The sequence below is a fragment of the Scomber scombrus genome, chromosome 12, assembly GCF_963691925.1.
Source record: "Scomber scombrus chromosome 12, fScoSco1.1, whole genome shotgun sequence".
Taxonomy (NCBI): Eukaryota; Metazoa; Chordata; class Actinopteri; order Scombriformes; family Scombridae; genus Scomber; species Scomber scombrus.
Genome location: NC_084981.1, coordinates 805,729 through 877,817, shown reverse-complemented (window position 1 = coordinate 877,817; position 72,089 = coordinate 805,729). Strand labels below are relative to the sequence as shown.

General features: G+C 39.5%; 4 protein-coding genes and 1 long non-coding RNA gene across 5 annotated transcripts; 2 read left to right on the top strand and 3 right to left on the bottom strand.

The window, feature by feature from the left end:
* Positions 1 to 1,575: 1,575 nt before the first annotated feature.
* On the bottom strand, positions 1,576 to 9,963 carry LOC133991854 (steroid 17-alpha-hydroxylase/17,20 lyase). The gene is made up of 8 exons (XM_062430439.1): positions 9,649 to 9,963; positions 9,388 to 9,526; positions 6,267 to 6,502; positions 5,625 to 5,711; positions 4,129 to 4,347; positions 3,097 to 3,266; positions 2,835 to 2,938; positions 1,576 to 1,856 (listed from the first exon to the last, which is right to left on the bottom strand). The coding sequence occupies exons 1-8, from the start codon at positions 9,961 to 9,963 to the stop codon at positions 1,576 to 1,578; spliced, it is 1,551 nt and encodes a 516-aa protein (XP_062286423.1).
* A 1,012-nt stretch (positions 9,964 to 10,975) lies between these two features.
* borcs7 (BLOC-1 related complex subunit 7) lies at positions 10,976 to 14,147 on the top strand. The gene is made up of 5 exons (XM_062430551.1): positions 10,976 to 11,129; positions 12,437 to 12,499; positions 12,978 to 13,021; positions 13,110 to 13,130; positions 13,259 to 14,147. Exons 1-5 carry the CDS (start codon positions 10,983 to 10,985, stop codon positions 13,308 to 13,310), a joined length of 327 nt encoding a protein of 108 aa, XP_062286535.1. The 5' UTR covers positions 10,976 to 10,982; the 3' UTR covers positions 13,311 to 14,147.
* A 10,261-nt stretch (positions 14,148 to 24,408) lies between these two features.
* Positions 24,409 to 26,223, top strand: LOC133991765 (uncharacterized). The gene is made up of 2 exons (XR_009927018.1): positions 24,409 to 25,833; positions 25,968 to 26,223. It is a non-coding gene; the product is annotated as an uncharacterized LOC133991765 (long non-coding RNA).
* Positions 26,224 to 26,369: 146 nt separating this feature from the next.
* On the bottom strand, positions 26,370 to 48,396 carry nt5c2a (5'-nucleotidase, cytosolic IIa). Its single transcript, XM_062430306.1, has 17 exons — positions 48,273 to 48,396; positions 40,067 to 40,140; positions 38,938 to 39,055; positions 38,552 to 38,647; positions 37,993 to 38,084; positions 35,846 to 35,903; positions 35,521 to 35,614; positions 35,382 to 35,435; positions 34,350 to 34,433; positions 34,212 to 34,253; positions 34,021 to 34,128; positions 33,833 to 33,899; positions 32,366 to 32,536; positions 31,714 to 31,765; positions 29,295 to 29,355; positions 27,865 to 28,041; positions 26,370 to 27,782 (listed from the first exon to the last, which is right to left on the bottom strand). Exons 1-17 carry the CDS (start codon positions 48,371 to 48,373, stop codon positions 27,540 to 27,542), a joined length of 1,692 nt encoding a protein of 563 aa, XP_062286290.1. The 5' UTR covers positions 48,374 to 48,396; the 3' UTR covers positions 26,370 to 27,539.
* Positions 48,397 to 53,641: 5,245 nt separating this feature from the next.
* wbp1la (WW domain binding protein 1-like a) lies at positions 53,642 to 63,709 on the bottom strand. Its single transcript, XM_062430945.1, has 4 exons — positions 63,566 to 63,709; positions 61,255 to 61,357; positions 59,033 to 59,194; positions 53,642 to 56,633 (listed from the first exon to the last, which is right to left on the bottom strand). The coding sequence occupies exons 1-4, from the start codon at positions 63,626 to 63,628 to the stop codon at positions 56,146 to 56,148; spliced, it is 816 nt and encodes a 271-aa protein (XP_062286929.1). The 5' UTR covers positions 63,629 to 63,709; the 3' UTR covers positions 53,642 to 56,145.
* Between the last annotated feature and the right edge of the window lie 8,380 nt (positions 63,710 to 72,089).

Genomic DNA, 72,089 nt, shown 5'->3' with positions numbered 1-72,089 from the left:
GATACACATCTTCATTTTGTTACAGTGAACCATACATTATCAAATTGTCTGATGACACCATCATTTTAAGCTTGCTGAAAGCCAGTGATTGCATCTCTGTGTATCTCAAGGAAATCACTGCCTTCAGAGAATGGTGCGACAGCCACTATATTTTGCTTAATACCAAAAAGACAAAAGAAATGATCCTTGACCCCAGGGAAGTCACAGACCATGACCCAGTGTTCGTGAATGATAATGTAATTGTGCAAGTGTCTTCCTTCAAATCTTTGGGTATTATGATGATAGATAATAAGCTTAACTGGAATGTTCATGTGGAGTATCTATGCTCCAGACTAGCCCAAAGACTCCACTTCCTTCGAAGACTCTGATTGTTCGGTGTCCGAAAATAAATAATACTAACTTTCTATCAGGCGGTGCTAGAAAGCATCATCAGATATGGTATGTCTGTCTGGTTTGGATCTCTTACTGTTCAGAATAGGACCAGACTACTGAACATAACAAAAACCGCCTTCAAAGTGATGGGGACAAACCAAATTGGGCCTCTGCAGTCCCTGTATGAAAACAGTGTTGTCAAACAGGCAGATTCATGGATGACCCCTCTCACATTCTATTTTCAGAATATGAGTTGTTGCCTTCTGGAAAGTGTATCAGATGTAAAGGCAAATGCTTCAAAGTCGCTTTGTGGTCCTTGTTTGTTTATATACATATGTATGTATGTTTAATGTATCATTTAAGTGTGCACTGATGCACTTTATGCCCAAGACAAATTTAAGTATATCTTATCTTATCTTATTCACTGAACACATTCTGAATGCATAGGTCAACCGTATAACATGGATCCATTCATTAGTTAGGGATGAACTAACATGGTTTGGTTCCACATGAGCACAAATGTAAATAAAAAAAGAAAATAACTGTAGACTGAAGGTTTGTTGAGATCTTGAGTCTCAAATCTAAGAATATACTGTTTCTTGGGAAGAAGAGATTCTTTCATTAACATGTTTCTTAAAAAGAGTTGCATTCATAAGCTCCCTTGCGTCCCTTCATTTACTGTAGTGATGGATTCTTCACTGAGACTATGTAGTGAAACAATATTGTTCTCCAAATCCATCGTGTAGGCCTTCCATAGTGCAGGCGCTTTTATCAAACCACCTTACAGTGATCATAAAGCAAAGGTATTAAATACATCTTAAAATTAGGTACAAATACGATATCTTTCTGCAGCTGTGGAGTTTTGGATTTTGCTTTTTTGTGCAGGACCTAATGGCTGCTTGGAATATCTGCCTCCCACTGCTGCTCAAATGATGTTATTAACACAACATCATTTTACTCTAAGGATTCTGGCAGCTACAATTCTGTGAATGGAGATATCCAGTCCCTGAGTACTTAGACAACAGACAGGACTTATTCAAAAATAAATCACCAGTCGTAAAATGAATGAATGAATAATGGTCAGAACCTTCACATGATAAGAATACATCTGCATACAGAGAGTCCAGTTGTGTCCACTTCACTCCTGCATGTCTGCCTAAAGTTGTATGTTTGGCTGAAAAAAGCCACACAGACTCTGTTATGTTAACATGCTTGGCACTTGTTTCTTTCCCAGCCTGGTCTAGGCGTGGCATTCACCTTGTACTTGACTGGCTGGAAGACCACACCAAACTTGCCCTCCAGACTAGGCAGAGAGTTGCCTGGTGGGATGGAGAGGGTGAAGCGCTGCAGGATCCAGGACAAGAAGAGGAAGAGCTCCATCTTGGCTAACGCCTCGCCCAAACAAACCCTGATCCCAGCACCAAAGGGCAGGTAGCTGGGCGAAGGGATGACCAGACCTGTGCCTTCAATGTTCAAGAAGCGACCTGCAAAGGAGGGACAAACATGGGGATCATAACTAAACGAGATAAAATGACAAGTGTAGTTCTTGGAACAAAATGAAAAGCTGTTATCTTAAAGGGCAGTTCATCTTAGTTACAAAAAGATATTTTACAATCATGTACAAATACTCATGTATAAGTCCTGCATTTAAAATTCTACCTAAGCAAAAGTACAAAAGTATTATCAGCAAAATGGAATTAAAGTATTACAACTACAAATACGAGTGTGTAGTAGTTTACTAGGGAGAGGCCAAAAAGTCTGCTTATTGAATAATTTGAATTGTGTGGGTATCTCTTTGATGCACATCTGAAATGTGACAAGCAGCCATAACAAGACACTGCTGTTGTGTAACAGGACACATGCCAAAAAAAAGGGAACCACTAGTTTAATCTTTAACAGTGTATTTTAAATGCTTATAATATATGTTATGTAAAATCTTTATCTGAAAAGTAACTAGTAACTATAGCATAACATAAATCTGGTGGAGTAGGAAGTACAATATTTCAATATTTACAATAAGTAAAGATATAAAGTAACAGAAAATGTAAATACAAAAGTAAAATAAAATGTGCATGCTTTTAAATATTTTGGGTACACCTGTCCTGTAGATGAAACTACAATGTGAAACAATATTACAAAATGTTACAACACTTTTCATTTCCTTCAAATGAACATGTAATACTTTTAATACTTTTTTACTAAGTCCATGTTTAGTTGTAATCTTCTCGAGACTGAATGTTGTTTGGTAAATGTTTTACCTGCATTAGACCATGGTTACACCCATTATAATGAAACTGGCTCAATAAACACTCCATGTTATGTCCATAATAACAATGGATATGTCAGTGATATGTCAGACATGGGTTGTTCCTCAATATCATTAATCATGTACTTTATTGAGCCCAACAGTAAGACTTTTTCCACAATAAAACGTGATACATGAAACAGAAGTTGATTCTCACCAGGGTCAAAGAGCTCAGGGTTTTTCCATTCTTTCTCATCATGATGCAGAGACCACAGGTTGATTATGACACGGGTTCCTTTTCTCACTGTGAAATCCCCAATGCTGCAAAGAGGCACACAGACAGAGCGGTGAGTCTATAGGAACAGTGTTCTCTGAGCTCTCACATCGGCAGGTTACAGTTACAATCAGCTGGTGTTCTGATCTGTTACTGGTCAGTTGCTTCAGTCCTGTCAGAGGTGAATGTCCCTGAATGAGTGTACCTGGTGTCACTGAGGGCCACATGAGGAATGAGCAGAGGGGCCACAGGGCGGATCCGTAACACCTCCCTGATGGTGGCCTCCAAGTAGGGCAGACTGCCTCTGTCACTCAGCTGGGGTGACCGGTCCCTCCCCACTTTACTGTCCAGCTCCTCCTGGATATTTCTCTGCACCTGAACATGAACCATGTATGAATTTCAGACTTTTTAATATTATTTTTGTTATTTCTTTCTTTATGGGACAGTAGACAGTGTAGATGCAGACAAGAAACAAGGGAAGGGGGAGGCATGACATGCAAAAAAGGTCCCTGATTGAACTGAAGCGTATTCATTTCTCACTTGATATACACTACAGTGAGTGCTCCCTGCAGCTCACACTTATAGCAGTTGTGATTGTGAGACTGTGTCTAATAATAGCAGTTAATCAATAGTAGGCACTACATTATTTCTGCTTTTTGCAGACTTTCTGTAGCAACAGTGTAGAAAAGCAAGGATGCAGCATCTGTGACATCCTGGACAGGTTTCTGAAGAGACGTTTTCAAGTCTGGATTACTGGGTCAGAAGGGAAGGCAGCTGCCACTATGACTGTCAAGCTGACATGATTGAAAACAAACTTCTCTTTAAGTCTTACTAGCTCTGAAATGGAAACAAATACTGTTAAAACTGCAACCGGTGCTGACATAAGACTAACATGTAACTTGTGGAGAGGCGGGGTAAATGTTAATACAGTCAGAGTTTCCTTAGAGTAGCATCTAGTGGACATTAAAGAAACTGTAACTTGTGGCATTTTGCACTGACTTTTCCAATTGATCAAGCTTGTAAAGTCAAACAAGTTCCAACTTTAAAATTACCAAAAAAGTGTTAACAGACACTTAAAGGGACAGGGTGACTGAAGAGAACCCAGACATAGAGTAAGCATGTAGAAGAGCAGATACTGTAGAATGAGGACAGAAACTTGTCACAAGTTTACTCTGCCACAGGTAGAGTGTCTGTATGGTTAAATGAGAGCAGACACCTCTGCTGCTCTAGACCTAACCTGTGGGTGATGGATGAGGTAGGTGACGGCCCATTTGAGCACAGTGGTGGTGGTTTCCACGCCAGCTCCGAAGATATCTCCCACAGTCATGAGGAGGTGGTCGTCACTGAGGCCCACAGACTCTGCACTGATCTCTGCTGTGTTGTTGTTCTCAGCACTGCGCTTGGCTCTCAGCAGGGCGTCCATCAGGTCTCTCTGCACATGGTCACTGTAGTCTTCCTGGGAGGGGCACCACATTCATTTACAGTACACAAACAAGAACGTAGTGAATTTCACAGGATTTGCATTTAGTAGATAGAGCTACTTGTAGTAAAATATTTTTGCATGTTCAGCTGACCTGCTGTACTGACTAAAACTTTGCATATATTCTGGTCTAACTTTGGTAAAAAATCAGTCAAGTAATGACTTGGAAGCATACTAACGACATCCAGAAACCTTCAGATCCTTTCTAGGAAATTATCTGAAAATAGTTTTGTGTGCAATATACAGTACTGTGCAAAAGTGGTCCCACTAAATACTTGCCACTTTAGCCTATAGAAGCTGTTACACACTGTACTGCATAAACATGTCCTTTACTTTCTGGTTGTATTCTATTAAAGAGACAGAGAAATAATGATATATGATCATTATAGCATTGCTAAAACAACTCATCTAATGGTGGCCTCAGACTTTTGCACAGTACTGTAGATCTGCGGACTATAAGCAAAGTGATGAGGGACTTTGAGGTGCGTCAGCTGAAAAATATGATGAGGAAATGTCAGATTTTGAACAGAATTTGACAGATTTTCCTGCTATTAACAGATAATGGAGCCTGAAGACACACAGTCCTCTCTGACAAGTGTTAGGCAACCATTAGATTAGTTGTTTTAGCAATGCTATAATGATCATATATCATTATTTCTCTGTCTCTTTATAAAAATACAACCAGGAAATACAGGAAATGTGTATACAGTATTAAAAAACAGAAGGCTAAAGTGTGTAAGTATTCAGACCTCCTTACACTTGTGTAATAGCAGGAACCTGGCTCTCTTAAACCTAAATGGAATGGAACCTTAATTAATAATAATATTTAATAATTAATGTTACTTTTTTTTGGTACATAGTTCCTGTATTTTCTGTTTGTATGATGGTGGTGGCCTAACATTTTTGCACAGTACTGTATTTTATCTACAACAGCTCAGGTTTACATTATACTATCAAACTCTGTGTACCTTTCAGGGGACCAAAGAACAGACAAACCCTGTGTTGTTGATCAAATCAAGTACTAGGAGATCTACACTAGCAGACATAAAGCACTGTTTACGCATGGTGCTGCTGAAATAGTTGAATATGGTTTCAAAAGTCCCAGGTCACATTTCAGCTACAACCATGAAAATAAATGTATTTGTTGATGTGAAAGAGATCATGAGCACAGGTTTGCATTAGAGTTTCTAAAATGACTGTTGACCTCAATAGTGACAGCACAGTGTACATAATTGGTGAGAAGCCCACTGTACCTTGTGTTCATCATATTTCTTCTGTAGAAGACTGTCTCTGATTGAAACACACTGCTTTAAAAGACGCAGGTCTGCATTGGGAAAAATCTGTGACAAAGAGAGGGGTTAATCAGATCATTAATTTGTTTAATACCTATGACGTAATGAGCGTGCATGTGTTAATTACACATTGCAATGTGAATATGACTCACAGAATCATTATATACAGTATGTTATTATTCTCAGTCTTATCCTTGTTTGATTCTGAGGCTGAGATGGAAGGTTGTATTAGCTTAAAAATATCTCTATTTGCAAGACTCGTAAACTGTTTAAATGTCAAAAATCCAAATTAATATGAAGTCATTAGTATAACTACTGCAAAGAAATAGGACAGTCAATTTTACATGTCATGTCCACTGTGGTCCACACTTTAGGGCACAGCGTGGTTCTTGAAGCACAAAAGAATCATGACAAAATACAAGAGTTTTCTGTGATTTATGGGAAATATGGTCTTATACCACTGAAACAGACATTAATAGTAATTAAGTGTTAATTACGCTGGCCATATTGATGTTAAAAAATATTCAAGATGCATCTGTTATTATATGTTCCTAATCCTTCCTGCTTATTGCCTCACTCTGCTTAATGCTTGTGTTTGTTTACCTGTAACCAGGGGAAGATGTCCACCAGGCTGTCTTTGGCCACAGTGTCCACAATGCCCTGGCTGTAGCGCAGCGTGGCCTCAAACTCAGGGTCACCTCTGCGGTACGATGAGTTAAAGCAGAGACAACAGATGACATTTGTGACAGTCCGGGTGAGCTCAGGAGACAGATCCAGGGCCAGTCCAACAGCTGCTGCCTCAAAGAGGATGGAACACAGAGACTGGGCCTCTGAACAGACTGAGGAGAACACAGGGGACAAACAATCTTCAGTTACTCATGTGTTAAATATCTGCTCTCTAAAAATATTATTGAAATATTCACTATTACTGCACACTGTGTGTGTATCAAAGCAAGATATATGTTATTCCTCTGTGCCATAGAGCTCCTTTGTTGCCTACAAACCATTAAAACAATGAGCCATGTTCCATTATTACCATGAACCCACACACTGTAATTTAGTTGGACTTAATCCCACATACACTGCACTATTTATGTATTAATCTGCTGCTGAAAATAGCCCTCAGCAAATGTCTTATTTCCTCTTGTTTCAGTAATGTTGATTAAAAACTGCAAGCTGTGGAGTGCCCTGGTGGTCGAGTGGTTAGAGCGCATGCCACATAATAGCAGTGTCCCTGGTCCGAATCCGGCCAGGGACCTATGCTGCAGGTCATTCCCCTCTCTCTGTCCCTGTTTCCTGTCAGCCTATCTGCCAGCTAATGACTGAATAAAGCCCAAAATAAATCTTTAAAAAAACAAACAAGCTTTTTGCAAGTTTGTTTTTTTGTTTTTTTTTTACAACTTTTTCAGAAGGAAGCAACAGGCTTGGAGGGGAATGTCAGAGAGTAGTAAGAGTAAGCAAGTAAGTAGGGGAGACTGGGGTAAGTTGAGCCAAAGTGTAAGTTCAGCCACCCCTTGTTGCAAGGAAACGGTAAAAAACATTGATCATGTGACCAAATATTTAGGAGGAAGGCATCATTTCATGGAGTCTGTGAAGGTAAGAACCACATGGGTAAAGTGGTTAGATCTTTATTTAAAAAAAAACATTAGTGAATTTAGACTATCATAAGTTTCATGAGAATTGTGTTTAGACCAAAATAGATCATTTTAAATGTGTTTTATAAATCAATTGTGGTATCTATGAGCTACAACATGAGGTCATAAACCTAGCATAAAAGTGCAACATTTTAGCTGTGGGGACTAATAAAGTCAAAATGCTAGCTCTGGGGTAAGTTGAGCCATTTGGCCAGGGGTAAGTTGAGCTGGTGTGTTGGGGATAGATGGAAGAAAGGAAGATGGGGGGAGGAGTTTAACGAAGATGGATGGAAGAGAGGATAGATAGACGAAGAAAGGAAGGATGATGAGAGGATGAGAGTTTCAGTTCAGATTGTTCAAATATTTTACTAGTCCATAACTGACCACAGCTGTTAATGTTCTCTTCCCAGGCGGGGAGTTCCGGTCCTCTGCAATGAGGCCAACACGGAAGTAACTTAAAACTGCATTCTATCAAAAGGCCACCTGGGGGCGACCGTTTTGTGTTCAAAAGGACTTCCGTCTCTATACAAGTCAATGGAGAATTCACCAACTTCTCACTTGATTACTAACCTCAGTAAACGTTTTCAGAATGTGTTTATCGATTGAATCACAGGTTCAGGAGCGCGGACAGATAGACTGCAGGAAATAGCCGTGAACTTGTTTCACACCGACAGTTTTCTCCAGAGTTTTGTGGTTATAGTTAGTTGTAACAGCTAACTTGGTTAGCATCAACAGGTTGCCGGTGTAGACTGTGGTAGATCCAGCCCTCGCAACCTCCCCCGCTCCGTCCTCTTGCTCCTCCTGATGCCCATATAAGTAAAATCCGTGTTTTTATTTTTCCCAGCATGCACCTGAAATTTTCAAGATGGCGCTGCTCAGATCCGACACTATTGGATTCCGAACAGCAGTCCACAAACCAATGGGTGACGTCACGGATGTTACGTCCATTTCTTATATACAGTCTATGTCTCTTCCGAAGCGCACTTTAAGGCATTCTCATGTTAAAATGTTTTTTTACAAAACAGCTGTTAAGCAGTAATATGCAATAATAATTTTTAAAAAGGGTATTGTACCTGTTGAATTTTGTATAATAAATAAAAATACACATGAATGCAAAGAAGTGACTGTTATTTAGGGAGGGAGAAGGTGGGGAGGAGTAGGGATACAGCTCAACTTACCCCGCTCCTAGGCTCAACTTACCCCATACACGGGGTAAGTTGTGCCACGAGACCTTTTTTTGGACATGCTACTGTATATTATCGAAACAGTTATGTTTACACTCATTCTGTTTGTTTGAAGGGATGCACAACATCCTGAAATATATGCAGATATATTAGTTGAAACTAAGATTGCCTTGATGTAGTGATCCTAAATATGAAAAATGGCTCATCTTACCCCAGTCTACCCTACTGAGAGACAGAATAACACATTGTTGGTTTGGGTTTTTTCATGGAATTAGTTGAGGAGAGGAAAAATATAGTGTAGACAGCTGGATTTCTTTAGATGTAAAATGTTCATGTTAATTAGATGATATCATTTAAGGGGTCCTACAGTAAATGGCCCCTGTGTGCACAGAGTAAATGCACAGGGAGCAACACAAAAAATGAATCTACATTTTAAATGCATTTTTTGTGCCTGATATCAAATTTTGAAGGGTAAGTTCACCCAAATTACAACAGACTTTCTCTTTGGTAGAAAGTAATTCTTTAAAAACTCCTCACAGTAAACTCTGTGGAGTACTCACAGTCATTTGGAAAATGTTTCTGGAAAAACACATAGCTGCTGAGTTTTTCTGATGTATAATTTCGTGCTTTAAGCTCCACAAAAGATAGAGGCAGAAATCTATGAGACAGATCTCCTGGACAAATAAAACTAAAGCTATCTGTATGAGAGGAAGGAGAAAAAATATAAATCCTAAATGATTTGTAGCTTAGGTGAATCAATCTGCATTAAACAGAACCTCCAATATTCAGTCTCAGAAATGACAGAGCTGTAACCTTAAAGGGTTATATGTACGGGTACACTTTAAAACCCAAACATCAATTGAGAAGAGTAGTGATGTTAGGAGTCCAGAATGAACTGATACTCACTGATCTTCTCGATGGAGGCAGAACCTTCTCCAAACATGCATAGAGCTCCATGGACTATTTTCCTGTGGAACCTCCAGGTAGGACTGTAGTCTCCAAAGGCGATGTCTTTCCCGTCTCTGGTCAAAACATCTGTGGTTACCTCCATCACATACAGGACAGGATGGAAAACCAGAAAACATAAATGTCTACAAAGAAGGTAGTGCACATACTTTAACTGCTTTTGCTAAAATGATAAAGACAAGGAAGAAGAGGTGTACCCACAGTTCTAGGTCTCCCTGCAAATGTCTTTCCCTTCTTCAGCAGGACTTCTTTGGCGTGTGCATGCTGGTTGATGATGATAACACTGTGGGAGCCCATCATCAGAGAGTAAGTCTGTCCATATTTCTCCTGCAGCTCCTTGAAAAGCACATGAGGTGGGTGGGAGCTTCGCAGACTTAGCAGACTGCCAATGATGGGGAGTGATGGGAGGCAGGGAGGCGCTTGTGGGCCATGTGAGGACATCCTGAGCTTCAGCTGCAACAGTAACAAAGCCAGGCCCACAGCCAAAAACACACACACACACAGAAACCAAGCCATATCTGCAGCAGAGGACCCTGATGGGTCTGGCTCAGCGGAGACCAAGCATCACTGAGAGGAGCTCTGCAGGAAGGCCCTGAGCTGAAGCAGGGCCACCGTTTTATGCTGTCCCTTCAATGCCACATCCTTGACTCTGAATGTTTTAAGCCATGACAATTTAAACAAGATAAGACGAATCCAATCACGAAACATCCCAATATACCGTACATGAACACTGTTAAAGTGTAGTCAGCAGTGGGGTAAAGTCCTATGCAACATTACTGCCCACTACAGTTTTGTGGTACTTTCATTTTTCTTTACATTTAGACTCCATTTATATTCGTCTGACAGCTATGGTTAATTGTTACATTGCATTTTACATAAAAAAACAAAACAAATCATATGATCAGTTGATGAAGTATGATACACGGGTATAGTCTATATTACACCACCCAACCATAGATAAAAGAGTTTAAACAAGTCCCAAGTCAAACAGCTGTTTAAATACAAGGGACAATTAACCTACACTGGTATTGTTAGTTAAGATATCATTTAAGTTGAATTCAGGACTTTTACTTGTAGTGGAGTTTTTTTTAGTTTTTTTTTTTACAGTGGTATATTCTACTTTTACTCAGCTAGGGTCTTGCATACTTCTTTCACTGTTGTCATAGTCTACTGTACCCTTTTAGTTGTTGTTCTTTTATTCTCAATTATAGTAACTCAAAATATTATTCAGAAATGTTGTGCATTGTTTACATATGTCTGATTAGTAATTAAAATGTCATATATTACATTCAAACATACATTATGAGACTCCACAGTTTAAGCAATCGGTGTATTTATAAATCTATGTGTATGTGTTTATGGACTAGGCTATATGTTGTCTTAAACCACATTTGACAGTATAATATAACATTGTGAACCGTGATATAACGATAAAGGCTATCCGTTTACTTTGGCTAAATGAACAGGCTACATCTGACGTGAAAGAAAACTGCGGACGCGGTGCTGTGTATATTGTCCCTGTCCGCGCACCATAGATGGCCAAACAGAAAATGGCTTCAGCGGAGTCCCAGCCGCGGTTTGGGCAGTCTGTTAAAGGCTTATTATCCGATAAAGTGGGCTCTTGTAGCGGGGATGTGATCGCACTGACCCGCCAGGTGTTGAAGGGATCCCGCAGCCAAGAGGTAAAAATGGCGTGACGTGTTTTTACCCCGAAAGTAATACCTGAAACCAACAGCTGCTTCAGAAGAGCTAACAGAAACAACATGAGATCTCTCCTACATCATCCACACAGCTTTAGCTCTTCTGATGGTTAGCATGATACTGCTAATGCTGTATAAACTGATTTTTAATGTATCTCGCTCAGTTATGTTGACATAATATTTCAAAGCTGTCTATCGCTCAGCTGTCTATCGCTCAGCTGTCTATCACTCAGCTGTCTATCACTCAGCTGTCCACAGAAACTGTTGGTTGTCGCTGACGTTATCAAAGCTAAAACGAATTGGACAGAAAATGGATTGATTGGCAACTATTTTAAATATCTGACTATAAATCTACGGAGTCACATTTAAGCTCAGTCGCAGGGCTGGTCGATACGGGCACAATCAAATATCACAATGTTTTTGAACAAATACCTTCATATCGATATTTTGACAATATTGTAGAGATGACTATTGGTGCTTTCACTAAATATTAACACAATGAGATTTTTTAATAAATAATCTTCAGTAATGTGGATAAAGGCAGATACTAGAACAGTCTGTTAAGTTCAGAAAATGACATCAATTTACCTTTTGCTTTTAAAAGCAGGAAAAAACAGCACTTATTTCATACCACCGTATTATGATATCCAAAATCTAAGTATCTACAAAATATCACGATATTGATATATCAATTTATTGCCCAGCCCTACTCTGTTTGTTCATTCAGGTGAATATCTTTAATGACATCAGCTTGGTTAGGAAACTGTGATATGTGCTTTTCCCCAACGTTTTGTGACATTTTACAGATCAAATGATACATTTATTAACCGAGAAAATGATCCTATTATTTTATAATACAATGAAGTTATATGATTGAATATGTGAACAGGGGCGCCATAAGGGGGTGAAAAGTTAGGACGATTCTAAGCACCCGTGACTGACAGGGACCCTAAAAATATTCTAACATTAGTTATTTTTTTATTAACATATCATCATTAATAGACATTAATGGAATATTTAATTTACAATAAACTAATGCAGTGTCGGTAAATATTGTAAAGTTAGTATATTGAACTATAAGAGAGTTGCAAGCCTTCACAGGTAGAGGTGTGGTTACAGAAATTGCGCATGGTTGGTGTGACCTGTGTGTGTGGTGGTGGTGGGGCCCAATGTGATATCTTGTCATGGGGCCAAAAATCCCTGGCGGCGCCCCTGTATGTGAATGCTATAAAAAAAATAATTGTAAGCTGCAGTCATGAACACCATGTTGTTGCTTATGTCTCTTCCAGCTTCTTGGGCAAGCAGCCAGAAACATGGTCATTCAGGAGGATGCCATCCTGCACTCAGAGGATGTAAGTATCCTCCCCTGCTTAGCATGGCACAGGCGGACAAAATATCTGAAACACTAGAAAGGAAGACAAAAGCACAACAATCTGAAGTCTCAAAAACGAAGGAGTTGCAAATATATATTCAATATTGCAAGTGCCTTGTTGCCCCCTTCAGTTAGAACTTGAAGCTTTACAGCTGTTTTTTAAAATGTGTTTTAATTTTTGGTTGCACTGTTTTTGTTGATGTTTTTATTGTTGTCTACCTCATAGTGAGTCTGAGAGAAACATTTGAATCCTCTGCATGTCCTGTACATGTAGCAGGATTGACAATAAAGTTGACTTTGAACTAAGAAAGTCTCAATTACATTACAATCAAAAGAGCTCACTGAGTGTTTGTGACACTTACATGATGTAGTAAGAAGTAAAAGTTATGTGCTGTCATTTGTGTGATCCACAAGATGGCACAAGTCAACATGATTATGATTAAATGATTATCTTCCAGAGTCTGAGAAAAATGTCCATCATCACCACACATTTACAGTATCAGTGAGTATTGACTACTATTAGCTATTTATGTGTAAAATTATGTAAAGCTGTGGAAGTGAGATACTGAAACTATCTATCTGTCACTCAGGCAGGAGGCCATCCAGAAGAAGTAAGTCTAAACATTACATTGTGTTCTTAAGTAGAAACAGCTTTACATCATTGTCTCAGCAGTAAGCCATAACACAAGCTGATGACGCTGCACTGACTCTCATGTGTTGACTTGTTTCCATTCTGCAGTGTGGAGCACTCTAAAAACCTGCAGGACCAGCTGAGACACCTGCTGAAGTGACAGAGCAGCAGAAGATGCTGAGCCTTCATCAGACGACGACAGCGTGTTAATGAACACTGTCTCAGCAGGATTCCATAGAGTTGAACACTGGACCATATGGATAATCTGCCATATTTGTACTTTATAACAAAGATTTGGAACTGTGACTGGACTGATGTGGGACTCATTTAACCAGTTTTGAAGGGAAGTTCTGTTCTGTATCAAACATAGTGCCTTGCTCATGGGCCATGTTCCCCAAAGTGTTTTCTTGAGTGTTTTCCTGTTTTTATCATTTGTATTCAATTAATTTAGACCTTGACAATGTCACCTTTATTTGTATTCTGATCCTCATAATGCCACCCTGTCAATCAAATCAAACAGCACATGACTGCAAAGAGCAGTAAAATAACCTACATTCTTAATTAGTGACTGGTCCATCATTTACCCCAGTGGTAGAGAAGTAGGCTTATATATGCACACACACATAATTGTAATTTCCCCTGCCCTCCATGTTGACCTGCTGTCAGGATAAAAGTATAATGTCCTTTTCCACTAATTAATTAGCACACATTCCTTCAGTACAGCGAGTGTCGTGTCAGATGTAAATTGACCATGTGAGCTGCTGTAGTTTTACAGACAGATGTTTTTTGTTTTTTTAACCCTGCTTGTATTTGTTTGTATTTTCTAAGAGAGTTTATGATAATGTATGAAATGCACAGAGAGTTGGACATTTTACCATTTTTGTAGAAGATGAACAATGATTCATGGCCTTGTGGTTCAATGATGGAGCAGATCTTAGTGTGCACTGCAGGAGGCTTTTACTTCATACAAGTGTACAAATAAACATGTTGAAACACCGGCTTAAGCTGTATGTCGTGATGCTTTCATCTCCCTGAGTCAGTGTACTTCCAGTTCTTAACACCTAGTTTTACCCAAATATGCCTGCTTGCAAGTTTAACTATATTTGGTTATGCATTAAAATCAATGTAATGTAAATAATAAGTGATCATTTTAGATGGAGAGGGTAGAATGAATCCAGTGATACACTCCAAACTCCAGTTTTACAGCTGCCAATGAACATAAAATAAAAAGTTGCCAAATGTTTTCTATGCAAAACTAATACTTTTCTTTTTTTTTTGCTATCAATTTTTTCATACTTCTTAATAATGCTGAGAGTGCTCTTTGTTAGCTGCATGGTCATCTTAGACTTATGACGAGGAGCAAAGGGACAAACTTATCAGCAGCCTGAAGGCCAAACAGCTGCTTGGCCCTGACAGTGTCCCTGAAGCCATGCTGAGGTTTAACTAATGCTGCACGTGTGCAATAGCATGAGCTGGCTGAGGGCACATAAAGCACAACACTTAGACCAATATACACTGAATCTGTGTAAAGATGAAGAGTTATACATAGTTTTAGAATTACAATGAATTATAGAGATTAATATTAAGCTATTCATATATACATAGACATATATAACAGCTAACATAGCTAACCTCTGCTGTCACAATGCTCAGGCCCCTGGTTGAGTCTTAAATACAACACCTGATTAGAATATTGAAAGCCAAAATAGATTTTTTGAATAGTATGTATGTCAAATATATGCATTGTTACTTCATACACTCTTACTTCTGCCTTTAATACTTAATTCAACATATTAACCACCATACACAACTACCAATCTAGGAACATGCATTTTCAAGAACTTCAAATGCTCCATTTTTATTTGGATTAGTAAAGTCCAACAATCTGGAATTTTATCAATTGTAGAATAGTCTGGTAGTTGTGTGATTATTGTCTGTAGCATTTTGCTCCTGAAATGTAATGTTTGAACTGACATGTCTCCTTGACAAAGGGAGGCCTGCAGCGAGTATCAAACCCTCCTCTCCATTCAGGCAGAGCACTGACCCTGTCAGGTTGACTAAGGTCCTGTGTGCTGCCTGGCCATTTTCGGCTGTTGACTTAAACCTTGAGTGTAAATAATGTTCTTTCTCTACGACAGTATATCATCTTATCAGAGCCCTGCAGTCTCTAAGGATACAGGTCCAGGGACAACGGCTCATCAGGGAACATCTAACATCCTCTGCCCCTTACACACATCATAACCTCAAGACAAAACATTGTGTTTGTGCCAGCCAGTCTAACAGCTCTTCATCATTTCATGAAAATGAAAACTCATCATAAAGTGTCCCACATCCACCATGAGCCTCCAGAACAGCTTCAGGACTCCTTGTCATATTCTCTAAGTGTGTGAACTGTGCTGGAGGGATGAACATCATTAATCCAGAACATATTCCCTTATCTAGTGTTTTGATGATGATGGTGAAGGTCGCTTCAAAATGTCCCAAAGGTAGTTGTAATTTGTTTAATGGGACCATGTACAGTGTTAAACATAATATTACCATTTGATGTACTGTACCAGAGTTAGTTTATAGCTCATTTTAATCTGTAGTCTCTTCAGTAGGTCAGTATTAAAACAATAACAGCACAATAAACAGTGCAAAGCAAAAACCACACAGGAAACATACAAAATACAAAGCTACACACAATGTACAGTCAGTGGTTACAGAGCTGAGAAGCTTTTAACAGACTTTTTAATTTGGTTTTAAATGTGCTGTTTGGAACTTCAGCTCCTCATGTCATCAGGTAGCACATTCACTCTGAGTTGTGGCTTTCACAGAGAATGCTGACTGCCTAAATGTAGTGCAATAAAATGCTATGGTATAATCTCTTATGGAGGATCTAATAGAACTCAATGTGTGAGTATACACAAAGTCACACAGTGGAGGAGGGGCCAAACCATTCAAAATGTTATATAACAGGCACACATTTGAATATAATCTAAAATTCTCAAAACTCAGTAAATTGTATTTCTCCAGTATCTTACAGTGATGGAATGTATTGGCTTTTTGTCCACAGTGTTTAGAGTTAGTTTGTATAAGGACTCCAGAGGTCTTATGGCTGTTTCTCCAGACTGTCCCCAACAAGTCATACAATAAGACATATGGGAAAGAATAATAGCGTGCACAAAATATCTTGGCTAAACCAATTAGAGGCAGTTTCTTTTTGGGACCTCACCAGAAGGGGAACCATAATATGTTGGGTAGAAGGGAGTGTATTTGGTTATTAATAATGACTAATAATTATGAATAGGAAATTAAAGAATAATCAATTATAATTATTCATTTGGGGCACCACCCGGAAACCAGGAACAATAACCAAACTGTCAGATTAGACTCAATCAATCAAACAGGAAAAGTGAAGGAGTGAACTCCAAGCTCTGATTATTTTGACTAGAACAATGCGCCCGTTGGGCCAAAAGACACACACTCATAGATTAAAGCAGTCAGAAGAATTTATATTTGTATATGAAGGTCACAGTAAGCATGTGTCCCAAGTTGTTTATAAACCCAAACTTCACCTTAACATCAGTGGAGACCTCACGTCTCACCCTAATCTAATAGACAGTGTTGATGTCAAAATATATACTTTATAGATATAGTGATTGTTTACTTTGCAGCTTGGTTGTTTAGTGGTAACCAACATGAATGCAGCCTCTAGTAAAAAATGAAGATCAACAATAATTGTACTTCCAGCATTATCCAACAACCAAAAAAATGTTTTCAGGTGTCATCCTCTCACATTTATCTGCACAAAGGCATTTTGGTGTAAAGCTGCGTTCAGACCAAAAGCGTCTGACGCGAAAAAAATCGCTTGAATCGCTTCTATCACGCCGCTTGATCATAAATATACATTTTTGGATCATCGCTTCATTCGCTTCATTCGCGCTTGTGACGTCGGGAGAAACTCGTCGCTGATTGGATGTCGCGGCGCGATGCCGCCTGAAAAGTTCAAATTTTCCAACTTTATTCGCGCCGCTTCAGATGCTTGATTCATTCATTCATTCATTCGCTTCAGACGCTTCATTCGCGCCGCCTGATATAAAATCGCGTGTGATCGCGCCATTTACATTCACTGTCTATGTGGACTTGCTGCTCAATTCGCGTCAGACGCTTTTGGTCTGAACGCAGCTTAAGACAGGCAACTGCTAGTAAGGCGCCAGAAGTGTGTATGTGTGTGTGTGTGAGTGAGTGTGTGTGTGTGTGTGTGTGTGTGTGTGTCCGCAGCGTGTGTATTTGTGGTAACAACATGATCCTGGACCCTCTTTCATAAAGCTAAGTTTTTGTTAGGCGAGTTATTTAAATCTGGACCAAAAATGATCTCAACCCTGAGACCAAGAGGAACATAATGTGTGAATTCATTTAGTGGAAGGATAATTACATGGTTTGAAGGCTGTATGGGTGAGTAGCTAACAAACTGTAGCATTAGCATTAGCATTAGCTACTGTGTGGATTGTGTTTTGTGGTTTCGCCACCTTGCGTTAATGTCATTTTTTTTGACATCGCGAGTATTTTCCAACAGTGATTTGCTCTTGTTAGGCATGTTGAAAATGTCCGTGGATAAATGTCTCCTCTCATTGGCTGCGTCTCAATTCAGGGGCTGCATCCTTCGAAGGACGCATGTTAAGGCTGATTACGTCACAACGCCGCACGAAGGCCTGTCCCAATTCGAAGACTCCTCAAATGCATCCTTCTTTTCCCTCTTTTTGGAGGATGCACCGCTACTATCCTTCACAGCCTCACATATCCCAAGATCCTTTGCGCGCCGCTGTTCAGTCCCATAGATATATATAGAACAGTGTTTTATATTTATCTATTGGCGCTTTTCCACTACACAGTTCCAGCACGACTCGCCTCGACTCGCCTCGGTTCTTTTTGCGTTTCCACTAGGGATAATACCTGGTACCTGGTACTTTTTTAGTACCTGCTCTGGTGAGGTTCCAAGCGAGCCAAGCCGGTACTAAATGTGACGTCAACAGACTGCCGGCCACTGATTGGTCAGAAGAGTTGTCGCTGGAAGAGTCATGAGCCGTCCCACACAAGAATCAAACCCGGCATTTTTAAATACCGGCAGCAGCGTTACAACCATAGTTACAACTATACGGCTCAATTTTCTTGCTTTGTGTGAGACAGAAAGCCTCATACAGCAGCAACACCACTGCCTCCATGTCCTCCATTGTTTATGTGTTTTGTGTCGCGTGTAAAACGAAGTCACGGTAGTTTCGCGGAGCCGTGCTATGACGACCCCGCCCACGTTGAGTAGGTACTTTTTGTAATGGAAAAGGTCTGTTCTGGAACCGTACCGAGGCGAGGCGAGTCGTGCTGGAACTCTGTAGTGGAAAAGCGCCATATGTTCAGTCCCGCGAAAAGAACAATGGTTGTTATTGTTAATAAATGTTTATGTTTTTATATGTTATTGTTATAAAATAAAAATATTGTTAATTGTTACACGTTGTCTTTTCCATTTAGTATTTTCAATTTAAGTATAATTTATAACAGGATTAGCAAACGACATAAAGTGCTACTGTTCAGGAACAACAAGGGATTTAATACTTTCTTTAATATTTTCTTTTATTAGCAAAGGATGAAACTTAACTCTACAAGGGGGCAGTCTTAACATTTAACTATTTATAAAAAATTACATCAGAAATAACTATTTACAGATTATTATTAGAAAATGATGTACAATTTACAACTATTAACAAAATATGTATTATTAAATACAACACTACTACAATTCCAAATGATTTACAATAATAAAATAATAAATTAATAAATAATAACAAATTAATAAAAAATAATAATAATGTAATAGGCTGATCAGGAGTCCCTGGCAGTGCTGCTGGGCTGGATGGGAGCCACAATAAATACCCTGGTGTCTTCTGTGGTCAGTGGGACATCATCTGGGCTGGTATTCAGGGTGTTTGGGGTCTGGTCTCCTGTGTCCACTAGGGTTGGCGCAAAGCGAATTATATAAAATTATCTTAAGCAAGGTCTTAAAGGTAGGGTTGGTAATCCTGTTCAGAAGCACTTTTTGTTATACTGGGTGAAATGGTCCTTCTATTATCAGAGGTATCAATACATTATGACTTTAGAAAAAGGAACGGAAAAAATCAGACCTCTGTGACAACCACAGGACTGATAAAACTCTGACCAATCCATGCTCTTCGCACCGAAAAGCAAAACCAATCAGGTGCCTTCATGTCTAGACCCGCCCCCCTCTCTCCCTGCCTACTTCGCGTGTGCAGTCTTCACCTGTCGCTGTTGCCGGAAAAAATCAGCACACTTCTCTGCAGAACTACAGAGTTGGTGGGCGTGGCTTAGACGGACTCACTGATGGGAGGGGGAGCAGCGGGTTGGAACTTAGAGGAGGCAGTAGGAGGTGATATTTTCAAATCTTGCTAGCTCTCTTGCTAGCTTTACAACATTACATACCCTACCTTTAAACGAACGAAACAAATTATACTAAAAACAATAAAATTCTAAATTATTTAAATTAATAATTAATTAAACACTAAAAAATTTGCTGTGCAAAAGAAATTCAAAACGAATTATGCAATTATCTTAAACCAATAATAAGGAACAGAGTTAAAAACTATTTCCATGGGCCTGCCCTGGATAAACTAGACATTTTGCTGTACAAAAGTGCAAATGCAAAACGACAGTGTCAGGAAATCAAACAAATTTAAAGGTCAAAGGCCAGAAACACCAACATGTTCACCTTTTCTGGCTTTAACAGACTGTGGAGTGGGGTAGCAACACTACCAGCTATGCTGAACACACGTTCAGATGGAGCCTGGCCACGAGCGGAAAACGTCCCTGGTTAGTTTTCCACCAAGTTAGAGGGTTTTCTTCTCCATCAATAGCCATTTCCTGCAGGTACATTGTCATCTCTGCTGTGGCTTTCTGATCTGGTGTGAGAGTGGCTGCTGTAGCTGATCTTTTCCCAAGAAGGCTGCCAAGCGAGCGTTTCTTCTTCTTGGGCACGGTGCCAGCACCGGATTCCTCTTCCTCTCTCACTTGTGCAGCTCCGGGTGTCGGACTTGTGCGTGTTGCTTCTACTGCCGCCGTCATCTCCGCTACCATTTCTGCTTTTATATCACTTAGCTCAGGTGGCTTCATGTGGTCCCCTCGGTATCTTGGGTCAAGCAGTGTTGCTTTACGCATCATCCACTGGGTGGCAATGATAAATATCCGTTTCCTTTTCTTTTCTTTTTTTTTTTAAATAACATGAGTAGTATTTGAAATATTTGTTATAATAATGAAATTATATGATACTATAATAACTAAAAAATAATAAAATATGTAACATCTCTAACCACCACCACCTGTTCTTTCTTCTGTTTGTCTTATTCTTATGTGTGTTTTCTTCTGTCTGCGTTATTCTTCTTTGTGTGTCTTTCTCGTCTTATGGGCGGGAACAGCTGGTGACGCAACCAGGAAATGCTTCGAAGGCTAGACCGTCCCATTTCACAACGGTTGATGCATCGCGAGGCCGTGTCCTTCGAAGGATGCATCCCCTGAATTGAGACACAGCCATTGTCTTATCTCTTTTCATCCCGTCCTTCATGCCCCTTACGTACGGCGTCTCTACGCATTTACGTCACAGGCTGAACAAATAGTCCCAGGTTGCTGTGGCTCCTGGGTCCAAAATAAAAAGTATAACTGCAGACTATTTATTTAACATTAAAATAGAAATTGAAGTTGACATGAAATGAAATGTGAAATATATGCAATGGCTGGCTCCCTGAACCTCGGAGGAGATGTAGGGGGTTGGAGAAAAGGTGAACGCACAGACGGACGGAACGACAAACATCCTGCTCTCCAATTATAGTAGTAGGATGAGCCACAATAACATATACACAATGATCACAAAATGCTTCTCTTTAAAGCTAAAACAATGTATTAACAAACTATTAATTAACAAGTTAATCAATGAATAGTTATAATAGTTCTACTACTATAACTAACAACAGATGAGTACGGAAGACTATACAAATAAACAGGTGTGTGTGTGTGTGTGTGCGTGCAGTGTTGGTTAGACTTAAACTACATGTAGTTGAACTACATAGCTTAACTACAATTTGTTGTAACTTGCAGGTAGTTAAACTACATTCATATGTTGTGCTGCGTCAAGTATTTCAACTACTGTTTGGGTCATTTTTTGTAGTTTAACTCAATTTACAAACTACAATTTTGGCCAATAACATGAAATATTTTTTATAAAAAAAAGACCTATGTAATATAAATGTTATTTTACCATTATTGTGTTCCAGAACTCTCTTTGAAAAAATGCATGAATCATGTCATGACATGCCAACGTTGTTCAAGACACACCGATCTAGAATATGTCTGCCTCTTTGGGTTTTTTATTACATTTTTTGTTGACTGATTTACATTTCTGATTTACATGTGGGTATTGGGGTAGGATTTTAATTTTCTCTTTATATTACCCAACATGTCTATAGATTACCCAACATGTCTATAGATTACCCAACATGTCTATAGATTACCCAACATGTCTATAGAGTACCCAACATGTCTATAGATTACCCAACATGTCTATAGATTACCCAACATGTCTATAGATTACCTAACATGTCTATAGATTACCCAACATGTCTATATATTACACAACATGTCTATAGATTACCCAACATATCTATAGATTACCCAACATATCTATAGATTACCCAACATGTCTATAGATTACCCAACATGTCTATAGATTACCTAACATGTCTATAGATTACCCAACATGTCTATAGATTACCCAGCATGTCTATGGTGAACGTACAGTATGTTGACCAGCTTTTTTTCTTTAAAAAAATCAAACTGAGTTGAGAGGCATATTTCTGCTGGCATGTGAATTTTTTGTAGTCTATTATATTTAGTTTCATATCCATCACATGTTGAGTATAATGAGTATCAGTAGTTGCTAAAGCTTCTTTTTTTAGCTGTAGTTTTACAAACTACATTTCTCCAGGAGTAGAAATGGTAGTTTGTTCAAACTACTGTCAGGCTGAACTACATGTAGTTTTACAAGCTATGCTTGCAAAGTAGCTTCCCCAACACTGTGTGTGTGTGTTAGACTTGTAGTCAAGACCGCCTAAACCAAGACCAAGACACTACCAAGACCAAAGACGGTCGAGACTGTGACAAGACCGAGACCGGTCTCAAGACATCCAACTCTAGTGTGTGTGTGTGTGTGTGTGTGTGTGTGTGTGGCGCGGGGGTGGGCTTTTGGGGGGTTAGGGTTAGTGCTGGAGGCCAAAGTAATGCCATCCAGAGTAGTTAGGTCATTAGATAATGTGTTTCTGAGGTGTTTAGGGCCAACTTTTTATGAATTAAGTAGCAGGAAGTTGCAGGTCATCCAGGCCTTTATGTCCTTAATACATGTTTGTAGTTTAGTTAACTGGTTGATTTCATTAGGCTTTATTGATAGATATCGTATAGATAGTAGATAGTATCGTCTGCATAACAATTAACATTAATTGAGTGTTTTTGAATAATATTTCCTAAAGGAAGCATATATAAGGAGAATAGTATTGGTCCAAGCACTGAACCCTGAGGAACACCATGTCTAACTTTTGTTTGCATGGAGGATTTATCATTAACATTTACAAACTGAAATCTATCTGATAAATATGATTTAAACCAGTTTAATGCTGTTCCTTTGATATCAATTAAATGTTCAAGTCTCTTTAACAGGATTTGATGATCAATAGTATCGAAGGCAGCACTAAGATCTAACAGGACGAGGACAGAGAGAAGTCCATTGTCTGATGAAGTTAAGAGGTCATTTGTAACTTTTACCAGTGCAGTTTCTGTACTATGATGAGCTCTAAATCCAGACTGAAAATCCTCAAATAAGCTATTATTATTTAGAAAGTTACACAGCTGATTAGCAACTGCTTTCTCGAGGATCTTAGAGAGAAAGGGGAGGTTAGATATGGGCCTATAGTTGGCTAGAACCTCTGAATCAAGAGTAGGCTTCTTAAGAAGTGGTTTAATGACAGCTACTTTAAAGGACTGTGGTACATATCCTGTCACTAAAAACAGATTGATCATATCTAATAAGGAAGTGCTAACAGAGGGAAAGACTTCCTTAAGCAGCCTAGTTGGAATCGGGTCTAAGAGACAGCTTGATGGTTTAGAAGAAGTGATCATTGAGGTTAGTTCTATAAGGTCGACTAGAGAAAAACAGTCTAAATAAATATCAGGTTTAACAGCAGTTTCTAAGTTTCCTATGTTAAAGGATGAATCAGTGCTTATTGAGGGCAGGAGGTGATTAATTTTGTCCCTAATAGTTAAGATTTTATCATTAAAGAAACTAATGAAGTCATCACTACTGAGAGTTATAGGAATAAATGGATCAGTAGTGTTATGACTCTTTGGACTATTTTTATTCTCCTCTATTAGTGATGAGTAGTAGGCAGCTCTGGTGTTACAGAGGGCCTTCTTATATGTTTTAAGTATTGCCAGGTTAAGTGAAATTCTTCTGTTTTAGTGGAACGCCATATTCTTTCTAGTTTTCGTGAAGTTTACTTTAATTGTCTAGTTTGGGAATTATACCAAGGAGCTGTTTTCTGTTGTTTAATTACCTTCTTTTTTAAAGGAGCGATGGAGTCCAGAGTTGTTCTCAGTAAGTCTGCAGCACTATCAACAATACAGTCAATCTGGGGGGAACTGAAATCAGAATAAGTCATCTCTGTTGTATTGATACATGGCATTGAGCTCAACATTGATGGAATTATTTCTTTAAATTTAGTGACAGCACCATCAGACAGACATCTAGTAAGAACATGTTTGTCTAATAGCGTATAGTCCATTAATAGAAATTTAAGACGTATTAGATAATGGTCTGATAAAGAAGGATTATGAGGGAAAACTATTAAATGTTCAACTTCAATACCATATGTCAGAACAAGGTCGAGGGTGTGGTTGTAACAGTGAGTTGGCTCATTCACATTTTGAGAGAAGCCAATTGAATCTAATAATGTAATAAATGCAGTGTTAGGCTATCATTCTCAACATCCACATGAAAACAAGAGGAAAGATAGAGATGGATCACTGGATGTATCTGAACCAGGTACATTGCAGTGATGTGGCATGTGCGTAAACTATTCAGCTACCAGAGCACTGCATAAAGTGATCTCAATAGTCAATGAATATGTGTGCACCTGACTGCTGTCTTACATTAGAAAATCCATTAGCTGAACAAAGTCAATGTGTACAGATGTGAATGGAAGACAGACGGTTTTTGGTATTCTTTTTACAGTAAAATGAAACTCAGCTTCAAGATCAGATCAAAAATGTATTACAAACATCAGTCATGACTCAAACGATCTCAACTGGAGCATTCCTGGTTTTCAACACACTTGGTAACATTAGAAGGTAACATTAAAAAAAAATTGCAACTTCAAAACATGCACGAGCATTTTCTGTTAAAATAAAAACAACAACAGAAAAACATTCATTTGGTTCACTTTACACTGGTGTAAGTCTGATTATGAAAGTCTGACAGAGCTTTCAAAAGCAGCTGACAGCAATCACAGTCACTGAAACAGGCATGTTACCCGCTCTGAAATGACTTGAATATAAAAAAAAACATTGGCACTGCTCGCTTTGGCCCTCCACACTGAAACATGGCCCACTCTGAAACCTTTGTTTCTACAGCAGCATACACAGCAGCAGGACTGACAAAGATCAGACCACCAACAGTCCATCTGAGCACAGATCTCACTGACAGCAGGACATTTCAACCAGCTGTGACCCACGACTAGGAGAAGTCTCTTCAACTTCATATATAACAGATTCTCAAGGACTGTGACCTCCTCTGAGGATCATTACTGTGTGATCACTCCAACACACCAGATGAACAAATAAAAACATGATAGTCAAAGAAGAACAAGATAAAAAAATATAATATTGCACGTTCATCACGTTGATGGTATCTGATGACATTAGTGCAAATGAAGACAGACCCACATTGAAACTCATACACAGCAGAGTCCACCTCATATTACAGTAACAGCATGTGTACAGCAGTCAGAACTGGCAACAGCTCAGATTTCATTCAAAGTACAGTCATATAACAGCAGCTGAACACCATCACTGACAAGCATGCACATGAAATGTTCAAAATGACAAAAAATACAAATATTCACCATAACCACCAAAATTGTGATAGCAGTGATAAAAATGATGACACCAAGACAAACGTTTGACCTAATGATTCACAATTATGAGTCAAAATTATTAGTCATGAAGTCACAACTTGGACTTTAACTTAAACCTATGAGTGATTATTCCAAGATCAGTCACAATTTTGACAAATCACATAATTCCAAATTAGTTCAAATTTTACCCATCTCTGAATTTGACAAAATATTTCAAAATGATGACCATAAGTCAAAAGATTGATCGGATTCAAAATTATAAGTAAGTAATAAAATCTCAAGATGATGATTTAGTGTCACAAAGGTTTGACTTTATAATTCTAAATGTTGCTGTATTTCAGAATGTGGATTTTGAAAGTCTACAGAGCTCCCCTGAGGTCACAGGGTAGGAAAAAAAAAGATATGTAAGTCCATACAAATGGATTTGTAAAAGTCAAAATATTGCCTTTGTCCATATGTGTATGTGTATATATACATATATATATATATATATATACATATATATATATATATATATACATATATATATATATATATATATATACATATATATATATACACACATATATATATACACACAAAAATGATGAAAAGTTAAGAATGAATATATATATATATTCATTCTTAACTTTCATCATTTTTTTCCATCCCTGGTTTGATTAGAAGCCAGGGACCTTTGCAGCTCGTTGTAACCGTCTCTCTCCCCTTGTTTCCTGTCTGCTACTTCACTGCCCACTACCCAACCCAATAAAAAGGGGGAAAAAAGAATGAAAGTAAATGGGCTTCCCTAACTTTCACCTTTCATGCATTAGATGTAAAAAAAACAAAACAAAAAAAAAACCCAAACAAAAACAATACATGTTCAAAATATACTCTTACACAGCATCTGTTTACACTCACTGTATCAAGTCAAAGCTAGATATATAAGGCAATAACCGTTTCACAGTCCTCTGTACACTGTGCAGGGCATACAGTACGGACACATAATGCAGCCATGAAGGCTTTTTATTCTGACGGATATGGGAAATATTTTACAACAGTGTGTGTGTGTGTGTGGGGGGGGGGTACTGGGTGAAAAAGTAGGTGAAGTTTCTGTTTCCTGTCAGGGTTATGCATGAGTTGTGATATGGCGTTGGCAATTTCCTGTTGACTTCACCTCATTGTAGCAGGCATGACATGGTCTCTGCTTCACACAAAATACTCTTCTGGAGTAAAACTGTTTTAAAATTCAACTACAGTTTAGTTCTATTTAAGTAAAAATCCACCCTCAGATGTGCTGTTATTTAGTTCCTACATTTCCCAAAATCGCTTTCAAGAACTCAGAGAGGTGATGAAAGCTGTGATGTGATAAGACACGATGGCAGCACTGAATTCTGCTCTACTGAGGCTACAGCACATGTAGAAACATCAGACATCTACCCTGGATGTTTTTAATGACTTGAATTCTATAGGAGCTTTGCAGTCGCCTCAACAAAACATCACATCTCTACATTTGGTGAGAAAAAAAAAGACACCTCAAATATGGTCCCAAAAACAGCATGTGACAACTACTACTAATGTGGCAGAGTTTGAGGGTGGATTTTTCCTTAAGGCTTCCTTGGTGTAGTTCTTCACCTCTGTGTTAGACTTGTTTTAAAGTGAGAAGAGTGAGCAGCAGTGCAGGGAAGTGTTAATACTCCATTCATTGAACTCAATGATACCTAAACAAAAGCAGAAACATTCATCTGCAAACAGATGCAGCAGAGCCAGGAGGATCAAACATGTAACAGCTGCTCTACCTGCTAATGCTAGCATTTCTCTTCTACTTTGTATAGAAAATATTCTGTTTTGTCATTTTGAAGTTTTCTATCCCAATGCCTGAATGTTACACTACTAACAGGCATGAATATAAACTCTGTTGACAGGTTCAGTGACCAGGGATGTAGTGAAGACCACCTGAATCTGCAGTAGTCCATGTTGTGTACAAGACCTGGTCCAAGAGTGGTAGACACAGAGTACCTAAATATACATAAATGTCAAAATGGATCAACAAGCTCTGGGATGGAACTGAAACTACAGTCCTGCTGACTGTTGATCTAAGGAAAAGCTGAAGCTGAGAAGCATTAAAAAAGGATGCACTGTAATGTAAGAGCAGAGCTTATCTACACACTCCTCCGCTCTCCTCCCACCATCTACTCCTCCTCTTCCTCCTCTTCCTCCTCTTCGTCATCATCCTCGTCGTGGCAGTGGGTGATCTCCTGTGGAGCCTGAGGGAAGAAGTGGGGCGGCTGGATCTCGCTGATAGATCGGGTCAGCTGGTGTCGCTTGCATTCCATTTCCTTGAAGTCCACATCGTGGCGGTTTCGTGTGGCCAGCGGGGACTCTGTGTCTATGATGTTGACATTGGTGTGCTCCACTGTCGACTCATGAGGCATCTGGGAGGGAATATTTTTAATGAGATATCTGGATCAAAGTGCAGCTGACAGACACAAACACCTGAAGCTTTAGAAGTCTCACCAGTACGTGTGCAGCTCTGAACAGGTAGCTGAAGGGGTAGTAGAGCATGTTGATGAAGGAGGCTGCGTACAGATCAGCGTAACGCATCACCTGGGAGGCAAACAGAGTCTGTCGGGATCCACTGCGAAACAGACTTCCCGTCATACCATAGCACATGTCCATGTCATGGGTGACTTTCTGGAAGGGACACAGAGACATGCAAGACAAGATTTCATTTACTGCTATTGTCTTCAATCCTGAGCATCCTGGCAGCAGACAAAAACATCTCAAACATCTGGACCAATGATGTATTAGTAGAAGCACACAGAGCAGAACTTGTTTTATTATTCAGGTTTCACAGAACTTTCCATGTTTTAATGTCATGAGTGTACCAAATGCTGTGTCAGGGTGTGCATTCTAAAAACTTTGCTTTTAGGGTTATCAAATGGGGAGAAATGTCCAACCTCATCTTAAACTGGTCCTAAATTGATACTATAGTAGTTCCTTTTTGTGTGAATGAAGCAGTATGCAAATTGAAGCAGCTGTGCTGTGTGTTTGACCACACTTTAGAGTCTGCTAGTTTGCTGGTACTCTAAAGACTGACTGCATCAGAGAGGAAGACTGGAGTGGTGTATGTCATTATCCTGACATCACATGTGACAGCTGTGGGGAACACTACATCAGTGAAGGACCCTGAACAAGAAGCCATCTGAACAAACTCCATCATCTAATGAAGGCCAGAGGATGCGGGTGAAAGCTCTAAATGTTCGCAATAAGGGGACCTTGAGTGTTTTCTATGTGTTTTGTATTTTCCTACAAAGAACTCTATAACTGTGATTCATGAACCTTTGTTTGACTAGTTTATTACTGAACCTGGGTATTTCTACCTGTGGCAAACACTGTCCTCCATGTTTCTTCTAACAGCAACATGCACAGCTGACTCTACTCCTGCACATACTGCAGCACAACTACTGGTTGAATGGATGAAGGTTCAGAAGTCATCATTCAGACAGGTTCAGTGTATTTACTGCCCTATAAATGCTGCAAGTGATCCATTTCATGGAGCTCTGCTGTAGGTACAGTCACAATGTTGAATAGTGATAGAAAACATTGACATTGTATCCACTCAATATTTTTTTGCTTTTCTTCTTGTTCGATATGAAATGTATTTAAATGAAACAACCTGGTATACTATAAAACATTGAGAATGGACTTTACAGTGAAGTAGGAGATATCTTGTGTCCAGCAGTTTTAACTTTAACATATATGCATGTTCATACATTCTGGACTTTTGCATGAGGATTTATTTTGATGAGGTCATTTATTTTACTGTGGAGAAAAAACAATAACCCACACCAGACACAAGTTATTAGTCAATGCAGAGTATTGTATATGTCTATGATATGATTAGAGGAGTTCTTTAATAAGTGACAGACAGGAAGAAGTTGTACCTTTATCCGTCTCTGCAGTGAGCTGATATCAGGCCTCTCATTGCTGCTGCTGTCCAAATGCCTGCAGACACAATTCAATTCAAATCACGTTATTTGTCAACACAATCAACAAACACAAGCAGCACACACTGCAAATCAAGCAGCACACACACCGCAACAGACAACATTCAACACATGAGTAATAATTTATAAAGTGCTTCGATAATAAAATGCATTTAGATTTTGTAATCCAAAATCTTAAAGTTTATGTAAAAAATCGTAAAAAAGGTTATGTCAGCAAGTGGGTCAGTGATCAGCATCAAGGAGCTGGACAGCCCTGGGGATGAAGGTTGCCTTCCTCCTCTGTGTCCTGACAGCAAAGTCCTGAGGGGAGCCACTCAAACTCAGGAAACAGAATATGGGAGGGGTCCTGTAGAATCCTGTGTGCTGATCATATAGGGCAGTGAGAGTTCGAACAGGCTGCTCAATGATTTTTGAGCAGACCTTAACCATATTCAGCATGCGGTTCCTGTTTTGCAGGGCGATAAGAGTGGAAACAGCAAGTGAAAGAAAAGGTTATTACGTTTTCAGTGAAGGCATAGTAGAATGTGGCGAGAATGTCCTTGTTGATCCCAAATGATTTCCACTTCCTGAGTAGGTACTGTCTCTGATGGCACTTCTTTAGGATTTCCTCTGTGTTAGAGGAAAACCCCAGCAAGTTGTGGAAGTGACAATTTGACTGTGTGGATCTGCAGTCATCTGTGTAGAGGATGAATAGAAGTTGGGAGAGGACACAGCCTTGCAGAGAGCCAGTGGAGGTGAAGAGGGTGTCGGACAGGGTGTAGTTCACCAACACCCTCTGTGTCCTGTTGGTGAGGAAGTCTATAATCCACAGAGTGAGTTGGTGGTTGAGATGGAAGAGTGTGATAAACTTCTCAGCCAGAATGTGTGGCTGCATGGTGTTAAATGCTGATGAGAAGTCTACAAACAGAAGTCTGGCTGTGGTGTTGGGGATTTCCAGATGCTTATGGATGGTATTTAAGATAAATCGACACCTCTGCCAGCCCGGTAAGCAAACTGCAACGGGTCCATCATTGAGTTACACAGTTACCTCGGTGATATGATACTTGATGATCATATCCATGGCCTTCATGACCAGAGAGGTGAGAGCCACAGGTCTAAGGTCATTCAGGACCTTAGTGGTGCCCTTCTTTGGGATAGGAATCAGTGTTGAGTGTTTCCACATCGCAGTGACTGTGCTGCTGGTCAAAGAGCCTGGAACAGATGCTGGAACACACCTCCCAGCTGCTCAGCTCAGTGCCTTAGGGTCCGCCCACAGATGTAGTCTGGTCCTGGAGCTGTGTTCATTTTAGTCCTTTTGAGGGCTCTCACCACCTCTGCTGTGTTGATGGTGAGGACGGAGGTTGCGCGGAGGTTCCCTTTTGCAAAGGCCTGCTCTACTTTGTTTTTATATTTCAGCTTGGCAATCGTTATGGCTTGCTTGACCTCTCTGTTGACTTCCTTCTTCTCAGCAAGACAGGTGACATGAGTTCCTCTTGTTGTGAGCAGATGTGAACAGTTTATATACTGCAGTTCAAAGTTTAATACCATAAATCCCTTCAATTACAATCGAAAGAACATCAGTAACTGATAAAACAAGCCACTGTGCACTCAGATATAAATACACACATGATGCTCATTACTAGTAGATACTGTGTTACTGCTCATAGAACAGCAGCTGAACACAGTAGAATTATGGCAAAAATAGCACTGGATTGGTGTGGTCATGTAAACGCCTTCAACTATTGAATTATTGTTGTCATGCTTCACTGTGATTGGCTCAGTGGTTTTAGCACTATGAGATCAGTGATGTGATTGGCTTAGAGTGTATTTAATAATCATAACACCCTCTGATCTATATTCACCTTCACACCGTTCTTTTGCATTTTGCACTAGACATTCTGTGCCAAAGACCTGCTGCATTGTGATGATGATCAATGTGATGTTAAAGTTGGGACCCAAAATGAAAATTGTCATCACTTCTTTCTTTCTTGTCTTCTATTTAATTCACTGAGTTAACCGGTAATGTTCATATAGTTACCTGCAGTTCATTAACATTTAATGGTGGTTCAACTATTCACTGAAACTAACTCTGATGTGACCTTAGCAAGTCACTTGCAGGCTAGTAAGCAGCAGGTACTTTCTGTTAGTTTAAAAGCATGGATACCATACTATCATCCTTAGAGAGAGTTTGTATAGAGACAAGTGTTAACTGAAGCATTTGTGACGGGAAACAATGTATTTGAATTCTTCTACCACTGCTATTTTGGTGGAACTTTCAAGGATCTATAAAAGATGAGTTGTGCATGAGGACAACACTGTAACACACTACCACACAGAACACTACCAACATCTGCTTTAAAATGAAAGTGAAACTCACTTGTAAAGCTCAGCAAGGAAGCACTCCAGAGACTGAAGTTCCTCAAATATGGCTAAAAAACAGAAACTAGTATTAGTACATCACATACCATCACAATTTATTATTCAGTCAGAATAGTTTTAATACTGCTGCATTTGATCAACAGTCAGTCATTACCAAAAGGATAGAACTCTGCATTCTTCCTAAGTATTTAAACAGGATATTTTGCACTTTTACTGCTTAAAGGAAAAGGCTGCAAATGATGGTTATTTTCTTCACTGATTAGTTAAATAATTCATTGTTTTGTTTATAAAATGTGAAAAAATTGTGAAAGAATATCTTTTACATTTCACCATAGCCTAAGGTCATGTCTTCAAATGTCTTGTCCAACTAACATTTTATATCAGATGTATGTCAGAGAAAATCACTGAAGCTGAAACCAGATCATTTTGCAATTTTTTCCTTAAAAATTACTAAAAAAGACAAGTTGCTGTTTCTTTATGTTCCAAACTAACCCTTAAATACTAAACTATAACTGCTTCTAATGTCACTACTAAAAGTTCAGATCAAACTCTGAGGAAAAGCTGAACAAATTGATTTGTGATGAAAGTAATCACAACTACAGATGGGTTATACGGTATGTATGTGTGAGTGCTGAAGTGTCCAGTCTTACAGCTCTTGTCAGTCCACACATGCAGCTCCTGGGCCAGCTCAGGTATGACCAGGAATGTCCTCCAACCCTGACGCTTCTTGGATTTGAGAATATCACCAAAAATATGGTCTCCAATGTAGACAATGTCTTTTCCCTTTGCCCCCAGCAAGTCACACACCATGTCAGAAGAACCTGGGAGTGCAAGAATGGCATTATAACATGTCATTTTGGTCATTTGGTGGTATCACAGCTGGACATGGCTAACAAATACATGATGAATTATTGATATGATGGGTGACTGGCACTATAAATAGTTGGAGCTGTGCATAATTGCAGTTGTTGTGAAGCTTTTTCAAAGCGACACTGTCGGTGATGTTGTGCTACTTCTTCACTGTTTTTTCTCCACTGTCAGATTTAGCAAGCCGTGGAGCAGGCAGATGTATTGATAGGAAAATGACTGATCAACTGGGGGAGTTAAAAAATGACACTCTTGCACGAGATAACTGACATTTATAAACACCATATCTACACAAAGCTTTGTAGATTTGATAAAAGCAGTGTGTCTGTATTACGGCTGCGACTGATCATTATTTATTGATTTGCATATTATTTTCTAGCTCATTGCTGTTTCCCCAAGTCCACGATAATGTCTTGTTTTATCTGACAAACATTCCTAAACTCAAAAGTATTCAAGGTACAATTATATAAACATGAGAAAAATGTAAATATTAATGATCTAAATATCTTGATTAGTTGTGATTGTTGCAGCTTTGGTATGCATATTTCTGTCTTTGTGCTTTCATAAATCTCAGAAGCAGTAATAAGGATTCATTTGAATGAAAACATGACAGTAATCACGAACACCAACATCGGCAATGGTGAAACAGATGAGTTCAGTACAAAACACCTAATGCTTCAGACTGTAAGTGACGGGTGCACAGAGGAGGGTGATGCAGTAAATTCTTTAGGACTGTGACCTCATATGAGTACACAAAGTATTACATTACAGGTTGTTGGCACTAATGCTGTCTACACTTCAGCTTTATGAAAGCTTCTATGAGTCAGCACATTCCGTTTTTTTTTCTCCCCTGTTGCACAATACAGTTATTCATTAGTTTGTTGGACTTTTAATATTTTTCCTCACGCTAGATCACTTATCTGTTAATATCATTTGAGAGATTATTAATTATTACCTATACAGTATATGTTAGTTCTGTATTTGTCAGGGGACTGAGTTTAGTCGTGATGTAAACAAACCTCTAGCAGCATCATGTTAGATTTAGTTCTTCTCTAGTATTAATGGTTTTCTACTCCAGTCTGGTTTAAAACCATCTGATGTAATAAATCACTTTAACAAGCTATGAAAACACAGTCTGCTTCATTACTGTGTGTAAGTTAGAAAATAATAAGCGATGAGCAATGATCACTTTCAGACACTGTCTAATAGCTGTTTGTGTGAATATTTCAAAAGTGAAAAAAGTTGTTTACCTCCGGAGTAAACGATACCACGATGGAGGGGTCCGGTGTACGTGCCAATCTTCAGCCGACCTGTGGTCTGAAATAAACCAGGACTACATCATGCACTCATAGATAATACATCCTTCATCTTGACACAGCAAAAAATGCAAACAGTGAGCACAGAAGAAGGAATACAAGCAGGGTATGGTGACACTCACAGTGTCGACCTGTCGTAGCACTGTTCCCTCCCCAAAGAACACAGGTTTGCGGGCGTCAACCAGGATCAAGTCAAAGTAGGACTGCCAGGGTCTGTGGGCTGTACCCGGCTGCAACACACACACACACACATGTTTTGATTTGCCTCCTTCAGCTGCATTTAAACCAGATGCTTTAAAATGACTGGCGTTACCTTTGGACCATGAGAAAAATCCATCAGGTAGGTCATGATTTTCTGAAAGAGAGCAGACAGAGAACTGTAATAATTATCAGACATTCTACATAAACAATCAAAAGTGAAAAAGATCATAAGCATGACCATTCAGCTAACCTGTGTGTATTTGTAATCACTGTTGGTGGCCAGAAATACTTTGGCGACTTCGTTCATGCGACTGAGGAGGAGAGGAAGCTTTGGCTAGGTGGAAAAAGAACCAACAACTTCATCAATACAGAAAACAGCAAAAGAAATGAGACTCATCTAAAATGTGCCACCGTGCTGCTGCACAGTAACTATGTGTTTGTCACTCCTGGATATTTTTCATTGAGGGCAATCTAGGGGTGATATGGCTCTAAAATGATATCACAATGTTCTTGACAATATGACAACACACTCCAGAATATTTTAATTATTAATTTTAAAAACATACAATTGCATTCAAATAACTGCTATTTTTTTGTCAGCATAAATGAAACTATTTGCCTTCAAATATTCAGCAAAAGCCAAACCTAAATGATCTCTCAGTTGTTTGGTTTGTAAACAGTTTAGTTGTCTGCTTGGTTTAAATCAGAATAGCTGCTGAGCTCCTCTTGTAAATTTTGGATGTTTCTCCTACTTAACCAGGAGCTTCTGCTTCAGGTGGTGGAATTAGTTTGTTGTATGAACCCATTTTGTTGTTAGTTTTCTTGCACTTCTTACATATTACTGTGGTTTGTTGTATATCTGATCTTTTGTAACTAAACCACTTCCAGTCACTCTTCTTTTTTGAACAACCTCCTCCACTGTAGAGCCGGTAGCAATGCTACTTACACTGTACATAGTGTATGACATTACGTCAACAAGTTGGAATATTGCCATTATCACAATATGGATTTTTAAATGTGTTAAATATGTCTTGTTTCATGTGCCTGTTTTTAAATGGGAACACAATTGATCTGTTAAGAACAGCATTTTGCTTCTATATATGCTGGATGTGTATTTAGAGGTGACAATACAAGTGATTCAGATTCTTTAAAAAAAAATCACACCAGTATTGTCTTGAATAATATGATATGACACACCTCTAATTTCATCCACTTTAATTCACTGAGTTATAAACACAAAATATGAAAAAGTCCAAGTATAACTTTAAAGTGGTTTACTTACATCCTTTACTACATACTTCTCCAGGTTCTCAACCGTTTTTTCTTTCAAGGACCCCTTTAAAAATATTCAAAAAGTGGAATGAATGAATACAGAATTGTTTGCAGGAGATGACCAAAAGCTGTCTGAGAAAGGAATTTACCTTAAAATGAACCCAGTCCACAGCGTCTCGGACATCCTGGAACATGCTCTTATAGGACATAAAAAGGTCGCCATCTTTGAAGCCAGTCTCACAACTACAGAGACAGTACACATCATGTTCACATTAGAGTTGGGACTACATGGGACTCTACAGGCCAGACAATGACCAGGAGTTAAGTGTTTCCCACAGAGCCACATTCTTATCAAGACAGACACAAACCCTGGAACATCATTTAACCATCATGGCATAGTGAAAATATTCAAAATGTCATTAAAATAGCATCCGCTTCACCACCTTTATATATAAAAGAGTGGACATACAGCACCTTGAGTATCTGGAGCAGTTACTGAAGAAATCAACCAGGCAAGCAAACAGGTATGTTTCTGAAAAACAAAACCACTGATTGTCATCTTGAATATTTAAACAACTGCAAATCTTGAACTGAACTCCAGTTCAGGCACTATTTTGTGACATAATTGAAGGGAATTGTGGACCTATCATAACAGTGTCTAAACCTCAAGCCTCTGATGATCACAGGTCTTCGTTTGTCATTTTTTATTAGTATAAAAGCTTCATGAGGGCGGGTCTTAACTAATATGAGCCTGTCAGAAGGCAGATACCAGAGAGAGGAGTAGAGCTATGGATGCATGAAAGTGGTGTGTTGCTGTTAAGAGCAACTTCATTGTATGGTTGGTGACACCAAAGAGGACTGGAGCAGCCCAACCACCCAGCAGAGTGCCAGCTGACAGCAAGTGAAGGTCTGCATCCTTTTCTTGTTTTTAGGTGTATGTTGTGGTGGACTGTCAGCAGCTGGTACAGCTAAAATATGTCTACACAGAAAGCCATTCAGTCTGGTTTTTCAATCCTCTATTTCACATACATACAACAACAAAGATACAAATATTTTAATCCATGCAGCTGTTAGGGGCTGCACAATTAATCAAATTTTAATCGCGATTTCGATTTTGGCTTCCCACGATCAAATGAATGTGATCGAGCGATATTTCAAATGCGTCCTCTGTCCATAGAGCGCTCCGCATCAAAGCATTTTTTCCACTGCAAAGCAAATCAAGCGCTCCTTAGACCACTGTCGGATGACTTGTCTGCGTGAGCCAATCAGAGCTGAAGCAGCCTGAAGTTTCTTGGATACAGTCTTAAAGAGTGACGTGTGAAAAATACATCAGCAGTGGGTGAGGAGCCTTTCCTTTGAAGTGGATAATCATGCTTTTTGGAAATATTTTGGTTTTAAGGCAAAGAGTGCTGGTGAGTTGTGTCAGCACCACAAAGCAACACAACTAACTTATTCAACCACCTGACGCGATTGGTCTAATAAGCAGCAACACGGATCTATCAGGACGCTTTGCTCTCACACGCGCTGCATTGATAGTAACACTCACACACTCACACACACACGCAGTCACTCTCTACTGCGCGCTCTTGCTCGCTCGCTCCAGATTCCGGGAGATTGGATCTTATTGCCGGGTGTCAGGGAGCTGCTCATAGACATAATATACGCTCATAGACATATATATGGAGCCTCTATCAATATGCGGGAGACTCCCGGAACTTCTGGGAGAGTTAGGATGTCTGAAATAAATTATTATAAAAATTATTATTACCAATTTATTTTGATGTAAAGATTTGCACATTAAGGAGCATAAGGAGCAATATGGATGCATTTACATTTATGACAATAACTATATTTTTTGTCATTAAAAATCAATGAAAAATCGTGATATTAATCGGGATCTCGATATTGATCAAAATAATCATTTTGGCCATAATCGTACAGCCCTAGCAGCTGTCTACACAGGCCATATAATGGCTTGTGTTTCACTTGCATTAACGTACATGTAAACATGGCCCAAAGTTGATGTTTACACTTCAAATCATTTTTCTTAACCTGCAGTCAACACTGTACCTGAACGCACACACACACACACACACACACACACACACACACACACACACACACACACACACACACACACACACACACACACACACACACACACACACACACACACACACACACACACACACACACACACACACACACACACACACACACACACACACACACACACACACACACACACACACACAGACAGCAGACTGTCAATCCTCACAGCAACATATGTCATGTCCAGCAACATGTGTAATGTCAGTGTTGAGGTGGGGCTAAACAACAGATAACAAAGTTAACTTTCAGCTGGTTCAAAGCTGAACAGCAGTATGCTCAAAACTGCTAGGCGGCTGGAACTGAAGTGGTATGGCACTGATAAAATTACACCACTGACATTGGTGGTGGTACTGAAAATTGGTACTGCAGAAAAAATTATGAAATCTAAATGCCTCCTTTTTGGAAATTACAATTTTGACCAAGCATGCACATGTGTGTGTAGTGTAGTTTGACTTTTTCCACAAAAAGGTGTGATATGTCAACCAGTGCTGTTTTGGGTATTTCATTACCAGGCAGGTTGAAAAGTGTGTTGAGGATGTAGAAGCGATCCGTATCTCCACGTTGAATAAATTTGTTGGGGTACATCTCTCTGATATCAGGCCTGTACATAGGGAATTCAAACATATGTTCAGCAGGTAAATAAGTGATGAGAAAGGTCAAAACAGGAAATATGAGCGATGATTTGAACTATACTGCATCTCTATTAGCTCCCATTGCAGTGGTCACAAAAGTGTATTATGTCACCCCTACATGTGCATGTCAGATACAAACAACACAGGCACCTGCTTATGAAGACACTGCATGTGAAAGATGTTTAAATAGCTGCATTTAAGCTAGACACCCAGTCACCCTCACTGGATATATGTAAGGGTACATAAATATGGTAGTGTACCATAGGAAGATGCGCTCATATTCACAATACACAGCCCATATCCCTTAATTCAGGATATTCTATATGCTTCACTACAAGATAATGTGGGATGGAAGGAGGACTCAATCATGTGGACATTTCCTTTGTTTTTCTTGAGACTTCATGGCAAACAGTTCAGTGGGAAAAGTTGATCTCACCCCCTCAAGAAGTTGAACCCGTGCACACACACCAGGATGTTCCCATAGGTATCCACTTTGAGCAGGTTGCCATACATTGTGTCAAACACCAGACCTCTGACGAAAAATGGAGACAGGTGATGAAGACAAGAGAGAGCTTGGTCAGGGACAAAAAGCACAGCTGTCAGAGGCAGTAGTGAAATACATTCTGTCATACATGTGTGTATACAGTGTAGAGTATACTGTGCTGTCTTCAGGGACCAGGATACAACATCTCAATGTATTCATACATATATGATTGCTGGAGTCTCTTGGCTGCCAGTGTCTAAGTGGTGAAAACAATCAATGACGTGTTCACTGACAAAACAGAACAAAGTAAGGATAAATATTTATTTTAGTGGACCAACCTGGTGGGGAAGGATGGGTCATAAACAAAGTTGAGCAGTTCTTGTGGATATCCAATGGACACCAGGCGTTCCACTGTCAGGTCGAAACCCAGCGACTCATACTCAGGAGATTTATACACTAGACACACAGACAGGGAGACACGCTCATGATCACAACACACACCATGCTGAAAGTGGCAATGAGTCCAAACTCACTCATCAGACAGGAATTAATCCTCTAATTATTTGTTAGCCATATGGTGTCAAATGTTTTAAACCTGTCCACAAGCACATGACCAATGAAACCTATTCACACATAATGAATCTTGGGACAGACTACAGTCAGCCTTTAGAAACATACTGCATGAACCCTAGTTTAAACCCCGCCACCCCCTCCCACCATGCTATGTGGAATGACTGTGTGGTTGCCTCTAGTCCAGGAATATCCACATAAACAGCTGGATAGCAGCAGCTTGGGTTACCCTGGGTGTTGCAGTGATCAGTGACCAGGCAAAAACTGCTCTGTCTATCTTGTCTGAATCATTTCTGTAAAGCAGAAAATTTAAAACAGGCATTGCCTTTTTTGACTCTGTGATTGTAGGTACTAACAATTATCATGAGCCTTTCACTGAGGTTTGGTCCCATTTTGTATTTTTTTGCTATAAATATGCTTTTCATTACTGTGAAACAACACTATCTTATTATATTCTGTATGTTTATTGACTTGTTTTATTTTATCTGTAAGGGCTATTTTAATGTATTTGTTTTCTCATAGGCTCTTCAGTGATTTACTATTAGATGTTGTCTTGTGTTGCATCATGGTCTTTATCTGTTAGAAAACGTAATAACAAATATTGTGGATATAATGTGCCAGCCAAATGTAACAAAAGTATAAAATATAAACATGTAGGTGGCCTTATGGACATGTCTCACAGGTCTGCTGTAGACGAGGCTAAAGTTGTAACCCCTACTAGGAAAAGGTTAACTGAGTGAGTCCTGCAGGGCAGTGCTTTGAGCAAGCTGCTTGGTCAAAGACAGACATAGACCGGGGACATCCAGGTGATTACATCTGTAAACACATCTTTTTCTCTACATGCAGACCTTCACAGGTTTATCAATGCTGATTCCAACAGGCTCAAACTGCACTTACCTGCCAGAGTGTAATCCATATCAAAACCAAAACACTTGATCTTCTCCATTGCCAAGCTTCGGTTCACAAACACTCTGGAAGAGGAAAACAGTGTATGGTCAATCACTACATGACAGCTGGTAGTTCACATGAAATATTGCACTGCACAAATCAGACTAATGTAGTATTTTTGTATAAATACTCATGTATAAAGATTAATAGGATTCAAACTAAAGCTACAGGAGAAAACCAAAGGGCAGCAGTGCATCAGTCTGATACTGATACTATGTGAGGTCAGGTATGATGTGTGAGTTGTTGTGTTTGACTGTATTACCATGAGTCACTTACATGAACATTAACAACCACGTCACCAGCTGACATGCACTTGCCCTGGTTATTATACACTGATCAGTGAAGGATTCCTTCATATAGTTTGTAATGATTACTCTATATGTTCAAAGTAGAAGGTGTTAACCTTATTATTATCCCAGAAAGATATCCATTTAACTAAATCATTTATGCTACACCCAAACAAAAACACCACCACCCACAATGTGTGGATTTCATGTTCACCCCCTTGATATGCAAATGTATTTTTTTCATAGGAGAACCACAATCTTCCTCATTATTAGGACCAAAATAAGATACAAAACACACTATAAAATTAACAAAATGATCATTTAAATAAACTAAGTTTCCTATTTATTGGCTTCACTTATTTAAACTACTACAGTCTAATATAAATATTGTCCTGCAATAAATCTTCTAACAGTTAGTCTACCCTCCTTTATATAAATCTGTACAACACAATACAATTGAACAGTAGCACTAACTACAGCCTCCAAAATGAAGTTGACTGAACAGTGTTAGTAAGGTGGACCTAATAGACTGCACGCTGAGTGTGTGGTCAAACAACAGTCACAACTAACAGTCTGACCAAGCATTTGATTGCAGACTTTGGTACTTATTATTATTATATTATTATAATTATATTATTATTATTATTATATTATTATTATTATTATTATTATTATTATTATTATATTATAATTATATTATTATTATTATATTATTATATTATTATTATTATTATTATTATTATATTATTATTATTATTGTTGAACGCACCTGACCAAAGGTCCAAAACCCAAAGAAATGTAAAACAGAGAAAAACAGCAAATCATCACATTGAAAAAGCTGCAGCCAGAGAATGGTTGGCATTGTTGATTGATAAATGAATTCAATGCTTAATCAGTTATCACAGTAGTTGCTGATTAGTAGTGTCTGTTGACTCTGTCTATTAATCCACTTTCAGATCCAGACTTACCCAGAAGGCATTTTTAACATTTCAAGCCTGTTGAAACAACCTGCAAGAACCCTGTGACGTTATAGCAAAGCAAGGTCTCTGATGATCCTTTCCATCATTTCTAGACTTTCACTGAATTTCTGCCCTCAATGAATCACGTCAACAGTGAAACTCACAGTCAAAGTAGCCACAAAATCTACAGTCTGGACTTTATACAGATGTTAGCTGGCACCTTCTACCAACTCATACATCGTTGACTCCTTTTCAGCAGATTTACAGATTATACTGTGTACACAGACAGCATAATCTGTGACTCTGCTCAGATTGCACACTGGCCTTTAGTTTCTACTCAGATTGTGTGAGGACGCAGCAGACTAACAGTAACAAATGAGGATTACTGAGTGGAGAGGTAAAGGGAAAGATGCAGGAAGAGGGGAAAATGCAACAAAGGAGCTCACACCAAGAAATCACAATGACCACCAACTGCTGGCTCCACAGGGAGAAATCCAACTCACAATCAGTGTCAGTATGGATGGAGTTCCATGGGAGTTGGATGGACAATCAAATCACATCATGGACATCAAAACAAAAAGGTAATGTAGTCAGTAGTCGCAGTTTGTTTCAACAACAAAAAGATGGCATACCTCATTGCAGGATGGTTTTGAGCCAGATCCCTTGGAAAGCTTTGTAATAGAGAATACATGTAGTATTACCACTGACCTCAAGCTTCCCTGTCACTGAACAGTCTGTTCTATTACATATCAGAACCCTGTTATATCCACACAGTCATAAGACCTTCGTACAGTCTGTGCTTTATCAGCTTTCAAAGAACATTACCTGCTATTAAACATACAAACAGCAATAAACACATCTGACATTTTAAAGCATTTCAGGGTTTCATTATTTGTATGCAATGCAACTAGACCAGGTTAACATAATGTTCCAGCTCATCATATCTTGTTAGATCTCATTCAGCTCCCAATGTTATTTAACTAGAAGATGATTAGACCTATCATGAATAAAGTAATTTGAAATAAATGGAACACAAGGAAGACTCTGTATTTGAATTAAAGCTGAATGTGCTTCTAAAGCATCATTAAGTGATTGAGCCTTACAGTTCATTCTTGACTTAAGAAACAGAAAATCTCTACTCATAAACATACTCGCTTTTTCTGGAGCTTTTGACCATATCACATGGTCTTCAATGAGTTGTCAAACTAAACTCTTAGGGCAACATGGATAGGATGTCCTGAAAGTGCTTAGAAATATGGAAATATGTCTAAACATCTACAGTTCCATGATGACTGAGCAAAGTCCATCAGGTGATGAAGACCACGTGATATGGCTGAATGTTCCAGAATGCGGGAGTAAGCGGGCCTTAGGTCGAGATTGTTTTGTCAACTTCATGAAGTGATATTCTTGAAATTAAAAATACCCTGTAAATCATATGTGACTTTCCTGTTAACAGTTACATCCTATACCCCCCCCCCACACTCCCCCACTCCACCACCAGTGTTTCCCATAAATACATAGACCAATGTGTGGCTGATGTGGAATTGATTGTGGGTTGTTTTTTTGTTGTTAAACACGATTTTGAAATATAAATATCGTTCCGTTCATTCATATCCGCATAGCACTCTTTCTCCCCGTTATTCTCGTAGACACACACACACACACACACACACACACACACACACACACACACACACACACACACACACACACACACACACACACACACACACACACACACACACACACACACACACACACACACACACACACACACACACACACACACACACCTAAAGTGTAGGAGCAGTTGACACTACATAACAACTAAAGTGTGTGCTGAATCCTGCCGAGGGCGGCACGAAGCGTGCGTACGCACGTATGCACGCTCACAAAAAACGATCGGTTTTCGTCGCTTTTGCGTCATATCAATGATATGATGTCACTGTGTGGATCATTAACCTTGTTGCAGTGTGTTCCCTGGTTATAGTTAGTGAACTATCAGCTTCTACCTGCTCAGATCTCACAGTCAGCAGCAGGAGATGAGGAGAGCAGCAGCTAGTAGCTAAGTATGGAAGCAAATGATGGTAAAAGTAAAACTGGTAACAAATAAACCATTATTATTATTTATCTTTTATTTATTGTTCCAACAGCTCAGGTCCATTGAACAACAGAAAATACCTCTTTTTGTGTAGCATACATGTGTATGTTATTTTGTTAAAGCTATCAGACATTAACATTTAGTTGTTTTGTTTAAATTATTATTTATAATTTAATATTACTTTAACAACTCAGGGACGTCCAAGCAGCAACATGTTGTTTGAGCACTTTATTGCATTGTCAATTTGATGTCCAAAATAATGTTTTGTTTTTGAATGAAGGGGTGGAAATTAAAAAAATATTGTTTTATCCAATTCATCGATTAATCGAAAAAATAATAACTGAATAATCGATTATCAAAATAATCGTTAGTTGCAGGTTGCAGCCCTATTTTTTTCCCCCTTAGTGTTGCTAGGTTACCGACACACAGCACCGCTACAACGGCAACGCCCCCTCCCCCTGGTCAGAGCCCCTGCCCCTCAAAAGGTCTCCGTACGACCCTGCACCACACATTGCTACCTGGTCTGTGGGAAACACTGACCTCTTGTATGCTAGAGGTGGTGGTGGAAGTACAAATACTTTTCTTAGGAAAGAATGGATTAAACCAGAACTTAAAGGCCAGCGAGTATAGAGTATGATAATAATCAGTAGCAGAATAGTAGAAATATGTTTCAAGGTTTCAGACACTCAGACAGTTCTGTTTCCTGTTGCAGTGGTGTAAATGTTTCCTGTATGAGTACACAGCTCACTGCAGTAAGAGCCTTACAACAACACCAACACCAGCTGCAAATGCAACAAGTGAAATGTTAGTTATTTGTCCACCTTGACTAGGAAATTTGTGATGTGCAACCTTTTCATATTTTTCAGAACATGTTTCCCAGCTGCATACTGTCATGCCCATATCCTTCTGCTAACAGATTATTGAAACCAATAGCTTTTTTTCATTGAGTGTCGTTCTGCCTAAATTAACCACCCTTTCTTTAACATCACAGATAGCAGTCACAGGTACAGTGTCACTGCTCCAGCTCCCAGTGGAACTACATTTGAACTGATACTTGTTTTATTCATGCAGTAAACATCCAACAGAATTACACATAGCAGAGATATTGACATACAACAAAGAGCACAACATGAAACTCTAGCTGATTTGAAATGGACAGAACACAGAAGATGAAACTGTTTGTCTTCTCTGGCAGAGGATGACTAAGGATGACTTTAATACTTATTAATTAATAAACTTTTCAGCAGCTTAGCTCTGGTTGTTTAACATGTTGCCCTGCTGCAGTGATGCAGCACTGAACTCAGGGTGTGTCCGTGGACCATGGCATCACTGATGGGTGTTATTACAGGTGCAACAAGGTGTTCTCTAAAACCCAATTTGCACAATACCAGTTAGACATCCAACTCATTTCTGAGTTCCCTAATGGTACTACAGACTTAAAGGATGGGTTCACAGTTTTTCAACTCTGATATAAAACATCAGTCAGGTGTCCAAATGAACATTACATTTTCATTTATTTATTTATTGCTTGCTGTAATCAATTCCTCCTGTCCATACTGACCCTTCAGACAAAATCCACAGTCCTCCTTCTGTGTAAAAATGTATTTAAAAGTTGATCTGAAGCTAATATGAAGCTTCAGTCGTCCAAATGAGTCAAATCAAGTCTTCTATGTTTCAACGTTGGTGTTTTTAGTGGCAAAGTCTTTTTGTTACTATATAAACACAAAGAGGGAATTTGATGCTAAAAAGACTGTAAATTAGTCAGATATCTACTTGATATGACTAACTCAGACTGATGAAGACTCATAGAAGCTTCACATCTACTTTTAAATGACTGTGTGGACACACTGTGGATTTTGTCCTCCATCATTTCCATTGAAAACACATTTAAAGGAGATATTTTGGTCAGTATGAACAGGAGGAATGATTACAGAGAGGAAACCCTATTTACTGGTCATATGAACACCTGACTTATGGTTTAAGACACAGTTGAACAAGAATAGATCAAAACCTAAAATAAATCTTGATATGAAAGACTGGAGGGTTTTTAATTTCAAACAATAGATACAGGAAGTGATGACAAGAGGCCACCAAGCCCCCAGGAAGTGACTGAAGCCAATTTGATAAAGGCCTTCTCAATACCAAATAAGTCTGGAGCAGCTGAGCTTCAACACAACTACCTGACGGTACTGTGACAAAACAATCTCAACTCAAAGCTCCATTAATACATTTCCTGTCACAAAAAATAACCTTATTAACAGGGAGTGGCTGTAATTTATGTTATTCAGTCTGGGATGTGGCTATAATAAAAATCCAAACGGTTATGTAGCTTAATGAAAGAAAACACTATTTAATATAGACTGATCTACACAGTACCCCATTACCCCACTAGAACACTGCGCTCCCAGCATGCAGGCCTACTTGTGGTTCCTAGTATCTCTAAATGTAGAATGGGAGGCAGAACCTTCAGTTATCAGGCTCCTCTTCTGTGGATCCATCTTCTAGGTTGGGTCCCATTTAAGAGTAGGCTTAAAACTTTACTTTATGTTAAAGCTTATAGTTAAGGCCAGCCAGGCTTGTCTTGGACCAGCATTATGCTGCTATAGGCCTAGACTGCTGAGAGACTCATGATACACCAAGGTCCTCTTTCCTCCTCCCTCTCTCTCAGTCAAGACAGATGGTCACCCACTTAGAGCCCGGTTCTGCCTGAGGTTACTTCCTGTTAAACAGAGTTTTTCATTGAATATATACTGAATATTGCTGCTGGTGTGGGAAGGTTGGGTCTCTTTAAACTAACTTTAAGAGTACAGTCTAGACCTGCTCTATGTGTAAAGTGCTTTGAGATTACTTTTGTTGTGATTTGGCGCTGTATAAATAAAGATGTAATTGAATATTGGCCTGCCCTACTACTAAGCACATTTGTTTAAAACTGTGTGATACACACATCATCTTCATATACTGTACACTGCCTGGTTACCATCAGACATGGACATCATCAGCATATTTAAGATGCTTGTTTTTATGTAAGTGTAAGTTTATTCATGTAGCACTTTTCATACAGTAGTTGTTACACAAGGTGCTGTACAATGAACAACCATAGATAGATGTTGGTAAGGCAAGTTTTTCCTTGGCTTTTAAAAGTGATCACTAAGGATGCCTCTTTCATTTCTGCTGGTAAAGACCTGCTCTGCTACTGCTTGGTTGGAATGAAAACCTGCAGTCACATCAATCTTTGTGGACTAGTTTGGACATGCCTGGCGTAGACTATATGGTGCTGTTGTTGTTGGTGGGGGGGGGGGGGGGGGGGGGGGGGTTTCAATATTATTTGACTTACCCACCACAATCCTAACATAGTTTTAATGCAGTTACTATCAAGTCAATTGTTAATGCTAAGTGTAAATGACCAAATTACAGTGTTTTTTTATCTTTGTAAACTTTGCATTAATCAATGCATTTGTTTATTGCTTTTATTTTATTTACCATGAACATGGAAGTGCTTTACTAGATGCACGTAATGTGTAAATTAATATTAAGTCAAACTGGTGACAGTGCACAGATCCTCTTTTATCATGTAAATGTCACATACCAGTCTCCTTGAGTAAGTAACTGTGGCCCATTCAACTTGCCATACAAGGGTCAGGCTGCTAGCTGCTCACAACAAAAGTCATCTCAAGGCACTTTACACATAGAGCAGGTCCAGACTGTACTCTTTAATTTAATTTAAAGAGACCCAACATTCCAACATGAGCAGCACTTGGTGACAGCAGTAAGGAAAAACTCCCCTTTAAACAGGAAGTAACCTCAGGCAGAACCGGACGCTAAGTGGGCGACCATCTGCCTTGACCAGTTGGGGTTGAGGGAGAGAGAGAGAGCGAGAGAAAGGGAAAGAAGGAGAGGAGGAAGAAAGGAGAAATAAAGAGGAGAAGGAGAAAGGGAGAAGAGGGAAAATTGAGATGAGAGTTCAGGAGTACAGTAATGTCCCAGTGGTAATGTCTCTATTCACACCAACTGCCTGGAATCCAGGGACAGTCACATCTGAGTCAGGTATCTGTTTGTTCAGCCAAGTCTCAATGAAACAAATGATACTGCTTTGTCCTCCCACTGAATTGGTGCGAAATGCATTCTGGGATACTTAAGTCACCTTCAGCTGACCAACTCACCTTCAGTCAGTCAGTGACAGACAGACATTCAGGTTTGTAGGGTTGGCTCCAATGTTGCAGTCCAGCCAAAAATGTTATCCTTTAAAACATTCAACCAAAGAGGGCAGTAAAACACTGCTGCTCAGCCTGCTGGAAAGAATGACTTTTTATATTGATATCATAACTGTTGGATTCCACAATTGCTTTGGAGGTTTTTTCACATGTCTTAGAGTCAAGAGAGGTGTGTGCAAGATTTAAGAGATTTCATAAAGAAGAAAAGTACGTAGTAAAAACAGTATTTAGTTACCAACACTTAATTATATGAAAAGCATAAAAACACATAAGCAGCCAGCTTTAAATGTTGCAGGATTATTTTCAGAATTACTGAAAATTCTGGTTCATGTCAGATTGTCAACATCCAAACTGAAATAACCACATTCCTCCAAAACTACAAGAAGCTTAAACAAAAAACAATTTGTTTTTTTATCATACATCATTATTATTTAACAATCATGATGCTGTGCAAATGTCCAACAGTGAATACAACTCAAACACACACAACCACAATTCGTAAACGGACTCAAACACGGGTGTGACCTTTGTGTCTTAAATAATTGGTGGATGCTAAAATTGTTTGCAGCACTTTTCTGCAGTCTGACTAAAATGTACCTGTGGTGAGCTTCACGCCGATACTTCTTCATGGTCACACCGTCCATGTTGGCTGGGAGGTCGGCATAGTTTTGCAGACGATCACTCCATGAAGTCGTCATCTTTTACCATTAAAAGCAGTTTCTGGGAAGAAAAGAGCTGCTTATTAAACTCAGACCCATACACATACTCAGTGACACTTCAGTCTTTGTTTAAGATGATTGTGTTAATTAGAAATGTTCTAAAATTCTATTCTGACCAGAACAAACTGTAAGCATGAACAGAGCAGTAAAAACAGTCAATTACAGAGATTGGCATGTAGTGAGCAAGTTTTCACCTTTGAATTTGAACATGAAATTTGTATAAAGACCAGGTTACACCAAACTGCTGCAAAAATGTCTACGTCCAAATGTATTGTGTAACAGTTTTTCTTACTCGTCCTGTCCATGTCGGCTACAAAGAGCCGACATGTGCTCTTAAAGCAATTCCACAAATCTACTACTCTCTTTTTAGTACAAAATTTCCTCTCTGTATTTCTCTCCCTCTACCATGGATCAGCTGACAAACACTGTTGAAGCACAAAGAGGACATTTCACACACATATGACTACATTGTCAAGGGTGTAAGATTATCTCTGTCTGCTTTAGACTGTAAAGTGATGTTTCTGATAGAGTCTGACGGTTTAACAACAGTTTAATATGAGTTGACAGTCATTTATAGCAGATCACATACGTCAGATTTGTAAACCGAGTATAGCGTAACTTTAATGCTTCTTTCATGCAAGAGCTGGAACATCGAGGCAAAACTAAAGTTAGCTCAGTGCCCTGTAAAGGTAGTGTAACTTCAGATGAAGCTTGTTGACAGTTAACATTAGCAAGCTAAGTGACTGTTCCATTAGGTTTCTATTATCTTTCTAACGTCGCTGGAAGGTTATGTCATCTGGAACCAGCCGTTTTACTCCATGTTCAGGTTAGCTTCATATATGGGCGTGTGTGTGTGTGTGTGTGTGTGTGTGTGTGTGTGGTGGGGATTAAAAGAGAAACATAAATGATATTTAGCAGCCAATTTGTTTTTTCATCACTTAAGTTACACTTATGAAAAGACATCATAGCAGGAGCCTTAAAACAAGAAAAAAGATTTCACTGATAGGCTACTTCTGGTCAGTTTGAGGAAAGGTGAGAGAACAATAATCATTTTGTATTTGAAAGAAAAACGGAGTGAAGAAAAAGTATCAAGATATTGTGTGATTGTATTTCAAAAGGTGAAAATAACTTTTCTTCCTTCGTTTTAAGTGAGAAAGAGGAGATCTACACGGCCACAACCAATAAAGTGGACAATAAAATCGTGCTGTGAATTTCTATCCACAAGATCAGTTAAATGGACTTCTCTGTGTGACATCTCTGGAGTCTCCTTCATCATCTAACGTGAGTCAAGAATCGACTGGACCAAGTGGCTTTTGACCTAGACTTGCTCTGATGTGGTCTGTACGGAGAAATATCAGCCAAATCGCCCTTTGTTCATTTTTCATAAGACAAACAAAGCTTTCATAAATGTGACAGTGGGTTTAAACACCGTTAAAGCTTCTACTACGATGTCTTTCCCTTTAACGCCGATTAGGAAGCTAACTTCACAGTTAGCCAGCTAACAAATCTAACTGTTAAGTCAGCTAATATAACTTTATTAAAAACGTCTGAGAACAGCGCATTTAAATATAACTGAAGCGGCTATATGCTCTATATTTTAACTGTGATAGTAACAACTTGTTTTACAATCGTGGTATTATTAACAGACACACTGACTGTTGACAAAGGCACAACACTTACCCTCTTTCTCCTGTTTTTAGAAGATTTACTGTATCACGCATGCGCACACCTCCCCACCGTCTTCTTCCGAGTTCTCCTGCAGCCCGCGGAAGCCGTGGTACTCACCTTTACATTAGATGACTTTACTGCCATCTTCTGGACTTAATTATCCCCTTTAGTTCAATTTCCTTTTTCATTAACCAACAAATGTTTCAAAAAGGGGCACTGCATCTGTTTTAAACATGTAGAAAAAAATCCAAGTAGGAGTAATAAGATATACCAACATTTTCTTACAAATAAAAACATTTGAACATTTTAACATCATTTTGATGAGTTGAAAAGTTCAAATTACTTCTAAACATGTATCCGAATTATTGTGTATTGTGGAATAAACAAAACTTGGAAAAAGTTATCATAAGATGACCTCTGGAGCAGCCAAAAATCATACCTGAAGATGATCTTCCATGAACTCATCAATCATCATCAATCTTTATTTATATAGTGCCAAATCCAAACAAAAGTCATCTCAAGACACTTTACACATAGTCATAGAGCAGGTCTAGACTGTACTCTTCAAGTTTAAAGGTCCACTTTGAGCCTGGTTCTGCCTGAGGTTTCTTCCCATTAAAAGGGAGTTTTTTCTTGCCACTGTCGCCAAGTGCTTGCTCATGTGGGAATGTTGGGTCGCTTTAAAATTAAACTTGAAGAGTACAGTCTAGACCTGCTCTATGACTATGTGTAAAGTGTCTTGAGATGACTGCCCAGGCCATCTGCCTCAACCGGTTGGGGTAGAGAGGAGAGAGAGAAAGGATAGGAGAGAGAAACACATTGAAAAATCAACATTAAGAGAGAAGCACACTGAAAATCAACATTGAAGCTAGAAGGTCCGGGACTGGAATCTGTCATCCGGACGTCTACAGGCCCAGATTACCTGTGAGACGAGAAAGCACAGACAACTCCGGGGAAGAAGTTTAGGTTATTGAATGCATTAATAGTACATGAATGTTAATGGATATAGATAGATGGATAGAGAGAGAGAGGAGGAGAGAGGAGCTCAGTGCATCATGGGAGTCCTCCGGCAGTCTAAGCCTATAGCAGCATAAACTAGGAGCTTGCTAACTATAAGCTTTATCAAAAAGGAAAGTTTTAAGCCTACTCTTAAAAGTAGAGAGGGTGTCTGCCCTCCGGACCGAATCTGGGAGATGGTTCCACAGGAGAGGAGCATGATAACTGAAGGCTCTGCCTCCCATTCTACTTTTAGAGATACTAGGAACCACAAGTAAGCCTGCGTTCTGGGAGCGCAGTGTTCTGGTAGGTACATAAGGTACTATAAGCTCTTTAAGATATGATGGAGCCTGACCATTAAGAGCTTTAAAAGTGAGGAGAAGGATTTTAAATTCTATTCTAGATTTTACGGGAAGCCAATGCAGTGAAGCCAAAATAGGAGTAATGTGATCTCTCTTTCTGGAGAGAGTCTTTAATGAGTTGTTAGGGCAGCCAGATAATAATGAATTACAATAATCCAGCCTAGAAGTAACAAATGCATGGACTAGTTCTTCAGCATTATTTTGAGACAGGATGTGTCTGATTTTTGTAATATTACGCAGATGAAAATAGGCAGTCCTTGAAATTAGTTTTATATGGGAATTAAAGGACAGATCCTGGTCAAATATAACTCCTAGGTTCCTTACAGTAGTACTGGAGGCCAAAGTAATGCCATCCAGAGTAGTTATATCATTAGATAATGTGTTTCTGAGGTGTTTAGGGCCAAGCACAATAACTGAGTTTAATAGCAGGAAGTTACAGGTCATCCAGGCCTTTATGTCCTTAATACATGTTTGTAGTTTAGTTAACTGGTTGATTGCATTAGGCTTTATTGATAGATATAATAATAATAATAGATGTATTGAGTGTTTCTGAATAATGTTACCTAAAGGAAGCATATATAAGGAGAATAGTATTGGTCCAAGCACTGAACCCTGAAGAACACCATGTCTATATTTTGTTTGCATGGAGGATTTATCATTAACATTTACAAACTGAAATCTATCTGATAAATACGATTTAAACCAGTTTAATGCTGTTCCTTTAATGCCAATTAAATGTTCAAGTCTCCGTAACAGGATTTGATGATCAATAGTGTAGAAGGCAGCACTAAGATCGAATGGCGCTTTTCCACTACAGAGTTCCAGCACGACTCGCCTCGACTCGGTACGGTTCCAGAACAGACCTTTTCCATTACAAAAAGTACCTACTCAACGTGGGCGGGGTCGTCATAGCACGGCTCCGCGAAACTACCGTGACTTCGTTTTATACGCGACACAAAACACATAAACCATTTGTCAGTTTAGCCAAAATGCTGAAAAGTGATGAGTAAAAGTGATGGTGTTACAGAGGGCCTTCTTATATGTTTTAAGACTGTCTTGCCAGGCTAAGTGAGATTCTTCTAGTTTGGTGGAGTGCCATATTCTTTCTAATTTTCGTGAAGTTTGCTTTAATTGTCTAGTTTGAGAATTATACCACAGAGCTGTTATCTTCTTTTTTAAAGGAGCGATGGAGTCCAGAGTTGCTCTCAGTGAGTCTGCAGCACTATCAATAATGATGGGAAAAGGCCTAATAAGGGATATTTCTCAAGAAAGCATTGGTTTCAGTTCTAATGACCTTTTCTCTGGTCTCTTTTCTCTTTCTCAGGTATGTGGTCTTCTGGCCGAAGATCCCCCATAAACATATCATTCACTGCATGTTGCTTGTCAGTTGTCATCATCGGGATCTTGGCAGCGCTGTTCTGGATGTACTGCAGTCTCTGGATGCTCTTGCCAGAGATCCCGATGAGGAGTGCATTACAGTAGTCCAGTCTAGAGGAGACAAAGGCATGGATGAGCTTCTCTGCATCTGCCAGGGTGAGTGTTGGACGGAGTTTGGCGATGTTCCTGAGGTGGTAGAAAGATGTTTTACAGAGGTGTTTGATGTGGGTGTCAAAGCTGAGTTGAGGGTCCATTTTAAGATAGATAGATATACTTTCTTCATCCCAAGCTGGGAAATTACAGAACATTAACACCCAGGTTGGTGACAGATATGGAAAGGGGGATGTTTTGGCCAGAGAAGGTGATACTGGTGATGGTGGAAGAGCGAAGCTGATGTGGTGTGCCAACTAGGATGGCTTGCGTTTTGGAACTGTTTAGCTGCAGAAAGTTGAGCTCCATCCACGCCTCTATCTCCTCCAGGCAGGTGGTCTGTGTGGATTTTGGCAGGGGGTCAGAAGAAGTGGGGGTTGTCCTTATGTAGAGCTGTGTGTCATCAGCATAACAATGGTAGGATATACCATGCCTGCTAATGACATTGCCCAGGGGGAGCAGGTAGAGGGTGAAGAGGGTGGGGCCTAGCTCCGAGCCCTGAGGTACACCGCAGGTGACGTTGTGTGTGTGTGACTTTGCTTTACCCAGGGCGACGTGCTCGGTTCTGACGGTCTGTGTTTGTACAGTGTGTGTAATGGGTTAGGGTTAGGGTTAGGGTAATTATTTATTCTAGATTTTCAAGTATTTGATTTCATCAATAAAACAGTTTTTTATCCTGCCAAAACACAGTTTGTTGTTCCCCATAACTTTTAATAACCATATTTCATACAAAATGTGACAGAAAAATATTATTTAATTGAGCAGATAATAAAGAGCATAAGAGTGTAGCAGCAGGTATAGTGGACCACTGTACAATGCTGCATATGTAGAAAAGTGCTCAACTGACTCAACTGTAGAAAAGTTCCCTCAGTGCACAATAAAGTTTGGTTTTCACTGCCAGCTTCCCAACAGTCTGATACATTTCCACACGGAGTGTTTCCAAGAGCTGCAATACGTCAGTCATTCCCTTTATGTACACACACACACGTGTGGAGTACAATCAACAATCTACAACACAAAACTGTAAGATTGTGAGCAGTTTCAGTCCACATTCAGTACATCTTCACTGCAAAAACATCCTGATTGTGGTATGTTTAGATATTTAATATGTCTCAAATCTATAGTTCTTCATTCAGGAACAGCTTTCTGCAGTATTTAATCCAGAGCTGATGTGTGAAACTTCTTTTGGCAAACTACAAGTAAAAAACATATTTTGCATAATAACACATTGATTAAATGATGATCAATCTATCACTGGGTACACTGGAGGGTTACTCTGAACCAAAGAGCCTCCAGAGCTTTGATTAAGTTCACCTAAACATAGGCTACATGAAGATACACATTACGACGCTATTGCCTGGTACAAAAATGCCTCACCCGGGTTATGTGTTAGGTGACTGGAGACTCATACAAGAGTTTATTAAAACTGATAACTAAAAAACGTATCCCTTGCAAATTGGAGCACTGTACAAATATGCTCATGATAAGGCAACAATATGTTGTTGGTTGTCCACAGGTCTTCAATACAATCTTATGGTTCTTAAAAACTTTTTTTTTATACTGGGCATTTCAGCATGATTGGAGTTTTCACAATATCCTGTTTGCTTGCTTTGCATCACTGGAAATCCTTTACCTTTCAAAAAACAAAAACATTTTCTGTCTGGATCTGTGGGGGGGAATTATCACAAAATAAAAAAGCCACATGAGAAATGTGGATTGGCTTGTCAGGTCACAGCTGTCCAGGTTGACAATGCCAATATACACTAACGGTCAAAAGTTTTAGAACACCCCAATTTTTCCATTTTTTAAATTAAAATTCAAGCAGTTCAAGTCCAATGAATAGCTTGAAATGATATAAAGGTAAGTAGTGAACTGCCAGAGGTAAAAAAAAAAAGTAAGGTTACCCAAAACTGAAAATTATACGAAAACACTTGCGAAGAAAGTCAAGGTGTCAGTGAGTACAGTTTCCTTCAAAAAGCACTCATAAACTGGGGGAAACTCTGTCAGGAAGAGGTCTGGCAGACCCAAAGCAACAACAGAGTCAGAAGACAAGTTTCTGAGAGTCAACAGCTTGCGTGATAGGCGGCTCACAGGACAACAGCTTCAAGCACAGCTTCATAGTGGTCGTAGTAAGCAAGTCTCAGTTTCAACTGTGAAGAGAAGACTTCCAGTTGCAGGTTTGACAGGTCGAGTTGCAGCTAGAAAGCCATTGCTAAGAGTCAGAATAAGAAAAAGAGGCTTGCCTGGGCCACGAAACACCACCAATGGACTACTAAAGACTGGAAGAAGCTTTTATGGACTGATGAATCAAGTTTTAAAATATTCTGTTCATCACGCAGGAGTTTTGTACGCCGTTGAGTAGAAAGGATGGTTCCTCAGTGTGTGACATTAACTGTCAAACATGGAGGAGGAAGCATGATGGTCTGGGGCTGTTTTTCTGGATCCAGGGTCGGCTACCACAGCATTCTGCAGCGATGCCATGCAGTACCCTCTGGTATACACGTAGTTGGTCAGGGGTTCATCCTACAGCAAGATAATGACCCAAAACATAAGTCCAAGCTATGACACAACTACCTTAGGGGAAAAAAACAAGATGGTAAGCTTGAAAACATGTTTTCAATAAAAAAACTGGAAAAATTGGGGTGTTCTAAAACTTTTGACTGGTAGTGTACATGGTAATATTGCCCAACCCTCACAGCTACTTTACTAGTAAACTGCTGCAGTCTGAGACAGAGCATAAGCCCTTTAAGGTATGTGGAAGTGTTGTAACTACAAGAACAACTAAACAAAGATAGAAAAAGAGAGAACTGTGAAGGTAAACATGAAAAATATGAACATCAGTTCTGCTTACAGCCAGCAGATCTATTATATCCATTTCTACATAAGATAGTGTTGCATCAGCCGTCATGCCATTTTAAAACAGCCATCTCATCAAGATAAGCTGTACATGTGTAAAAGTGAAGAGGGGTAAGCTTGCTGAAAATCACACTTTCAACCTCAGAAGAATCCAAAGTTGCTAAGTTGATAATGTTGCTTTAAATTCTTGGAAATTGTTTAGTTGTACCTTACATTTGTCTCCAGACCTGTCACACACACAAACTGGTGTTAGTAAAACTTATACATGTACATAAGGACCAAACCCCTGAGCACCAAAGGTAGAATATTGCATCAGCTATTGCTGCACAGATTTGTTTCAGATTACCTAAGAGACGGTGGCTCTGTATCCACAACTGTATGTCCACCTGTGCTTTCACTGATGACTACATCACTAATATGGCTGTGTTCACAGGTCTGGGGACTACAGTGATCACAGACGGGACTACAGCGATCCATTTGCCCAACCCCCTCTTCCTCTGTCTCTTCTTCTCTTTCTAAAAGGCTGTGCTGATCCCACAGTTCCTGGCCATCGCACACTTCAATTCCAGAATCCCCAGTGAAACGCCGGTACCTGCCCGGCGTTGAGTCCTTGTTGTGGTTGTAAGCGCAGTGTGGGTGGGCCTCTGGAGTAGCATGGTGCTCTGCATCAGCATCACTGGGGATGGAGAAAGCTGACTGTGGGCAGGGTGATTCATCAGGTGGGTCTGTAGGTGGAAGTGCAGACTGGAGAGGGGTATAGGGTGGTGGAGGCGTAGCCGGGCGATCAACTACCTCTTCATAGGCTGGCAGCAGGTAGGTGGGTAGGAATCCTGGAAAATGACAACAGAGAAGCATAAAAATGACAAGTGTATCATGATGTGCCTCAGTCATTCCTAGTCAGATACAATGAAGAGCTGGCTGACAGAGAGCCAAACACTATTAATTTACAGTGTTTCTACTTTACATTCTATTCCTCACCATCACAAAGAACACAATTGTAGAGTTTAAAGCTACACCAATCAATACTTTTTCACATTATCAGACATGTATGTCTGAATTATTTATTGTCTGTTTATCTATCTGTATGTGTGAACTTTTTGTACACAGGTCTCTTGAAGAAGACATTAGTATCTCAATGAGATTCTTTGTTTAACAAAAAAAAAAAAGGATAGATTGCAATTTCCAAAGTTTCTTGCACAACATAAAGCTTTAGTGACAGGCATATAGGATCAAAAATCGTGCACACTGTACATCAGTGATCAGTACTGGGCAGTGTGTGACAACAACACTGAATCAAATGACAAGTACTGTGGACGTGGGTTGGTCTAAGTAATTAACCCACAGAGAATTGTGATTAGCTCTACAGTTCTACTTAGCTCTATATCTGTTTTAACTTCTTTTATCTGATTGTTCTGGTTTTCCAGCTCTCAGCAGCCAATGATCATATTGGAATTTGGAACATTTTACAACTGATTAGTTGATGGAGAACAAACCAGAGCTAAAAGGAGGCGGGTGAATATTGTACTTATATTCATCAGGGGGGCACAAACACTACTCAAAATGGATGCTAATGTAGCTCTGTGTACTGTAGGCCCATGTGTAAATAAGTGACTGTGTGCTAACACATTTGGAAGAACTTCCTAAATCAATATAAATACCCTACTGTCCTATTGACCCTACTGTCCAAAACAATGATAGACCCATCTTCAAATTCTCTGTTCTAGTTGAGGTTTTGGAATCCCTTGTGTGTGTCTGTATCTGCTAACAATATCAAATCCGATTTTCAATCTGGTTTAAGGAATAAAGACAGCACAACTACAGCAGCCTTAAAAGTTGTAAATGATTTGATCTAATCTCTAGACAACAAGAAACATTGTGCGGGCAATTTGTATTCACTTATCTAAGGCATCTGATACTGTGGATTATGCAATGTTAAAGCAAAGACTTCAGTATAGGACTATAAGAGCAAAATGTCTGGTTTGAAGATGATCTATCAGGTAGATATCAGTGTCACTTCTAGCTCCCTTAGTTTACTAATGGGCATGCTCCAGGGATCAGTCCTAAGACCACTCCTATTCAGTTGCAATCAAAATATCACAAATGCAATTATCCAAAATTAGCTTTGAATGCTGACATAACAAAACTCAATACAAGTACCTTGGAATTATAATTGATGATTCTCTCTCATTTAAGCCTCACATTCAGCAACTGGTAAACAAATAGTGAAAAACTAAAGTTGAATTTGGAAATTGACAAAGGCCAAAAAGAGAGTTGTTGCTATAATGGACTACAGTGACGTTATATACATCCATGCATCTCTGCAATGCCAACACGTGCTGGATACTGTCTACCATATAGCACTGAGATTTATTACAAATCACACCATTGCTTTTTGTGTGCTCAGGTTCTATGGTCTGCCTTTTCCACCCGTAGACTTAACCATTGGCATATTCTTATTTATAGGGCTATTGTTGGACTGCTTCCCTCCATGGATCAACATCCTACAAAAAGGATGGGAAGTTATTATCTTTGCTCCCAGGACTTGTCTTCCTACTAAGTGTCCCTAAAGTCCATACTGAATTATGAAAAAGGGTGTGTAAGTATACACCCTTGGCTTGGACACAGTTGCAAAATTACCTGAACTTCAGGAGCTGGTTTCATTGGACGCATTTAATGTGATTCTAAATGCCATGGAAGGCTATAACTGGCTATAGATGTTTTGAAGGTCAATGAATGTTTTTTGAAAACATATGAATGAAGAGATAAGGAACACAACTTTAGAAGGGGTGCACCATAAGGTTATTAAGTTTCACCATCTACACTGACTCTTCAGCATATAAACAGTGTTTCAACAATGATATATGTTGTTTAACACAAAGACTCATACAAGGTCTGGTAAAGTCTCTGGTATAGCGGTTAAGTGATGTGTGTGTATCTAGAGACCAATAGTGAAATAGTCAAATAAGGTTTAAATGCATGTTCAGTCTTGTCTGTTTGTGTGTGTGAATGTTGTGTAGTAGGAGCTGGGTCAGCACCAGTCCTAACTGTGCAGGTTGTATCAATGGAGCTGTCATTTGGCAGTGGCACAGGGGATGGTGTTTTAGTTTGACAGATTCATCTACTTCAAATTCTATTTAAAAACATGTTTGATGTGTGGTTGCTAATATGTCTGAGAGATAGAGACTATGTGTGGAATGTGCAGAGGCAGCAGCATGCCACAGCTACTTACGGAGATAGAGGGGTAAGTGAGAGTTGTTGTGAGCCTCTCTGTAGGCAATGAGGTTGATCTCGTTCTGCCGGCGCTGTTGCTGGAAGCGCTGCTTAGAACGCCAGTGCTGACACACACAGCAGCATGTCAGAATAATGATCAGAGTCCACACCAACCAGAACCCTGCAGGGAGCCCACAGAACATGCCGCAAAATTATATTGATCTTATAATAATAATAATGATATTGATAATGATGTTGAATTGATAGACATCCTGACAAATTGTACAAAGTCAGACTCTGTATCAGCTAAAACTTTTGATATCACTGTTAAAATCTGAGCTTCTACTTTTTTCCAACTACTTTTTGATACTTTACATGGCCTGAATTTTAGCGCGGGATTGCGGGTATTGCGCAAAATTTAATTGATTCCTGCAAATCCAACACTTATAATGCGGGAAACACATTTACAGCGATGTATATTAATGTTCAACCAACGTCTGCAGCGGTGCTTACTGCAGGACGTCTGGCCGGAACTGCTGTGTCCGACTGTCTGACTTCGACCCTGAACACACCTGTAGCTCTCTCTGTACCTCCCGCTAGCATAACACAGACAAGCTAACAGTGATATTAATTTTAAGGAAACAAACACAGACCACTGGTTAAAACATAAATCTACAACATCTGAGGCAGAACCTGCTCAGAAAAAAACAACGGAGCCCGAAAAACTAATGACAGCGCCATGTGATGTCAACATTAACAACGTTAATCCTCAGACAGGTAACTGTGACGTTACTATAGTAACAAGTTTCAGGCTAACCGGCTCAGAGTATATGAACGGCTCCAACTAAACAGGTGATATTAACGGCGCAATGTGTAAAATGCTGCGGTGCTGCGTGTTTTATCAGCTGATGTTACAAAACGCCAATTTTAAGTCACTCAGATGTTTCTCATTCGCCAGACCTGAAGAGAGAGAGTGACGCAGATTCAACACAAACATGATGCTACTGAAACTGAATATCACTACTTAACTGTATAATACTATATAACTTGTAATTACTATAAAATATAGTTCAGAGAATAAGTTAACTATATAAGATAGACTCAATGGTTTAACCTGTGTAATCTAATGTAATCCAATACAGCAGCTCTACTATAAATTCTACATTTATGAAGCTTATACATTTTCAAGAAGGTGAAAATTCTGCTTTATGTTCATTATTGAGTGATTGTGGTGTATTAGGATGCATTATATTGAAAAGTGTTCCTAATATTTTGTCCACTCCATTAACATACATGAGGAGGGCAAAATATTAGGAACACCAATCAATGTAATGCACCCAAGTACACCACCACCACTTAGTACAACCTCAGTAATAAACAAAGTAGAATTATCACTTTTTTGACAATGTCAACAAAAACTGAAAATGTATAAACTTCAAAAAAAGCAGAATTTATAGCAGAGCTGTTGTATTGCCCCAGCAAGAGCAACATAAACCGAACCGAAAACCGTGACCCCAAAACCGTAATATGAACCGAACCATGGATTTTGTGAAGCGTTCCACCCCTATGACAAAGTAAGCCAAACTTCTCAGTTGTACTGCTTTTTACTCCTGTTGTGACACAAACAGCAGTACAAAAAGTTTAGCTGAATAAAGTAAAAACAATTTTATTTTACTTAACATGCCAACTTTCAGAGGGAGTTTTGACACTCAATTAGCTCAATGCACAAAACATTGTGATATCTGACACACTGTCTTTGTTACTATTAACAGCACTTCACTGGTTTAAAACTGTTAGGTATTCAATCTTTGACTATTGCCACTGTCTGGCTATGTTGTTCTTTTTTTAATCAAAAAACTTGAGTTACAAAAGGAATGTTTAAATTTAAAAAAGACCAGTGAGTGCTGTGAAAGCCTGGGAGTATTTATTAAAATGGCACGTAAGCTTTTGTAACATGAGAGACAACTGGACAGCCAGGAAGCAGCACAAACTGTAAACTGGTACAATTCCTGACCTTTATGAAACATCAGCTCCTCGTTCTATTTCCTTCCTTTTACTGCATTTCAAACTTTCTTTACTATAAAATGTAGCTTCTCATAATACAAGCCAGCGCAGCATAAATTTACAGACAAAGTTATGTGCTTAGTTTTGTGTAATCCTGTTGTATGCTATTTATATATAAGTAGCATGACGAAGAAGAAAAAACTCAGAGAATGAATGAAGTAGAGTTGGGTAACTCACACCACAGTTCATAGTAGTAGCTGCAGCACTGCGTCTCTCCACAGCAATGACCCGACTCACATATGTAGCTCTGGTTGTTTACTCCCAGACACACCAACTTAACCTGGAACGACACAAACACTCTACTCTGTTACACATGGCATTGAGAATGCTAAGGAAACAACATACAGCATTAGGATACAGTGACAACAAGACATGCACCTTTATATTACTAACCACAACACTTAAATCACAAGCACATTATAAACCAGTGAGATTAAATGTTTTGCAAACGTCTGAAATCTTCCATCATATCATTTACAAGACAACAGCCACATACTATTTAAAATCTTTTAAAAAAATATTTGATTATAAATATTATCAAACACTTAGTGTCCTTACAGTGCACTGTACATACTGTGTGTGCAACATGTCAAGTTTTGTTATAAACACCATTGTTATAGGATCAAAGCATAACAACACACTTCCCCTGTGATGCAAATATTTTACAAAAACAAGTTTTACTGAAGGTGTGAAATAAAAATACAGTAAATTTAGATTTTTAGATTTATTTTTATCTAAAAGACAGGGACAATGCATATTGATGAAAAAACATTAACATGTAAATACAATACAGTGGCTAATTTCCATCTTTAGTCCCTGGGGTAGGTTGATGTTAAAACAACGACATGTAAAATAACGTTCTTTAAAGGAAAGAAGAGAAAAGGAAATAGAGAAAGAAAGAAAAATGTATCATGTCACCCTGCCCTCACCTACCTAATGATTAATCCATTATCAGAAAAGTTCACCAATCGTTTCAAGTCTAACCTCAATGTCTTAAAATATGATATCAACATCCAGAAATGGCCTGGATCTAACTGATCAGAGACTCTGGCATGAGATGTCAGGTAAACACTGCTGCAACAGTCTGACCTCAGGAGCAAACTCTTCATACATAAAAATACCAGATCTATGTGCAGCAGTGTAATCCGCTGGAAGAAAATACTATTTTTAAAGATTCCTGTCTTCTGAGACAAGTAAGACAGGTTGCCAGTCAGTTTGATTAGATTTCAAAGTCACTTTTTCTGCGTTCTAGAATTGAGTTAAAATGTTAACACTTGAAGACAACACTTACTACAAAGTCCTTGCACTCCAGGAATCAACCGATCAATTTCATTAGGAAAAATTAATGAATTTCCAAATATGAGCTATTGTGTATAATCTAAGAGACACAGATGCTGTATTTAAACTGATTTCCTCTCAACTTTGAACAACCTAATTTTAATTTACAGAGTTTAACCTGTTTTTGACGTTTTTTATTTGTCCAACAAAGTTGCAATAACTAACTAAAACAAACCAAGGCAATCATGGTGTGAACTTTAAGTAATTTAATTATGGTTCAGCACTAATATTACGATTTCAGGAATCGTGATTATCGTGATAAAACCATTTACCTTGATATTTGTTTCAACTATGATTATTAAAGTGGGAACATTTGTTACCGGCACATTCCTAGTCACTTTAATTTGTCACTGTTTTCCAGATTTGACAGTTGCAAATATTACAGACCTATTTGTCCCAACAAATGCTAACATGAACGACTGATGCATCAATCTTCGATGTATTGAAATCTCTGTCGTTTTCAGTCAGATTATGTGAACGTTTGGAATGTCAGCTATATTGCCGATGCTGTATTATGTCTGTTATCTAACATATATTTCGGTAGGGTCACGTTATAGCACAGTAGTGTATGCTGTAGGTCTGTTTGTATGGCCCTGGGGATCACCAACAACACGACAGCTATCACTACAGTTGAAGGACGTAACCAATGAGTTTTTTCACTGCGGATCTTTGAGTGAAAAAGACGCCATGTAACGCTAGCTACTTTAATCCAATGAGTAGCAGTTACATGTAGTTATATTTCAGCAATCGTTTGCAATAATAAGTAACATTACAGCTGTTACAGCTATGGGTTGGGTCTGTCGTACATCCTATATGACAGTCCAAGCAGGCTAAGGAATCACGGTAAAATATAAACAATCCGTCAGTATTATTTAATGTTATCAGGAAATCGAAACAAGTGCCATCACCCATCCCTGCTAACGTTTCCACAGTTAGCCTTTGGACTAGCACTTTTTATTTTAACAGCAGTGCAAACTGACACTGGCCTTCAAGAAGCTTTTACAATTCAACCCAAAAACCTGTAGCCTACAACCACAGTATGAAAAGACGGTTATTTGGCCAGTCAACATCAGGTTAATATAACTAATGTAACAAATTAGCCGAAGCTAGCGTAATGTTAGCTAACAGCTAAACTGTTGCTAACTGTTACCTCTGCCACTGTGGCTGCCGTCGATGAATTTTCTTCTCCTACGTTGGACGTCAGTGACCCCATTGCCAGAATATCAGAAACGTATACCTCTTAACCACTAAAGTATACATTAACCGTCACATTGTTGTCAAAATGTCGGCCTCAAAGGCCAACCCAAACAAAAACAAGTCCAGCAAAACTTATACAATTGTTGCATTGGATTGCATTAGCTCTCTGCCATTGGTCCATTCATGAATGTAGTCGCTTCTCAATTGGCTCTTTCTATCGTCAATCTAAAATGACGTTTCGTTGACTGATATGTCATCTGTCACCAGGGAGACGAGTTCAACTGCAAATTAGTATGAAAAAGGTAATCACGGAAGGAAGTAAATGGAGAGATTGAGTAGGAAACATTGGTAGCAGTACCAATATATTCTGATAATAGTTTTTAAATCAGGTATTCTATAAATAGCTTTACGAGTTGCAATGCCTCTGCTGAAAGTGGTTTCGATGGAAAAAGTCATTGTAAGGTCTATGAGTTATATCTGCTGTATAGATCCGTTATTTTATTTGTTTATTTATTGGCTCAAACAGCCCTTTACTGCTATTTGATTGGATATGCCATAATTGCTAAAGTTGAATTTGCCATCAGTTTGACAAGGATATATTCACTTCAAATATCCCCCAATCTCTTTTAGGTCTGTTAAATACTGGTAGCCTAACTTTCACTTTAGACTATTGGATTTAATTGGTTGCAAAGGCTACAAAAATGTCTATCAGAAGCCACAGATGATTTTCAAATGTTTCACAACTTGACCTGTGTACTGTAAACTAGGCTACTCATGTGCTAAGTCCTTTGTCCCCATAGGCCTATGTGCCATTTTGTGGTGAGAGTGATCAATGAATGAATGAATGAATGAATGAATGAATCAATCAATCAATCAATCAATCAATCAATCAATCAATCAATCAATCGATTTATAAAGCTGACCTTGTACCTGAACTGTTACAGCACATACCACAGAACTGCAACTATCTATCTATCTGCCTTAGATGCATGGTGCATCAGTCAACAGTGGTCAGGCAAAACTGTCCTCATTACTTTCAATGAATTTTCACACATTTTACAAATTGAAGTGAATGAGTCTCTTTCTTTCACTTGAAAATTCCTTTTAGGAGGTGGAGGGGTGTGGCAGGTGTGTGTAATGGTGAGGCACAAATTTCACAGTATGTTAACATACAAATTAAAATTAGCAGGCAGTCTCTGGCTCTGTTGCTATACATGTTGCTTTAAGCACATAATATACATACATAATATACATGCTCTGACTGGACAGTTGTTAGCCGATAATAACCAACAATGCCAGTGACAGGTTTACACATCATTTTTCTTTTTAAGGTTCTGATAGCTCATTAAAGACACATCACAGAGAATTTGTAAGTCTTTTCCTTAATTTTATTTGAAGTAGTAAATAACTCTGTGCTCTTATTTTGCCAGATTTTCGCTCATTTTGCCTCAGAGGATATTTGCAAAAAGTTGAACCTCTCTCTACTTTCACCTGCAGTATAGATCGACTCTGATCTTAATTAACAATTAATTAATCACAATTAATAGCAGCCTATCCCTGTCCCAGCTTTTAAGTTTGTATGTGTGAACAGTCCACTGGTCACAGGCCTGAGGCAATCAGGTGGCGTTATGTTTGATACCAACATCTGATGGGGCCAAGTATGGAATAGTCCTACACAAAGAGGCTTTAAATGACTAAAGCTGGATCTATAGTTCTGTGTTGAGAGGCTGCACCCTAACCTGACACTCCAGATGGTTTGTTACAAGGAACCACCAAAGAAAAAGAAGTCGTCCTTGGAAGCTGTTTGGAAAATGGCAGGCACTTAAAAAAATATTTACCAGGTGATTGGATGAACCATCTGTCTATCATCTTCTATCACCATCTTACCTTGTGAAGCAGCTGGATCTGTGAGATCATATGAAAATACGCATAGGATGCTGATTGGTCCGAACCACTAGTGATCCGCAGACACAGGGAGAGAGGGACCACAGAGAATAACCTGTCAGAGTAACAGCAGGATAACTGGTGGCTCTTGACCAATCAGATGGATTTTCGCGTGATGTTGTGATGTTGTGATGTTGCGAATCCAGCTACTAAAGTACACTCTAAATACTGTGTGCTGTCTCAAAACTTGTGAGAGTGCTTAAAGAGAGTACATAGGACAGAAACCTTCCTATCATGGCTGTACAAAAAGTGAATGAAATAATGTGAATTTAATAATGATACAATGTGATCGTATACAATACATCCATTCAGTGTTGTGGTGTTGCTACTAAGGGATTAAATCCAAAGCTGAAATATAACAGAAAACTGCTGTTGTTGGTGTCTATAGCAAGACTACCAATCACCCCGTGTGTCAAGCATAAACCAAGTTTAATAGTCCCATATATCAGAGTAATTCTGGCTGATACAGTATCTGACTGTCATGACGTTCTTGCTAGCGATCTGAAATTGGTCACCCAAAACATCAAGTTAAGTTCCCTCTACTTTGTGTCCTCGCATCTCTCTCTTGGTGTTCACTCGTCAGGGTTGGCTCTTTGAACCTTTCAGCCCAGTTTGAGGGAACAAAAGCAAACAAATCACATTGTCTTGTCAGGAATTTTGGCTTGTTCACCGCCTTTCATTACCTCTTCTTTAGGCACCTCTCTGCCTCTCCTCATTCAGGGTCCCCAAGAAAGTCAATGGTTCCTTACATCCCAGTTTGACAAGTCAGGAGGATACACGCTAATCCCCTTAATCTGGCCTTTCTCCCGCGCACAGCCATAGGGAGAGAGGGACCACAGAGAGTAATCCTGTCGGAGAAACAATAGGATTAAGGGCCCAACCCTGAGTGACAATCAGGTATCCACTGACTGATCTGTAAAGCAGGAGCCCCAGCTACTCTCTCTTCTATGTGACTTTATTTTTGTTTGGCGGGTCCGAGAAGGATGGGAGTGAGGTAGAGGAGGGATGGGTGGGTTGTGACAGGGGGGAGGATATTTCTTTGAGGGGCTGCTGGAGGTCTGACAGGCCTCTGGTCCCCTGAACACCAGGGACTCAAGAATGACTGACAGGTGAGGGTTAAGAACTAACAGAGTTTGGAATTGTACCCTGGGGATGGGGGTTTGCACAGAAGCAGTTAATTTCTCTAGCAACATTTTAGGGGATACGAGTGAGTGAATGTATTCTTGGTGGGATAGAAGGTGCAGGTATTCAATCTTGCCTGGCAACTCAGTTATATTGATGTTGATGTGTGTCTCCAGATCTCAGCACTCATAACTGATAGAACTGATGCCCAAAACCAACACATTTTGACCCTGCAAGTGCCCAACTTTGTTGCCTTTCTCCTGGGGTCATTTCCTCCTACACCCACCTCTAATACAATGGATACTATGTGATGCAGTTTGATTAATTACCCAAGTATTGTTCAGGTATATGTCTTTCATTATTGTTGTAATGAGGTTTACTGAAGTGTTTTAGTGTCTTATAATGTTTAACAAACTCTTAACACCATGATTTTTAAAAAAAAAATTAAAAAAAAGGCGTGGAGAATCAAAACCTCTGGTAATTTTTCTGCAGGCATGAGCATTACTCTTCTATGGCTATCCCATTCAAAGTACCATAGTAATCTATGCCTCTACTCCTCTGATCAATGGGTGCACTTCATCTTTTGGACACCAGGTGGCCCCATTGGAACAAATATGTCTACAACAGAATACCCTTGGCAGCCAAAATGAAGCAGCTAAGGTAAGAGAAAAGACTGCTCCATGTAGCAACACTAAACACAATAAACTGTCCAGGCAGTAATGCTCCTGATATCCAATCCCTTGGCCTTGCCACTGCTGCAGCAGGACCTGACTCCAGGTCCCAGAGCTGAAGGAAGCAAGGCTCACATCCACTGAAAGGGGAAGCTTCCCACTCCATTCAGCTCCAGTGAACTTGGCCAAAGAAAACAGCGGCTGATTCTTCACATCTCCTCATGTTACAGTGATGGTCTTGTTAAGTGCTGGGGGTAAATCACAGGTTAGTCATTGTGTGATGCGGAGTGAGTCACAGGAGGGTGGATTTCCATGTGTGACAGGTGCCTGCAGTTATTACTCTGTGTTTATGTAGGCTAGCTGGAGCAGCACTCTGACTGGATATGGATGAAAATGTCCACTGAAGGTTCATTTTGAGAGTTATTGGTTAACCAAGTGACGACTAAAGTATGGATGGGGGATTCACAGGAGTGGATAAATAACTTTAACAAAAAATATTTTCAAAATGTTTTGATCAGAAGAACATAGAATATTTAGCTCATTACTACTGAGTAAATATCGGGTTCAAGGGGTAGTTCAACATTTGGGAGGTATACTTATTTGCTCTCTTTTCAAGTGTGACAAGACAAGATTCATATTGATCTTCTGTGTGTGTGTGTGTGTGTGTGTGTGTGTGTGTGTGTGTGTGTGTGTGTGTGTGTGTGTGTGTGTGTGTGTGTGTTGGGTATGGAACTTGATTCAGGACATGGTGGGAGTTAATGGAGCAAGTCTTCTTGATGAACAACAAAGTATCCATCCACCCAGTGCTGTTCACTACAGTGCAGTGTCCAGGTATATTACAGGTTGCCAGATACATTTGGTGAGTACAGGTTTTTGTTTTGGCCTCTGTACAGGCATGATGGTGACAAACCTGACCACCATGACAGCAAAACTCCAACAATCTGCAGACAGTGACTACAACCAGTTGCTCTTAACTGGAGTCTGCAGTGACTTGAAGTGTAACATACTTTTAAACAGTTCTTACATAGTGCACCTTTAACATTTAATCCACAATAACCATCTTTCACTGACCTTAACCAAAGTGTTTTGCTGTATAAACCAAAACACAGGGCTTGGGATGCAAACCCCAGTCTTTGGTGTCAGAGTCCTGTATCTTGACGTGGTCCCCATCCAGCTTTGGCCTCCAACTTTTGCAGATGGTGCACAAACAAACAGCATGCAGTGACAGAACATTTAGTCCAACCAAATCACTGCTGTAACAAGTCTGAATGCTGCTTTTTCTGAGTGACACTTGAACCACTGGCTGCTTCTGAATGCATTCATTTGTCGGTCCATATGCTTGAGTATCTGAAATGTTATACGTTTGTGCAAATGATTCCAGTCCCCTGGTTATCTCCCACTTCACTATAGAATCAATAGAACTTTTGCCTTATTGGGATTTGTTTTGCAAAAATGTATCACATGGTGCTGAGTGCTATTTCTTTGGTTAATGCTATCCATCTCCATTTTATGGATTAATATGTGTGCTTGTAAAAGTTTATGTAAAAATCCATTAGAAACAAACACTTTTAAAAAAATAGTTTATGGTTATAGCTGGCATTCAACTAAAATTAAGGAGGTCCAAAAGAGGTGTGTCTAAAGAAATAAACTAAAGAGGGGTAGGGCTGCTGTTGCCCCATTTGACTTGTTAAAAGTGTTTGGATGAACAGGGTGGCATTTTTCACAGGGCTGACACTCGACAGCAGCTTTGTGCTTCATGATGTAGCACCTTCTGAAATGGATGATGTCACCTGAGACATAGGTATCAGTGATGAGAGGACAAGCTGGGAGCCTTTTTGTCTCCTACAGTGGTCTAAGCTCTCAAACCTTGAGTGACACTACAGAGGAGGAAGAACACGCAGAGACAAGAAAACACATTGCTCACTACCAGACACATTCATCCCAGAGATTCAAGATTCCTTTATTGTTACATACTGAGAATAAGAGAGCAGATTTCTTAGGTTTCAGCTCCTTGACATTGCAGCAACAATGGCAATAAAATAATAATAGATTTTTGTTTGTGTCAACAACTCTGTGTGTGTGTGTGTGTGTGTGTGTGTGTGTGTGTGTGTCACAGACGGACAGGCGACAGCCCATTAGTGTCCATTATTCATAAACCTGGTTTATTGGTTGCCGCTGGTCCGCAGCTAGACTAGCAGGCTGTGTGACAGTTTGGGTTGTGGGCTCCGCATGACCCTCTGCAGCATTTTGCTGTTGAGTGAAGTGCATTTCCCATACCAGGCAGTGATGCATCCAGTCAGGATGCTCTTGGTTTTGCCTCTGTAGAGGGCCTATAGGACCTGGGACCCCATGCTAAACTTTTTCAGCTGCCTGTAGTTTCCAAATCAGCTCCTTGGTACCATACACCTCCTGGGACCACTGTGTCAAGTTGTTGACATCTCTCCTGTAAGCTGTCTCATTGTTGTTGGTAATCAGGTCTCTCACTGTCATGTCATCATTGAACTTTATTGTAAAGTTGGTGCTGTGTGTCGCCATGCACTCATAGATGTACAGGGAGTAGGGGAGGGGGCTTAGGACACAGCTCTAGGGGGGCTCCTGTGTTGAGTGTCAGCCACCTGGCAATGACCCAACAGGAAGTCCAGGATCCAGCTGCACAGACTTGGGTTGAGTCCTAGGTCCCTGAGCTTGACGACGGGTTTGGAGGGGACTATCGTCGGGCGGCTGTGGCTCAGGAGGTAGAGCAGTTGTCCACCAATCAGAAAATTGGCGGTTTGATTTCCGGCTCCTCCAGTCCACATGTTGATGTGTCAAATTGCTCCCGTTGCTGTGCCAACGGTGTATGAACGTGTATGAATGGCTAGTTTCCCTCTGATGAGCATGTTGGCACCCTGCGTGGTAGCCCCTGTCATCAGTGTATGAATGTGCGTGAATGGGTGAATGAGATGTAGTGTAAAAGTGCTTTGAGTGGTCATAATGACTAGAAAAGCGCTATATAAGTACAGTCCATTTATGGTGTTGAATGCTGAACTATAGTCTATGAACAGGTAAGCAAATTGGTGAGTGTGGGTGGTAACATGATACAGACTAGGGGTGGGAATCACCAGAGGCTCCACGATACTTGTGTCACAATACAATATTATTGCGATTTTAAATATATTGCGATATGCTGCGATATATTGCAACTCATTACCTTTTTTCAACTGCAAATAATGTCCCCAAAGGAAAACTTCCTCCTGCACGCTGACTGTCACCTCTGCTGACCTCACCAGAAAACAAACTAGAGCCCTCTAGTGGACTGAGAAAGCAATTGATTTTATTATTCTAATACCAAAAACTTAAGTTTTCATTTGCAATTTATATAATAAAATATCGATATTTGGCAACTGTGTGGTACAGTATTGCCATGCAAAATATTGCAATACTATGCTGTATTTTTTTTTCCACCACCCCTAGTACAGACTAGGGCTTTAACACATCCCTCAAAGCATTTGCTCACCATGGTAGTGAGGGCAACAGGATGCCAGTCATTTAAACATGTTACCATACTTTGTTTTGGCACTGGAACAATGGTGGATGACTTGAAGCACGAGGGGACCACACACATGGAAAGGGAGAGGCTGAAGATATGTCCTTGAACACACCAGCCAGCTGTGCTGTGCACAATGGGATCACCAGGGACGGCCACTTTGTAGATGTTGACTGTTCAGTTCGTCCAGGATGGAGGCAGTGACATTAGCTACGCAGCTGGGTCTCCCTTTAAAGTCAGATATTGTGTGTAGCCCTTGCCACAGACTACATGAGTCATTACCAATTACCTGTGTCTCTATCTTCCTTCTGTTTCCCTGTTTGGCTGCTGTGATCATCATGTGAAAGTTGTAACAGGCTTTTTTCCCCCTATGAAATGATGAAAACTACACCAGTTGTCTGTAGGACATCTAAATTGGGTTTATCACCAAAACCAAATTGGGATGGAACCTGACTGATCCGGTGAAACAAGACACTAAATCCATTATCATCATAATACCATTAATCAATTAATATATTTCTCTTGTCAAAGGACTGTAATTCTATGTATCATGGCCCCTCAACACTATACTGTACAAATCAGAAATTTAGGTCACAGATCTTTATTAAGGGCAGTAGTTGAAAATAGATAGTATTCAGGAAATTTACAATACCACAAACCAGTCTGTTAAAAAAGTGTAAAGAAGAGAGGAGACAGGAGAGTGAAGTCCTTGTTCGTCAGCCAGATTTGAACCAGGGACATTGCACATATGTGATAGGTGCCTCAAACACTACGTCACCATTTCACCTTTAATGTCACAACATCACCATCATCAATTCTTTGCTGAAAATGTTGGTCCTGAAATAACCAGTTTTGAAAAAAGCATGTGGCAGAGCCTGGTGTATGGTTTGTTGCAGTGGAGTCTCCCCCTCTTCTGCCTCAATGATTAATTCAACTGTCAGGGGTCCCTGGGGGTCACATCTCCTGCATGGATGTGCAATGTCTGTACGCACCCTGGCCATTCCTCTTATGTGGCCCTGGCATATTAGCTAATGGACGGCATATGATCTAATATATGCCATTAATGGCCAGCAGGGCGGGTCACTGCCCAGACTCAGCCAATGTGTACTTGGGTGGACACCCAAGTACATGCGTGGGTGCAACACACATGCACACACAAAGTCACCCACACAGCCTTATTGGACTTCTACTGTTACTCCCGGTTTTGCAGTAAT

Excerpts from the sequence above, each read along its gene's own strand:
- LOC133991854 (XM_062430439.1), bottom strand. The coding sequence starts at position 9,963 with ATGGCTTGGTTTCTGTGTGTGTGTGTGTTTTTGGCTGTGGGCCTGGCT. Across the intron at positions 5,712-6,266 it reads ACATCTTCCCCTGGTTACAG|ATTTTTCCCAATGCAGACCT; the intron begins GTAAACAAACAC and ends TCTTTGTCACAG. Across the intron at positions 3,267-4,128 it reads ACCTCATCCATCACCCACAG|GTGCAGAGAAATATCCAGGA; the intron begins GTTAGGTCTAGA and ends GTTCATGTTCAG.
- borcs7 (XM_062430551.1), top strand. The coding sequence starts at position 10,983 with ATGGCCAAACAGAAAATGGCTTCAGCGGAGTCCCAGCCGCGGTTTGGG. Across the intron at positions 11,130-12,436 it reads AGGGATCCCGCAGCCAAGAG|CTTCTTGGGCAAGCAGCCAG; the intron begins GTAAAAATGGCG and ends TGTCTCTTCCAG. Across the intron at positions 13,131-13,258 it reads CAGGAGGCCATCCAGAAGAA|TGTGGAGCACTCTAAAAACC; the intron begins GTAAGTCTAAAC and ends TCCATTCTGCAG.
- nt5c2a (XM_062430306.1), bottom strand. The coding sequence starts at position 48,373 with ATGACGACTTCATGGAGTGATCGTCTGCAAAACTATGCCGACCTCCCA. Across the intron at positions 39,056-40,066 it reads TATGGATTACACTCTGGCAG|TGTATAAATCTCCTGAGTAT; the intron begins GTAAGTGCAGTT and ends CTGTGTGTCTAG. Across the intron at positions 38,085-38,551 it reads GGGTTCAACTTCTTGAGGGG|GCCTGATATCAGAGAGATGT; the intron begins GTGAGATCAACT and ends CCCTATGTACAG.
- wbp1la (XM_062430945.1), bottom strand. The coding sequence starts at position 63,628 with ATGGGGTCACTGACGTCCAACGTAGGAGAAGAAAATTCATCGACGGCA. Across the intron at positions 61,358-63,565 it reads CGGCAGCCACAGTGGCAGAG|GTTAAGTTGGTGTGTCTGGG; the intron begins GTAACAGTTAGC and ends GTGTCGTTCCAG. Across the intron at positions 56,634-59,032 it reads TCACTTACCCCTCTATCTCC|GATTCCTACCCACCTACCTG; the intron begins GTAAGTAGCTGT and ends GTCATTTTCCAG.